Source organism: Salmo salar, chromosome ssa10, assembly GCF_905237065.1.
Source record: "Salmo salar chromosome ssa10, Ssal_v3.1, whole genome shotgun sequence".
NCBI lineage: Eukaryota > Metazoa > Chordata > Actinopteri > Salmoniformes > Salmonidae > Salmo > Salmo salar.
In genome coordinates this window covers 19169096-19241184 of record NC_059451.1, presented here as the reverse complement: position 1 = coordinate 19241184, position 72089 = coordinate 19169096, and the positions used below count along the sequence as shown (strand labels likewise).

At 42.6% G+C, this 72089-nt stretch overlaps 1 protein-coding gene across 1 annotated transcript; it reads left to right on the top strand.

The window, feature by feature from the left end:
- The first annotated feature begins 44076 nt into the window (after positions 1-44076).
- Positions 44077-67434, top strand: LOC106613707 (neurturin-like). The gene is made up of 3 exons (XM_014216242.2): positions 44077-45369; positions 58450-58697; positions 63952-67434. Exons 2-3 carry the CDS (start codon positions 58475-58477, stop codon positions 64368-64370), a joined length of 642 nt encoding a protein of 213 aa, XP_014071717.1. The 5' UTR covers positions 44077-45369; positions 58450-58474; the 3' UTR covers positions 64371-67434.
- The last annotated feature ends 4655 nt before the right edge of the window (positions 67435-72089 follow it).

Below are 72089 nucleotides of genomic sequence, written 5' to 3'. Positions count from 1 at the left end.
TGGAGGGAAAGCCTTTTTGAAATCGGACAATGTGGTTGGATTAACGAGAGTCTTATCTTTAAAATGGTGTAAAATAGTTGATTGTTTGAGAAAATGAAATTATGAGATTTTAGCTGTTTTGAATTTGGCGCTCTGATTTTCCACTGGCTGTTGTCAAAATCAATCCCGTTAACGGGATAAGAACGGGAAGGGGTCCCCTAGAGGTTAAACTGGTTTGAACTGTGAATCTAAACACAAGGTAGAGACGATAAACTCACCTCCTGAACAATCACTGGTACGGCTGATTAGCTGTCCCCGAAAGCGAATTTGAGTAGGACCATTCTGTTACTCTGCTCAAACCATCAACACGGTTGTCTAGCCTATCTACAAAGAGGCATCTTCAAGAGCTAATGGAAGGAAAATAAACTCTGTAGTTCTGTTTAGGACTACACGACAAGTCACCAGATACCGACAACTACAGTGAAGAACAACAGTAGAAGACTTGTTGGAACCCTTTTGGACAATCAGAGCCTACAAGTGTGCCGTGAAAAGGCCCAACTCCCTTTCCAAGGCGGCCCTGTCCACGAGAGAGATCCGGCGAACCAAGGCATTTCACGTAAATACATTCATGATTTCTTACTCAAAGCAGGCGTCGGTTCGTGTGCAAAGTATATGGTTACTGTAAGTGAGAGTAGTTTCTGAAAGTACCAATGTTAAGTGTCTCTGCCCCCTCTCTCTCCATCTCTTTTGTAAGAAGCAACCACGTTATTATCTTTCCGCTAGGGACCTGTTTTTAATGTATAAAGTGTGTATTTTTATCCTGTGTTACCATTTAATTAGCTAGTAAATAAATAATTATACCAATTTGTGTAGTACTGAATCATAAGTAAGACTCAGGTTTTTGCAAACGCAAGGAGGTTACGACTGTTCAGAATGATGATATGATACGAGGTTATGATTAATAAGTTGATGGTTTATAGATGTGATAGGTAAAGATCTTTAAAGTTTAATTCGGGAGATGGTAACTCTTTAAGGAACTGCTCTCGTGGTGCCCCAGATCCTAATGAGTTAATTGTTACATGATTAATTTAATCGGGTAACAATTTAACATATTTATGTAATTAGATAAATAACAGTCTTCAGATTAATGTTAAAGTCAAGTTACGACAACATTGTGTAATTTGTTGACAGTCCCTAACTAGCGCTGAAGATATCCAAAGTGAAAGTCAGGTCGCACACCAAGCTAATTTAGCAAATTCATTTGGCTAGCTCTTCCCACCTGCGAACACACACACAAGATACTCAAATCAAACCAAACCCCGAAACCAACTCACGTTTGAATTCAGTCATGGCCGCTAGCATTTCTTAATGAACTCAATCTAAAATGAGGCCAAATCAGGAAGTGCAGTTGTCCTTTGAAACAAACTAATGTACCGCTCGCTACCTTGCTACCTTGCAGATGAGCCAAGGCGAATGACAGATGAGAACAGCTCTACACCTGCATTGCTTGCTGTTTGTGGTTTTAGGCTGGGTTCCTGTACAGCACTTTGTGACATCAGCTGATGTAAGAAGGGCTTTATAAATACATTTGATTGAACAGCAGGCCAGCGGAGTACTTAGAACATCGGCAGCCAGGGGCAACTGGTAGGGAAAAGGATGATTCAGGTGACCAAGACACAGGCCCAAACAAGCAACAAAAAAACAAAGGTAAGTAAGTAGTCTTGCACAAGCCATGACATGTGTGAGGCTCCAATGAGCTGTTTTCCTGTTTCTGTAGCGTGAGGCAACTTGATGTACACCCCCTGGACAGGAAGCTGTCTATCCCAGGGCCTCAACCCAAATCTATATCCTTAATGCTGAGTGCCAAGCAGAGACACATCGCGTCCCATTTTTACAGTCTTCGGTATGACTCTACCGGGGATCGAATTTCCAACCTTTCAATCTCAAGTTGGACACTAACCACAAGGCAGCAAGTTAAGCTGCCCCAGTAACCACTTGACCATTTTGAATTGCAAAACTAAAGAGACAACAGACAAGACACAGTGGCAGCAACAGAAGAATAGATGATAGAGAGCGACACCAGACAAGACACAGAGATAACCTACTCTTTGTTGCTATGATGGAGAGAGACACCAGAAGAACAGTACAGGCTATAACAGAAGAGGATAGGCAAAGGAGACAGTAACAAACAAGAACCTGAGACAGCAACAGACAAGTCACAGAGAAAGTGACAGAAGAGATGGAGAGATAAGAGGTGGGCTGAGCACACAGTACACTATATCACTTCAAGCTGCTTTATACATTCTAATTACTTTTATTTATTTACAGAAATTATTACAGGTGAAATACAGACATGATTTACAAAGATTTTTCAGGTGAGGAGGAAAAGCCTGTGAAATTACTATTAAAACAATTGTTTACTTTTACACTTTTTACAACCAGGACAGGACGAGAGAGGAGGGAAGACAAAAGAGACAGCAACAGAAGAGAGCAGACGAGAGACGACAACACAGAGAAAACGATGGAGAGAGGCAGAGGAGAGGTGAGCACACAGAAGACTATCACTTACAGCTGCTTTGTGGATTCTAATTACTGCACAGTGTGTGTGTGAGAGAGAGGGTGTTTGGGTACTGTGGGATTCTTTCATCAGTTTGGCTCATTGGACAGGTCAGAGTCTATGTTTTGAAGTTTTTGAGTGGTAAGGAGGTTTTTGGCAATACACTGTAGATGTATGTGTTCCAGAGTAGAGCGAGGAGAGTGTTCCAGGTAGAGAGACCCACAGTTTCTACTGTAATTAAGTACTGTCAGTGTCTGCTGTGGCAGGTGGGAAGGTGCAAGTTACTTGAAAAATATCGAATCTCTCAATGTTCACCTCAAAGTGCATCAAATTCATGTATTTGGTTGTTGAAATTCCTTCTTTTTTTGCCTTCTTTTTTAGCCCAAAGCCCCAAATGTCTTCAAATCCTAGAAACTCCTGTGGACCAGAGGAGACCTATTGAACCTCAATAAACTCTAATGAGAAGACACATTCCTAACCAGGTCCAATCCTATCAGTCCTAAATTGAACTCTGTAGGATTAAGACATCAGGATGAATTTGGGAACAGAACATTATGCTATGCTATGGAAAGTTATAAGGCTCATACCTACCAGAGCAAAGCTGATTGGTGGGTGTTCTAACATGAATCTCTTATCAGCAGAATGAAAGACATTGGAGAGTAACGGATCCCAGATATGTTCCTGGTTCAGACTGACCTTGTGACCCATGGAGTGTGTGTGAATGGATAATGTTGACGTGGTTTGGCTGGGAAGGAGAGGGAAGAGATCCATGGAGGTCCTGACATTGTTGATGTACCAGTGGAAGTGCAGGCTTGTGCCTGACAGGTATTCTAAATGAAAAGGTTACATCGTGATGAATAGAGGTCCATATAGCCTCACATGTCTGCGTGCCAAGCGAGAGTGTGAAATCCCAGGTTTCACACGAATAGCAACGACTTCCAGGCAACTTTGCGGCTTAATGGTTTAAGTTGTCATGTTTTTTTCAGCTACATTTAGGGGAGTCATGCTCCAAAATGATAAGCCTATTAGTATGTAAAGAGATTCGGAGAAGGTCATTGCAAGTACAGTATGTCCTTTTTTTCTCTTTAAATTCCCATTCAAACCTTGACATGGTTAGGATGGCATAGCTTTCAAATGAATGGCACTTTCAGTTTGTCATGAAGCAATAGCAATAATTCATGTCACGCTTACAGCAACGTGAGAGACTCCAAAGAAAAAGAGACACAAATTCCAGTAAATGCAAGGGCAGACAGAGCCAATACGTAAATACACATTTTAAGACCACCTTAGAAAAATAATATTAATTAAAGGCTGTTGAGTGCATATTTTTACTAGTAGTCTAAGCTGCTCCCCAGTATTCAAGCTAATATGGCATGGAGCATAGGGGCAGATTTCAACAGGCTTTTCAGATAACACAGGGAGTCTGAGATGGGCTCCATCTCTACACTGATTCAAGTTTCAATCTAAAACTCCAGGGAAAATTTAGCAAATGCTGCTTCATAAGCCTTTCTTATATATCAAGCGAATACAGAAGACAGGCTTTTAAGCCGTGGTTACACCTTGCATTAACGTGTGGTTGTCGTCATCTGATCAAGATTATCTGATCACTATCTGATCGAGATTTGTTGCGTCTACACATGGTAATACAATGTTTCTCTAGCTGCCCACTGCGTCCGTATTGTGACCAGATTTCCTGGTCCCTCCCTCCCTACACAAGGTGTACAAATCGACAGAAAACAGCACACTTTTATTGTGAATAGGTTAATACTCTCATCATTACAGCCTATTATTGTTATCCAACGATTTAAGACATAATAAGCTACTTTCCCGATAACCTTGACCTGTCCACAGCCGTACACATAAATATTTGGAGAATTTCTCCCATCCCCCAAAAAGTCACCTCGCAAAATTATCAGAGTATGTGTGTGCAAAATACAATTAATGCACAATATAAATGGAAATGACACTTAAGCCCTAAAGTACACAGTAAAACAGAGTAGGGCATCTCCGAATGGCGTAACACATTTTTTTCAAACAGGTCTGGACAGGGTTGATCTTTATGCCTGGATGTTTACATACGTTGTCTTTTTAATAATGTTCATATTTTACATTTGCTGTGTGTTTTGGTTGTGTTTCAGATACTTTTGTGCCCAATAGAAATGAATGGTAAATAATGTATCACTTTTATTGTAAATAAGAATAGAATATGTTTCTAAACACTTCTACATTAATGTGGATGCTACCATGATTACAGATAGTCCTGAATTAATCGTGAATAATGATGAATGAGAAAGTTAGACACACATATCATACCCCCAGACATGCTAACCTCTCACCATTACGATAACAGGGGGAGGTTAGCATTTTTGGGTGAGAATGATATTTGTGTGTCTACTGGCACTTAGTTTGTAATGAAGACCACGATCTTAATTCTGGAGTAATTGTAGAGGTATCGTTGTCCATAATTATACCTCAACTGGCCAGTGTGATTTTTTTGGAGTGGGCAGGACAACCGTGACATTGGCCAAATGTATATGCCTTTGTTGTCAGGATCATTTACACTTCAAGGATATTCGTACAAGATACGTATTCGACTACCTCCGGAGGAGGTCAGGAATATCTTATCACAATCAGATAACAATGCGTCTTTTGATTGTCTACACCTGTCGACAAATGTTGGCACAATCAGAATGTGGACAAGATCAGGACTACTGACGCATGTTAGAACCAGGTATAAACAGGGCTTTAGAGAGGCTGTTGGAGAGGACTTATAGACTAGTTATAGGCTAGACCAGACCCTTCTACCGTATTTACAGTAACACATAACCATATGCAACAGATGTTGTCGAGACGTGAAATAAATGTACAATAATGATTAATCACTCAAATTAAATATATTCATTGTTGATTCAGGACCATGTTTGTAATGTGTGAGGGCATACATTGAACATTTCCAGAACACTGTTGAAACACTCATGTCAAAAGGCGTGGCTGTACTGCATTTCCCCACACTGATATTAAAGCTTTTTCAACATTTGATGGCTTGAGAAGTACGTACTCCGGGCTGACCTCTTTGGGCAGCCTGGTAGCTTATGTAAGTGAGTCGTTAAGAGTTCTGTCCTTTTGGTGGCCCTGTCAAGTATACTGTGATAGGAAGTGAGAGTTACAAACCTTCCCCTGGAAGCTAGGTTGGTGAGTGCTTCTTCTACACTCCATTATGTCAGAGCTGGATGCTTTTAACTTGTCCTGATATTACAGATATTCCTCGAGAGTCACCATGCCCTCACTTAAAGTGGCACGTCACCATTTTTTGAAATGATTGATTCATATTTTTCTTACATTGGAATCCATCTAAATCTAACACAAATTAGCTTACAATCACATAATCAACTCTCACTGGGACATGAAGGCAGTGGCAGAGAAGAGTACATACAGTTTGTTTTATGCCTGTCCGGGGTATCCGCCCACGCAGTTCACTCTTATCTGCCTGTGTTTGATGCTCTGCAACTAGTGTTGGATTTATAGCCGTGGCCCATTGAGGAAGAGGAATGATCTCCTGACAGCCCAGGTCGATGTTAACCATATATGGGCTTCCGGCGAGGAACAGGGTTCAGTAGATTTAAAAGGCTTGTTTCATTGAGCTGAGCTTGCTGATCCTCTGCCATCCCATTTTACCACCCTGGGAAGTACAGTAGAGTACGTCAAACGTTTACTGTACATGTGCTAACTCATTTAACACATTCACCTACATGGCCTGATAGGTTATGGGATAGCATTTGGTTGACTCAGCGGAAGAAACTACTATAAAAGAAGTGACCCGACGCTAATCGAATGGAAAATATGCATTCTGCTTTTCGCTGTATCGGTGCCTTTCATTTTAATCCTTGTAGAGGAGATCAAGCCAAGGAAAACAAATCAATATAGAATGAAAAACGCACATCAGCCCCTTTTCCTGCAAACTCATTAGAATAGGAAGCAGGAGTCAAATGACTATAGCCCTGGCTGTCACTTACACTGTGTATTGATGTGTTCAATAAAAAGTGAGAAAAACTGAGGTCAGCAAGCTCCAGGCAACAAATACTTATATTTTGACTTAATATGCAATATTGATATATTTGACACTATGAATCAGTAATATTGATTTACACTGTATGTTGAAGTTTTGTTATCTTACTGGTCCATTATGACAAAGACTATCAATACCAGCATCAATATAAAATTCTCAAACAAGATAATACACATTTTTATCAAATATACATTTTGGGGCTAGATGTTTTGAAGTGAAAAACTCCACTCAATTATATATAACATATAATATATTTGGCTCAGTGTTCCAAACAGGCCATTATTAGTATTTTTACTTCCTGTACCTCCTATTGAATATTAGCTCAAAACAATTGAGGAGTTCCTGTACCTACAGTAAGTATAAAGGGTATCGGCACCTATTTCAGTCCAAGTCAAGCACTGGCCTAAACATGCATACATCATCAGATGGAATTAATAGCAAGCAGTAGGGAGGGGGTGGAAAAACGAAAGGGATATATATTGACAATAATAAATAATAATACATTTTATTTGGAAGACGCCTTTCAGGACACTTAAGAACATGCTACATAAAACCTAATGCTGTACATTGTCACGCCCTGACCTTAGAGAGACGTTTTATTTCTCTATTTGGTTAGGTCAGGGTTTGATGTGGGGTGGGCATTCTATGTTGTTTATTTCTTTGTTTTTGGCCGAGTATGGTTCCTAGTCAGAGGCAGCTGTCTATCGTTGTCTCTGATTGGGAATCATACTTAGGCAGCCCTTTTTCCACTTGTGATTGTGGGATCTTGTTTTTGTGTAGCTGCCTGTGAGCAGCCCCAGAATGTCACGTTTAGTTTTTCTCCTGTTTTGTTGATTTTCATTAGAAGATGTGGAATTCCATGCACGCTGCGCACTTGGTTTATTTATGATCGGGAGTTTGAAGATAGCGAATGTGACATACATAAAATACATTTAAGTTAGGCTTATGCATTGGATTTGAATTATGCTTGATTACTTACTGGGAAAAAACTAAAACAAATTGTAAAAAAAATAACAATCAGCTTTTCAATTTCAAAGTTATGGGAGGGTTCGGGCACATGTCACTTTGCACTGATACCATGTGCAGTAGCTATCGCTGTGTAGGCTAGGCTACATTGTGTAGGCTACTCACCGTTAGCTAGCTAAGACTCACTAGCTAACTTGGCTAGCAAAAACAAGTAAAATGGCCTAACAAAGCTCAGTTTTTTTCAAGAGACCGTGTATAGAAGAGGATGTTATTCAATGTCATAGAGTCCCCCTCTATGTCAATCAGTTTCAGTACATTCAGAGACAATGATCAGCACCACGATGCTGTTTTTAGAAGTCATGAAACACGCTCCACTTCAACTCACACTCACTCCCTCCTTCCACTGAGACATGACCATCAGTCCAGTGAAATAAAAATACAAGTTATTTACATGTATTTTTTTATTTAACTAGCAAGTCAGTTAAGAACAAATTCTTATTTACAATGACGGCCTACCCCGGCCAAACCCTAACCCGGATGATGCTGGGCCAATTGTGTGCCGCCCTATGGGGCTCCCAATCACGGGCCGGTTGTGATACAGCCTGGAAGCAAACCAGGGTCTGTAGTGACACCTCTAGCACTGAGATGCAGTGCTTTAGACCACTGCGCCACTCGGGAGCCCCACTTATTTAAAAGTATGCTCTGATGTGCCTCACAAGTAGTAGGCTATAACAACTGGCCTATTACCAGTGTTATCATATAGCCTAGCTACAACAACTGACCTATTACCAGTGTTATCATATAGCCTAGCTACAACAACTGACCTATTACCAGTGTTATCATATAGACTAGCTACAACAACTGACCTATTACCAGTGTTATCATATAGCCTAGCTACAACAACTGACCTATTACCGGTGTTATCATATAGCCTAGCTACAACAACTGACCTATTACCGGTGTTATCATATAGCCTAGCTACAACAACTGACCTATTACCGGTGTTATCATATAGCCTAGCTACAACAACTGACCTATTACCAGTGTTATCATATAGCCTAGCTACAACAACTGACCTATTACCGGTGTTATCATATAGCCTAGCTACAACAACTGACCTATTACCAGTGTTATCATATAGCCTAGCTACAACAACTGACCTATTACCAGTGTTATCATATAGCCTAGCTATAACAACTGACCTATTACCAGTGTTATCATATAGCCTAGCTACAACAACTGACCTATTACCAGTGTTATCATATAGCCTAGCTACAACAACTGACCTATTACCGATGTTATTGTATAGCCTAGCTTGAGAGTCAAGTTTTTAAATATAAGGGACTCTACATTATTTATAATACGGGGTAGGCCAACATGGAGAAAATTGGATCTCTCTTATTATATAGGAAAATAAGCAAATTCATGAAACAATATTGATTTCCAGTCAATGTAAACAGCCTATCATTTGTAGGAATTGAATTGAATTGAAAATAGAACTTTGCCCCGTGCTTCTCTGCCCATGCACTATAGTTAGGCCCTATAAGCTAATGATCATTTAACTGATATCACAAAATCCATTGTAGATCCACTTGATCACCCACGCCCAGCAGAGAATTGCACTCGGTTTGCTTTTTGACTCATAAAGTGATCTTGACTAAGAAAAGGTTCTAGTCTATATAAGCTATGGTTGCCTGTTGTGATTATTACTGTGATATCAGGGCATTATGTCCTAGTCTCACAGTCTATTAATTATAGACCTATGGTTTATTATGTGTAGGTCTACGTGAGTTAGTCGCACATTAAAATGCAAGAGTCATGGATTTACGTAGGCCTACAATACTATTTAGTCTGTAAAGCGAAATCGCGTTAGAGGGTTTGTTGTGTGCGATAGATTACAGTAAGGTATAGGGTAGACTATGATTTGATGATCATTTCATGATGATTTCAGTGCCCAAATTTGGGCCCACCTATATTTTTCCTGGCCGTGCCATCAACGGATTTCTGCCTACGTCACTGCTACACATACATGCATGGCCTAACAGCCCATTCATTGCATTCCAGTACATTGTAAAGGAAGTTGTGGCGAGGATCGATAAGCGCTTCCAGAAACGTTGCACAGTGGCCAGTGGTTGATGACGACGTGGAACACAGTCGGGCCGGGACGATACCGGTATTGCGAAATGGATTCAACTTCTTGAGGAAAAAAGCCTTCATGTTGGAAACAAACATCATTATGTTGTCATCCAGAGTTACATGTGGTTATTTTTCCAAGCTATAGCACGCAATATTTTACCTAGAGAATGTTTTTAAAGGACCAAAGAGTTGGGTCTGCTTCGTGTTTTCATTTTTGCCATGGAAAAAATATTGTGATGCTGGTATCGTCACAGCCCTAGAGTACAGTAGCACGGTGAATGCTTTCACACAGCGATCAGTCACCCTGAGCCCTGAACAGCAGAGCCCTAACCATCTGTGGGGTCTGTATGGGTCACAACCTTCAGACAAACACACTGTTGCCTTTGTTTACACTGAGCATGATAGTGGAGGCTAAGTCAGGTCCGAGGTCAACACAGTTTACAAGGGGGCTGATGGAGTGGCTCATTGTTGACCTGACCAGCTCGAAGAAGAATCAAATGACATGGTTTGGTACCTGTCCTTCCTGTCTGAACATCTTCCTAATTGGGAGGTTGAACTTCCCAAAAACAGTTAGCTCAAGGAGTATATGTCCAATGTTGAAACAAAAAATCCATTGGGAGACCACCCACTGGGCACACACTGGTTGAATCAACGTTGTTTCCACATCATTTTAATGAAATTACGTTGAACCGACATTGAATTGATTTCTGCGCCCAGTGGACAATTTTGCTACGAACTTATTATCATAATGGGTAGCCTGTCTTTGAATAGACTGTGAGAGTGGTTAAACTATGCAGGCACTTACATAAATGTACGTTACCTCACTTGGGATCAATTTAGAATCACACACAATGTCGTTGTTTGCTTATGTTACATTTTAGTGGTTGAGTTGTATATATCAATGAACATGACATTCTTTCTTCTTAAATCCTGAAATACGTTGGCTAATTGGACTGAACACATTTACCTTCCCTGCGAGTATCCCTTTAGCTGTGCTTAAAACTCCCTACCATGTTTATTTGACAGACAATTATGAGGCCGCTTGTTAGAGATAGTCCAAACATTTGTAATCCAGAGGTTTCTTCTCTGACAGGTAGGCCTCTAACCCTAACCTCCTCTGTCTACCCCCAATCAGGATGACCAGATTTCCTGAGTATGGATGGTTTCCACCAGGTCCTCCCAGTTTCCTAGTCAGTTGTGTTTTTGTTCAGGTTGTGTATATTTTGACAGAGACGCTAATGGAGAAGAGGATTATAGTCCACTCTTTCCACCCACCACCTCTGTCAGAGACCCTCATCTGCCCAACACACAGGACAGGTCACAGGTCAGATTACTGGTGCTAAATAACCTGAGGAATACAGCGGTCAAACACACTCTGTAAACCACGTGTCAGGGATTCTTAGAAGTAGCACAGATAATACCCATTACCCCATGTAATTTACCTTTCCGATCAACAACTGAACATCATGTTCATTTTATACAGAGCAGGGCAACGGGGTGTTTGTTGGCCGCTGATGTGGTCTGATTTGAACCAGAGCGTTAACACATGATTAACTATGCCAATGTTTATGAAGTCCCTGAGTTTTCTTTGAATTACCCCTCAACCGGCAACATTCCCTTGTAGCATATACAAACTCTCACAAGTTTCCCCAAAATGAGTTGCATGACTCACATTTTCTTTTCCCTGACTTGTTTTTTTACTCTCAATCATTTACGTGGATTTAATTTCTCCCGAGGGATTCGTTTGGACAAGCATTGATATTATAATAAAAATAATTTCAAAAAATGATCATATATAAAATGATCATAGTTTTGATAATCAGTATCAACATAGTGATAATATTATTTACCTAATTGGCTGACAAAGTTGTGGTATTGAGTTGACTGTAACCAGTTACACATATTGTCCTTTTCACTCACATCCACTAGACCAAGAAAGATCTGAGAGTCAGCAGACATCCCCTCAGTGATATTCAAGCTGCATGGGGAAAATATGGAAATCAGAAAACACAAAAGTCAGTCAAACGTTCAAGGGCAACATTTCCCAACCATTGACCCAAAAAAGAGAGTCTCTAAGAGACTATAATATGACTGAGGAAAACGAAAGCTGCCAAAACATCAACACAATACATTTCCTACAGCCCAGGAGTAGAGAGCTCCTTGCATTCACAGAGAGGACACAAATGGACTACCATTTGTTTTGGACCACCTCTGCCAACAGACTTATCCTTTAGAATAAAGGTGCATAATGTTAATTAAACATTGCTTAAAACAGTAGTTTCTGGTTGGAAATGCAGCTGTGTTGCATTTGGCCAAAAACAAATCAACATTGGCTCATGAAGAGTATTTGGTGGAATCAAGCATACCTCTTTATCTCTTTGTTTGACTGGCCCAATAATAAGTCACAGTTCCCCCTTAAATAGAGTAGATAAGATGGGATTTTAGGAGACATAACCTAAGTATGTGAAAGAGGCTAAGGGGGTACTATTTTTAACCAGCTTTAACAAGTCTGAAAAACAAGAATGAATATCAAGTTAGTGAGAATGTAGGCTTAATAATAACAGCTATTCCTGATTATTCTGCAGTGAGGTATAAGGAGCTGTGTCACAACACACGATGGACAGTCAGCTAATAATCCTCCAAACTAACAGTCCCAGCACTGAATAATTTACCGAATGCTGAGCCCAGGGAATCCAATACACTCTGTTAAACAAACATCTCAAGTTTGGCTGGTTGAATCCACGCACACACCAGTGGTGGTTGGTGCCGTTTAAGATGAGGGAGGATGATTCTTCTTTTTATGAGCATGGCCTTATTTCTTCTACAGCATATTGGATGACTGTCATTCATATTCCATTCACCCAGCTCAATGTAACATTGATAGGTTTAGGATACGACATGATACGTACATTTTCCCTATACCCATCATGAGGTTGCTACAACCTAGCCTGTGAATGAAAGTTTACAATGTAGTATAATCATGTAGAATAATCAAGGTGACAGACAGTGACAAATTCAATACCGCCTTGCACACTCTTGCCTGCATCTAGCTGATCCATGGTGTAATCATTTGTACAACACCCTGATCTGTTTCACCTGTCTTGTGCTTGTCTCCACCCCCCTCCAGGTGTCGCCCACTTTCCCCATTATCCCCTTTGCATTTATACCTGTGTTTTCTGTTTGCCGATTTGTCTTGTCACGTCAGCCTACTAGCGGTTTCCCGTACTCTTGTTTCTCGTTAGTGCCCGTTTTCTAGTTCTCATGGTTTTTGACCATTCTGCCTGCCCTGAGTCTGCTGCCATTCTGTACCTCTTGACACTGCCCTGGATTACTGACCTCTGCCTGCCCTTGACCTGTTGTTTTCCTGCCCCCTGTTTTGGAAATAAACTTTTGTTATTTCGAACTGTGTGCATCTGGGTCTTATCCTGATGCAAACGGGAGTTTCTATTGGACAAATTCAGGTATGTTTATCCCCGTTCCGTTTGCTTCCGTTTAAGAAAAGTTTTTCAACAGAATCGGCGGAATGAATACACATGCTAACACAGTTCACTTTCATAGCAGCCACATACAAACAGCATGGTCATTTTGCTTATTGTATAAATTCCTTCTTCTGCTTTCCTCTTTGCTTGTGGACTTCAGTGCACATCACATCAGCTGTCTGTTACCAGGCAAAAAACCTCTCCAAGCCAAACCTTCATATCTTAACCACTAACTGCTACACACGGCCTTCATCAGTGTCTCCATATTAGCTAAAGTCATAGTCAACATAGCTACTAGAACTAACGTGTTAGTAAACCCGCTGCAATCATGCAGTACAGTAAGCAGTCAGTAAGCAGTTTAGCAGTGGCCCCGGTGGCAATAAATTAAATAAAATCAAAAGCTTACCTTGACTTGAAAGAGTTCCAGTGTTGGATAGCCAGCTAGCTAACATAGCATCCCTCTCTGTTTGAGCCGGGTGTTTGAACAGGCTAAACTAGCTAGCTGCATTCACTAGCTAAGTGAAAATGAAAAAAATACAACTAAATCTCTCTCTTTCTCACTCTTGCTTCTCCGTAATGTTTAAATACATTTGTTTAAAACTGTTCAACTATTGTATTTCTGAGTCAGCTGTTCACCACATTTTATGCAATGCAGTGTTATGCTTTCAGTACTAGATTCATTCTCTGATCCTTTGATTGGGTGGACAACATGTCAGTTCATGCTGCAAGAGCTATGAAAGGTTGGAGGATGTCCTCTGGAAGTTGTCATAATTACTGTGTAAGTCTATGGATGGGGGTGAGAACCATGAGCCTCCTAGGTTTTGTATTGAAGTCAATGTACCCAGAGGAGGACTGAAACTAGCTGTCCTCCGGCTACACCATTAAGCTACCCTACAGAGGGCTGTTGAGGCTACTGTAGACCTTCATTGCAAAACAGTGTGTTTTAATCAATCATTTGGTGATGTGAATATGTTTTGTATAGTTTTATCTAAAAAGGATACATTTTTAATGTTTCACTATTTACATTTTTATGAAATTCATTGAGGAGGATGATCCTTCCCTTCCTCCTCTGAGGAGCCTCCACTGATAAACACTCACACACACCTAGGGTAGCTAAACACACACACCTAGGGTAACTAAACACACGCTCCCACACACACACCTACAGTAGCTAAACACACCTAGGGTAGCTAAACATACCCACTCCCTTTCCCAAATGCACGCATTTGCACGCACATACACACACAGACACACGTCCACATACACTTCAACAGAAAAGGAAAATATGTCCCTGGGGCAATATTATGGCTGTTAAAATGTTCCTCTTGCTCCTTTCAGCAGCAGGGAACGAACATTTTGGAGACATTCGTAAGCCCTCCCAGAGGAGAGCTCTCTCCCAGCCCCGTGCAGTACCTAATCTGAGGGAAGATGACACAGTTTTGCTCTCTGATAGATGGGAGCAAAGGTACTCTACAGCCCACACTGACGTTAAGATCAAGTTTTAATCCCTCCACCACAGAACTGTAATTGGAGTGATTTTACATGTCTTAGAAAGATGGACTTTTTAATGTGGTAATATCGTAATCATACCCTGTATCGTACCTTACGTTGTGTGATCGTACTGGAAAGATGTAGCTACAGTACCTTTGTGATTTGTTTTCCACTGAATGAGCTGGGAAAAAGGTGGCAGTTGATGCATGGTTGAGAAGTTAACATGCTATTATTTTCTCTGTCTGATAAACCCTAATGGGAATGGTGTCATGCTAATCTTGACCGGTTAATTGCAACCAACGCGCAGCTGCAGGTTAGCGCTGGATTTCTCAAAATGCTACCAACGGGAGATTACCTGCACATGCGTGATTAAACAAACTTGCTTGCAACAAAAAACTGACGCGAAGTTGATCTTCAGTTGTTACTGTGTCAAATGAGTTAGATACCAGATGGCTGCGTATAGGTTCTTTACTCGCGGCCTAAATGAAAAGAGCAAGGCTGGTAATTAATCCAAAATATTTATTGTATATAGACTGAGTGAATTGTAAGAAACTCGAGTAGAGTATGGTTCAGTACAATACAGGAATGGTTTAGAGTTCAGTATAGTACAGTACATTATAGTACAGTACAGTAGAGTACTCTATATGAACTCTACTGTCCTGTACTGAACTATACTCTATTTGAGTTTACTGTAGAGTACAGTATAGGAAAGTACAATACAGTACATTATAGACGTCTACGTTAGAATATAATTTGTCATTTGACATACCTTGAATAGAATATAATTTAATGAAAACAATTTTAGATGCAGACAGTTCAGGAATACTTTATTTTTCCTTTTTGATAAGAAATTACCATACTGTAAGAGATTCTCCGGTACTTTTGTATAGCCTTTAGACAGAATTTCTGAAAGTAGCCTCACATACAGTGCATTCGGAAAGTATTCACACCCCTTCCCTTTTTTCACATTTTGTGTCGAGGCACAGATCTGGGGAAGAGTACCAAAAAATGTCTGCAGCATTGAAGGTCCCCAAAAGCCCAGTGGCCTCCATCATTCCTAAATGGAAGAAGTTTGGAACCCACCAATCAGCCCTTTATGGTAGAGTGGTCCAGACGGAAGCCACTCCTCAGTAAAAGGCACATAACAGCCCGCTTGGAGTTTGCCAAAAGGCACCTAAAGGACTCAGACCATGAGAAACAAGATTCTCTTGTCTGATGAAACCAAGATTGAACCATTGGCCTGAATGCCAAGCGTCACGTTTAGAGGAAACCTGGCACCATCCCTACGGTGAAGTATGGTGGTGGCAGCATCATGCTGTGGGGATGTTTTTCAGTGGCAGGGACTGGAAGACTAGTCAGGATCGAGGGAAAGATGAATGGAGCAAAGTGCAGAGAGATGTTTGATGAAAACCTGCTCCAGAGTGCTCAGGACCTCAGACTGGGGAGAAGGTTCACCTTCCAACAGGACAACGACCCTAAGCACACAGCCAAGACAACGCAGGAGTGGCTTCGGGACAATTGTCTGAATGTCCTTGAGTGGCCCAGCCAGAGCCCAGACTTGAACCCGATCTAACATCTCTGGATAGACCTGAAAATAGCTGTGCTGCAACGCTCCCTATTCAACCTGACAGAGCTTGAGAGGATCTGCAGAGAAGAATGGGAGAAACTCCCCAAATACAGGTGTGCCAAGTTTTTAGTGTCATACCCAAGAAGGCTCGAGGCTGTAATCGCTGCCAAAGGTGCTTCAATAAAGTACTGAGTAAAGGGTCTGAATGTAATATTTCATTATTTATTTTTGTTGACATTTGCGAAAAAATCGGAACCTTTTTTGCTTTGACATTATGGTGTATCGTGTGTAGATTGATGAGGGGAAAAAACAATTTAATCGATTTTAGAATAAGGCTGTAACGTAACAAAATGTGGAAAAAGTCAAGGGGTCTGAATACTTTCCGAATGCACTGTATGTACAGCATGTCATTGCTCTCTCTCTCTTGCTCCGCTGTGTGTGCATCTTGCTAGCTGTCATTCAAGTGGCAAGGGGCTGAAGCTCATTGGCTAGAACTCCACATGGGGGGGAAATGGAGCAGTACAGTTTCCAGAAAAGCAGTTGCTTTCAAACTAGGGATTTCGTGGTTAATTGAGGTAAGACAGTAATTCTGCTCATAGATTAGGCATGTAAAAACTACACATTGACACAACCAGCCCAAAGCGGGAGGTTTAGAAAATACTCAGTAGTTGCTTATTAATGGATTAAATACATTGGAAATGAAAAGTAAGTATACCAACACAAGCTTTACATCAATAAAATGTGGAGAGTAAATTGCCACAGTAGATTATTTCTGGTAAACGAGGAAATACCTAATTTCAGTTGTACGGAATGATTGTCAAATATCTACATCTGTGCTTAGTCTGCTCAAATATTAGGTTTAATTGATACTGAAGATAACACCCGCCAGAGGACTAAATTGTTGAAAAAAATGTTGGCTGCAACCAGGACTTAAAGTTAACACTGACATCAGCTTTAGGGAGTAGTAACATGGTGGCCAACAGTGGTTGCAATCAATCATCTGTGCGGGTGATCGTAGCGCATACTGATGATTTAACGAGAGATCACCTCATGTTGAGTTGGTGCTCAATGTTGGTTGCGATTGACCCGGCATGTCTACATTATGTCTTACCATCACTAGAATTCAACTACTGACATTTTCCCCCACTTCAGTGACATTTCCCAGTTCTCACATGTGTATATACTGTATGTCATTGACAGATAACAATGCTTCCAACTTAATTTAGTGAACAAAGAGCAGCCCTTCAAAAAACAGTTTGAAGTGCCAGAGGTGGATCCAAACTGCTGTTATACCTACTTGTGTGCTTAGTCCCCTACTGTGTGCTTTGTCCCCTCTTGTTCTCCCTGTTCACGCACGATTGCTCTGGCCACGCACGACTCCAACACCATCATCAAGTTTGCTGACGACACGACGGTGGTAGACCCGATCTCCGACAATGATGAAACAGCGTACAGGGAGGAGGTCAGAGATCAGAGACCACGTCGTGTGGTGCCAGGACAACAACCTCTCCCTCAACGTCAGTAAGACCAAGGAGCTGATCATGGAGTATAGGAGAAAGAGAGAAGAGCACACCCCCATCCACGAGGGAGCTGTAGTGGAGCGGGTCGAGAGCTTCAAGTTCCTTGGCGTTCACATCACATAGGACTTAACATGGTCAACACACACCCACACAGTCGTGAAGAGGGCATGGCACCACCTGTTCCCCCTCAGGAGGCTGAAAAGATTTGGCATTGGCCTTCGGATCCTCTAAAAGTTCTACAGCTGCACCATCGAGAGCAACTTCACTGGCTTCATCACCACTTGGTATGGCAAATGCACCACGCTTGAGTGCAAAGTGTTAAAGCCCAATACATCACTGGGGCTGAGCTCCCTGCCATCCAGGACCTCTATTTCAGGCGGTGTCAGCAAAAGGCCCGAAAAATGTACTGTTCACTTTGCTACCATCCGGCAAACGATACAGGATCATCGGCTGTTGGACCAACAGCTTCTACCCCCAAGCCATAAGACTGCTAAATAGCCAGACTACTAATTAGTAAATTAATGGTACCCAAATGATCTGCACTGACCCTATCTTGCACTGACCCTGCCCACACTCACTAGACTTTATATACACACCATATACAGTTCTTTCAGAAAGTATTCACAACCCTTGGCTTTCTTACACATTTTGTTGTGTTACAGCTTGATATTAAATGTATTAAATTGAGATTTTAAGGCACTGACCTACACACAATACCCCATAATGTCAAAGTGGATTTTTTTTATTTTTTTTTAACAAATTAATAAAAAATGTAAAGCTGAAATGTGTTGAGTCAGTAAGTATTCAACCCCTTTCTTATGGCAAGCCTAAATAAGTAAAAATATGCTTACCAAGTCACATAAGTTGCATGGACTCTGTGTGCAATAATAATGTTTAACATGATTTTTGAATGACTACCTCATCTCTGTACCCCACACATACAATTATCTAAGGTCCCTCAGTCGAGCAGTGAATTTCAAACACAGATTCAACCACAAAGACCAGGGATCTTTTCCAATGCCTTTCAAAGAAGGGCACCTATTGGTAGATGAGTTTAAAAAAAAAGCAGACATTGAATATCCCTTTGAGCATAGTAAAGGTTTTAATTACACTTTGGATGGTGTATCAATACACCCAGTCACTACATACAGACGACCTTCCTAACTCAGTTGCTGTAGATGAAGGAAACCGCTCAGGGATTTCACTATGAAGTCAATGGTGACTTTAAAACAGTTACAGAGTTTAATGGCTGTGATACGAGAGAACTGAGGATGGATCAACAACATCGCAGTTACTCCATAATACTAACCTAATTGACAGAGTGAAAATAAGGAAGCTTGTACAGAATACACATTTTCCAAAACATACATCCTGTTTGCAACAAGGCACTAAAGTAATACTGCAAAGGAACAATCTGAAACATTGCATCTAGTATTACAATGTTCAGGTCTTACCAGAACTAATGCACATCTACTTTAGTTATACAGTGTTACTTCCAGCATAAAGAACCACAAGTAAGAAAATACAAATATAAAAAACCCTGAGAGAGAGCATGCCACGCAGGAGTCTCTGTCACGACTTCCGCCGAAGTCGGTTCCTCTTCTTGTTCGGGCGGCGTTCGGCGGTCGACGTCACCGGTCTTCTAGCCATCGCCAATCCACCTTTCATTTTTCCATTTGTTTTGTCTTGTTTTCCCACACACCTGGTTTACATTCCCTCATGATTTGATGTGTATTTAACCCTCTGTTCCCTCCATGTCTGTGTGTGGAATTGTTTGTTTCGTGTATGTGCACGTTAGACTGGTTTGCGCTGGGTTATGTCAACCCGTATTGTGTTTAGTGTTCTTATTGCCGTGTGTTTTGTTCGCCGAAATAAAAGGCTCCGGTTGCTACCCAAATTCTGCTCTCCTGCGCCTGACTCCCTTACAGCCAGTTACGCATACCTAACAGTCTCCAATAACAGTGGTCACCACACATGTCAACCTGTCCAATGGTCCTCAACAGCTACTAGTGTACACAATCTGTAAGTTCATTGGCAGATGGATTCAATCAATGTGCAGGTTGGGCAATGATATACCACCCAAAAATCATTGGCTTTCTTTGTTTGAGTTAATCTTGAGCCATATGTTCATCTGAAAACTTTTGCATTCTTGAAATAATTAGAAGTTTTATGTGGGGAAGTTTAATGATTTTGTGGTGGGCAGGATTTACTGAAGGTTCAATGGTAGTCCAGGTGATGCTTAATACTTTTCTATCAGCTTCCCTTTAGTTCTCAAAATACAGAAATCATCCCCGTTTGATGCATTTTGCATCATATGACTCAAAATGCATTGGGATGATTTCTGTATTTTGAAAGTTACATATCTTGAAAGTTTGATTGCTGACAAGCAAAACATGTTGGGACTACGTCAACAATGGACTAATGAAACAAATACCAAAAGATAGTTTTTGGGTGGAATTACTGCTTACCGGTTCCTTTTTTCCGCTACTCTGTGAATCCAGCATATGTGTGCCAGTAATTTTCCTTTAAGAACGGGAACAGTGGCGACCCGTCATTCAGGGCAGGTGGGACAGAAAAACAGAAAATATGTATATGCATGTATGTATGTATGTATGTACCGTTGACGTCGGAAGTTTACATACACCTTAGCCAAATACATTATAAACTCAGTTTTTCACAATTCCTGACATTTAGTCCGAGTAAGAATTCCCTGTTTTAGGTCAGTTAGGATCACCCCTTTTATTTTAAGAATGTGAAATGTCAGAAAAATAGTACATAAATCATTCTATTTCAGCTTTTATTTACTTGATCACATTCCCAGTGGGTCAGAAGTTTACATACACTCAATTAGTGTTCGGTAGCATTGCCTTTAAATTGTTTAACTCGGGTCAAACGTTTTGGGTAGCCTTCCACAAGCTTCCCACAATAAGTTGGTGAATTTTGGCCCATTCCTCCTGACAGAGCTGCTGTAACTGAGTCAGTTTTGTAGGCCTCCTTGCTTGCACACGCTTTTCCAGTTATGCCCACAACTTTTCTATAGGATTGAGGTCAGGGCTTTGTGATGGCCACTCCAATACCTTGACTTTGTTGTCCTTAAGCCATTTTACCATGACTTTGGAAGTATGCTTGGGGTCATTGTCCATTTGGAAGACCCATTTGCGAACAAGCTTAAACTTCCTGACTGATGTCTTGAGATGTTGCTTCAATATATCCACATAATTTTCCTTCCTCATGATGCCATGTATTTTGTGAAGTGCACCAGTCCCTCCTGCAGCAAAGCACCCCCACAACATGATGCTGTCACCCCCGTGCTTCATGGTTGGGATGGTGTTCTTCTGGCTTGTAAGTCTCCCCCTTTTTCCTCCAAACATAACGATGGTCATTATGGCCAAACAGTTCTATTTTTCTTTCATCAGACCAGAGGACATTTCTCCAAAAAGTACAATCTTTGTCCCCATGTGCAGTTGCAAACTGCAGTCTGGCTTTTTCATGGCGGTTTTGGAGCAGTGGCTTCTTCCTTGCTGTGACCTTTCAGGTTATGTCGATATAAGACTCGTTTTACTGTGGATATAGATACTTTTGTACCTGTTTCCTCTAGCATCTTCACAAGGTCCTTTGCTGTTGTTCTGGGATTGATTTGCACAGCATCTAAAAGTGGTCTTGAACGCACATACTGTAGTTCCCAGTTGTTTTAACACAGGCGCTACTGCCAACATGAGCATCTACTGTAAACAGATTTAAAGCACTGCCCTCTTCATATGAACAAAGTGTTTCAAGCTAATTTGACTTTGATATACATTTCAAAGCCATATAAATTTTGGCGCGTAAACACTGCAGTTAACAGAGGGTGCTAACGTTGCTAACTTTGCTAACTTTCCCTGACAGCACATTTATACATTATAATTTTCAATTGACCTGATATGTTCAGTTGGCAAGCATTTTAAGTCTGCATTGTCTTCTGGCCAAGATAAGGAAGGCTATCGTTACTGACTGTAGCGCATATAAAGCACACACAAACAACAGCTACCGGTGTTTCCATGATGACTGACAATACAACCATGGAACAAACGACTGACGAATTTCCGGCCAAGGGTATTCCATTTAAAAATCATTCCTTCCTCCCTCGTCCTGCAGGTGTATACTCTTCTGATGACGTCATCAGAAGAGTCCACTTAATTTGAGGGCTGAGGGGCTAGGGTGTCTTTTAAGTGTTTGGACCGTAAGTCAGTGGCTTTATGCTCTAAAATGCAGGTGTTTCAGCCTAGCTCAGTGCTTTCTGTGGTGGTGGGGCAGGCCAGCAGAAAATAGGAGCATTGCTCCATGATTGGCTCAGCATTGCACAGTGATTGTCTCAGTGTTCTGTCACTCATGGGGGCACTACGTCACCCACCTTTAGAAAGGGTAGACATCAAGAATGTGAGCCCTTTGGGTACTGCCATAGACTTAGATTAGAAGTGCCCTTCCAAGAAGGCTCAAGGTCATTGGCCACAGATAAAATGACGTCAAATTACGTTATATCTACAGTAGCTTTGATTGGACTGATGAGGCTGAATGAACTGTTTCGCTACCAGGCAAGTCTCTGCTGAAAGCCAGGTGTAGCAATGGTAAGATGTTGTGACTCCTTTATGTAGGCCCTAAGAGTTAGTGGACACCGTTTGTCACTGTTATTGTGCAATTAAAGTTTTAATTAGTGATGTGTTGTGAAGTGGCTTTGCTTGCATGCATCCCACTTTTTTTTTTGGGCCTCACCAAGATTTACATGCTAAAATCGCCACTGAATGGGAAGCATAGAAATAGCACACACAGAACAGTTCTACCGCTTCATAAACTTGCTTTCAATGAGAAAGGCAGACCTACAGTATAACTTACTATAATGGCTGGGCTAAAACGGTGTGCTTTAAACCATCAAAATGTGTCGAACATTCAAGTTAACACTTTGATTGCAAACAAAACCAACTTTTCCTTTATGGACAACAGATCCATGTGAAATGTGGCAAAACACAATAATATAATTCTGCCTCTTTTCCCTCAAATATGTCAAGTTTCAATAGAAAGTTGTTTTATTTTATCTAATTTTATTTGGTCTACTGCTGAGCTACCAACCATAGTAGCTTTTACAGTGGTAATATCAACAGTTCTCTCTTTATATAACACATCCCATGTTTTCTCCTTCTCATGGCTGCTGGATCCAATTAGGTTCTGGCTGCTTCAATAAGGTCAAGTTTCAACAAAAATTTACCAGTTAATTGAACTCGGAGCCAAATATTGAGAGAGTTCGGCCAGGTTTCAGAACGAACGCCATGTTAGCGCCTTTATTCTTGAAATGTTGGTGATGTAACAATACTAGAGCACCTCCAACAATTCCCTAATGAAATGTCCTGCTGTAAACAAGCAAAACAGAGCAGCGAGTTTAACAGATGCTTTTATTGATTAGCATTCTGGATAATTTGTATCCAATTCTGTACCGTGTTGTGGTGTCAACAAATTGTATATCTACTTTTGGACATCTTCATAGCTTTTGAAATCTATCAGAAATAAAGAGCACAACATGGAAGCGGCAATTATCACTTCGCAACGGCTATGGAAGAGAATGTGGCACTCTTGGAAAGTTCAGACAGAAACTGCATTTGCCCAAATCTCTCTATATATGACTCAGCTTGAACTGAATATGATCAGTTGTGCCAATTAAGAAATATGGATATAAATACTACGAGTAGGCCTAGGGAAGGGTGGGGTAAGTTGAGCCACCTTTGTTTATAGGAAACCATACACAAAATGTATAATTTGAACAAATATTTGATGGAGTGATGCTGAATGTAAAAAATGGCTCAACTTACCCCACTCTTCCCTTTATATCACTACTGTTACACCAGAACCTGTACTACTACAGCAACAGCTTCTATAATAAAAGACATAACTGCATTTCAAACAGACATCAATTATGTTTCCCAGGAGTTAAAGCAGGGCTAAAAGAGTAGAGTAGAGTCTTTATTATCCGAGTGCAATTCATTTTGCAGCATGTAGTAAAAAAACACAATAAACACATGACAATAAATATACACAAAAACAAAGGATGAAGGAGAGTGTAAACCTGTTAGTTTTAAACTTAGGGAGCTTGTATCTGCGCTCTGAGGGAAGCATCGTATATTAATCAAATAAGGGATGCCGGGACTCCCTCAGAACGGATTGAGCCTTGCGTCTGACTCGTGTCTGATACAGGTGAGAAAGCTCAGTTAAGCTAATACCAATGATCCTGCTACTTTGTTTCACCCTGTTCTTACCCTTTAAATGAAGATGACCAAAACATCAAAGCATATTGAATGTTAAAATGGATTCAATTAATAATCTGTAAAAGATGGTCATCAGCTTCCTTGAAACTGCAGAGTTTCCTCAGGAAGAGCAGGTGCTGATTTCTCTTTGCACAGATAGCATCCACATTGGCCTCAACTCAGTTTGCTGTCAAGGAATGTGTCAAGGTATTTGTAATGATCAACAATCTCCTCTAGCTCAACATCAATCAGAGTCTGCATTGGGGATTTTCCTCTGAAAAACAATACACATATCATTGGTTTTATTGACATTAACCCTTTACACTCGTGGGAATTGACCTACTATAAATGGATAGGGCTAAATTTAAATATTTCTTACAAAAGAAATATGAAAAGCAAAACCATGGTAGAAAATGAAAGTGAACAGTTTGGAGATTATGGGAAAATAATTATACTAAAGGTGAGGACAAAACAGTTAATCTGGTACAATGCTGAATCCAAACATTGCCCTATTGATTTTATGTGCATTTTACATTTACTGTTCTTTTTCCATATTTGTTGATAATAAAATCTGAAAATACTCTGGATACAATCAGTAACATGATAAGAATACTGACAGAGCTCTAGAGTTCCTCTGTGGAGATGGGAGAACCTTCCAGAAAGACAACCATATCTGCAGCACTCCACCATTTAGGCCTTTATGGTAGAGTGGCCAGACGGAAGCCACTCCTCAGTAAAAGACACATGACAGCTCGCTTGGAGTTTGCCTAAAGGCACCTAAAGATTCTCTGGTCTGATGAAACCAAGCGTCACGTCTGGAGGAAACCTTGCACCATCCCTACAGTGAAGCATGGTAGTGGCAGCATCATGCTGTGGGGATGTTTTTCAGCGGCAGGGACTGGGAGACTAGTCAGGATCAAGGGAAAGATGAACGGCCAACAGGACAATGACCCTAAGCACACAGCCAAGTACTGAGTAAAGTGTCTGAATAGGTATGTAAATGTGATATTACATTTTTATACATTTTTGTATAAATTTGCAACAATTTCTAAAAATCTGTTTTTGCTTTGTCAGTATCTGGAATTGTATGTAGATTGACGAGGGGGGAAAACAATTTAATCCATTTTAGAATGGCAGTAATGTATCAAAATGTGTAAAAATTCAAGGGGTCTGAATACTTTCCGAATGCACTGTAGTTATGAAGAGTGATGGTTGTAACTTCCCCGCCTCTCCCGACACAAACAAACTGCAATGGGTCTAACCGGTCCTGAACCTTGGCCATAATCTCACCCCTAACAATATGTTTAAAGGCTTCCCAGGACATACATATAAAAGCACAAGACATGCATGTCCTCACTGTATCTCCCTTCGGTGCACTCTGCCTAATTCTGCTGAACATGTTCAAGTGGAGGTTGAGGTGACAAGTAATGAGAGGGTGTCAGAGAACTGACACACCTTCAACAGAGTCATCCCCAACCAGCAGCCAATCATATTATCTACAGAGCCAGTCACCCACGGTCATCAACCAATCACTGTACACCAACAGACCTGGATAGCGTTCAGGCATTGAGTGTAGTGACACTCTTCTGTTCACAATCCAGCTTGTTGGTTTTAGCAGTATGCACATACACTATTCTTATAGTGTACCAGCTCAACTTGAGAAGTCTTCTATCTGGGCACATTGGCCTCCCTCTGCACCCAGGAAACAAGTGCAGGCATAGGGCCTTTCTCTTTTTAGTGCATAGCTTCCTGCCCACTTCGCTCAAGTGTTTATTTTAGCAAAGATTTGAGGGAAGAGGGTGTTACCTGGCGGCTTGTCTGATTGTCTGCTGTGACACTGCCAAACACAATACAGAGAAAGACAAGAGTTCCTTGTAGAGTTATAGTCCCTGACTGTGAAATATTGGATTAACACTGAAACACAGTAGTTGATAATTGGTGGAATACTCCCTATTTTCCATCCACTGAGGCATTTTAATGTGAATTTACTCTTAGATGTCCAACATACTTTGATGTTTTTTAACATACAATGCTTTCAGAAAGTATTCAGACCCCTTCACTGTTTCAACATTTTGTTATGTTACAGCCTTATTCAAATATGGATTGAATACTTTTTCCCCCTCATCATTCTACACACAATACCCCATAATGAGAAAGCGGAATTTTTTTTTTTGCGAAATTGAGCTCAGATACATCCTGTTTTCATTGATCATTCTTGAGATGTTTCTACAACTTGATTGGAGTCCACCTGTGGTAAATTCAATTGATTGGAGATGATTTGGAAAGATACACACCTGTCTATACTTTATAAGGTCCCACAGTTGACAGTGCATGTCAGAGCAAAAACCAAGCCATGAGGTCGAAGGAATTGTCTGGTCATCACCTGGACAATACCATCCCTACGGTGAAGTATGGTGGTGGCAGAATCATGCTGTGGGGATGTTTTTCAGCGTCAGGAACTGGGAGATTAGTCAGGATTGAGGGGAAGATGAACAGAGCAAAGTACAGAGAGATCCTTGATGAAAACCTGATCCAGAGTGCTCAGAAACTCAGATTGGACAGGACAACAACCCCAGGACAACAACCCTAAGCACACAGCCAAGACAACGCAGGAGTGGCTTCGGGACAAGTCTCTGAATGTCCTTAAATGGCCCAGCCAGAGCCCAGACTTGAACCCGATCGAACATCTCTGGAGAGACCTGAAAATAGGTGTGCAGCGACGCTCCCCATCCAATCTGACAAAGCTTGAGAGGATCTGCAGAGAAGAATGGGAGAAACTCCCCAAATACAGGTGTGCCAAGCTTGTAGTGTCATACCTAAGACTCAAGGCTGTAATCACTGCCAAAGGTGCTTCAACAAAGTACTGAGTAAAGGGTCTGAATACTTATGTAAATGTGATATTTCCGTTTTTTTTGTTTTTTATAAATGTGCTAAAATGCCTAAAAAACTGTTTTTGCTTTGCCATTATGGGATATTGTTTGTAGATTGAGGATATAAAAAATTTTAAAAAAGTGAAGGGGTCAGAATACTTTCTGAATGCACTGTATTCTCATCAATCATTTTGTCCAAGCAAAAGCTTAGAATAATCATCTTTGTGAACTTTCCACGCCAGTTAGGATGTTTTTGACACTTTCTCTTTCAACACATTCACTTCCACATCCTCCCCTAGGTGTCCATCATGCAGTGTACTACTTATTGTGCTCAATGTTGAGGAAGCCACTCTAAACATATAGTTTACCAAGCTACCAATTACTTCACACTGGAAGAAGTTAAACTACACTAAAGCAACCCTTAAAGTCCCATTGCAGTCAAAAACGGTGTGTTTTATATTTCTACACTGAGGTTGGAATAATACTGTGAAATTGTTAATATGATGATGATGCCCTTTTAGTGTAAGAGCTTTTTGAAAAGACTGCCTCAAATATCAACCTGTTTTGGTGGGATGGAGTTTTGGCTGCCTAGTGACGTCAATGGCCGGTAAATTAGTTAATAGACCAATACGAAAGAGAGTTCCAAACCTCTGCCAATAACAGCTAGTTTTCTGTTTTCCCCTCCCCACTACCAGACAGTTCTAGTGAGTTCAGAAATGTCAAAGTTCACTGAATGTCAGCCAAAGTATACTTAACACTGAAAGGTCCTTCACAGAATAGTTGGAAACACTTCATTTTAAGGGGTCCTTATTACACTGTAATTACATATGTAATTACACTGAAACAAGTATTGTAATTAATCGTAATAATTAGTAACACTGTACTAGCAACATGTAACTGGTGGAAAATTGCAGTCTGTATTTACAAAGGTGTAACAACGAATGCCTATTATCATGCTTTATAAATGCACTTATTTATTCAAGTAATGGTTGAAGAACATTCTCACTTTTGGATGGGATGCATTGGTGCACTTATTTATTTAATTAAGGCATCATGTCAAGATCTGCCCATCTGCGCAACCCATTCGAAACAACGATGACCTTGAACGTGCCCAAAATTTGCGTTGACACTGACATCATAGAGACAGTGTGCAAAGAACCGGGATCAAGAAGAAGGTTTTGTGCAAAATCCAAACATAAGACAAAACGTCCACACAGGAGAGAGAAGGTTGGTTTCCCATGCAATGTGTTTAGCTTTTTGGATACAGAAATGGTGCTGGACAATTTAGCATAGGTAGTTAGCAAGCTAGCGAGCCAACTACCTATGCTCAATCATTCAAAATAATACAAAAAACTAGATAGCTAGCTAGTTAGCAAACATAAACATTTTTGGCAGGCCGACCAACTAGGCTAGCTAGCTAGCTAGCTAAATTAGTTAACATCTACAGAAAATACTTTTAATGTAATTTATTGATTTTGGGGGGCATTAGCGTATTGCTAGCTAGCTAGCTAGCAAGTTTTCTAACCTTGACAGGTAACATAAAGATTTTTATAACTAACCCAAGACAGACCACAGTCTGTCATTTCTAATGGTAGCAAATTAATCATAGTGGGCAGAACAAGCAAGGATGTGGGCAGAGCCAAGCACAAGCTAGCAAGATCCTTTTGGCGCATTCTAGTATTTATATTTCCGTAAGGGAACTCCTACTCTGTGAAGTGCACGTGTGCAATAACCCAATTCGCTCTCAATTCGTTAGTTATGGGAACAGAAAACTGTTTTGAGATAAAATGTTTAATCGAGTTCCATTGTTACTTGTAATTATAAAAATGCAGAAAAAGACAATCCCGTTTTCTCTGAATTAGCTAGCTATACTACTCCCCACACTATAGGCTGCAGATTTGAGTCACCGATAAAATAGTTTGGTTATTGAGTAGACCTATATTTGTTTAATCTAATTAATCAAAATATAATCCTTATTATTTTGTAAGAAATGATAGGGCTTTTTACATGTTGCAATAAAGTTGACTAAAGTATAAGCTCATCTTTTGTTTGTAGTTATTTTCACTTGGTAATGAGTAGTAAGTAAGTTTATGGTAATCAGGGGTGGAAGTAACGAATTACAAATACTCTCGTTCCTGTAATTGAGTAGCTTTTCCAAGTATAAAAAAAAGAAAATGGGAGTATTTAACAAAGTCAGTAATTTTACTTTTACTTAAGTATTTTTTTGAATTAAGTTATAGGTTCGATCCCAGACTGTGTCGCAGCCGGCCGCGTTCGGGAGACCCATGAGACGGCGCACAATTGGCCCAGCGTCGTCCGGGTTATGGGAGGTTTGGCCCGTCGGGATGTCCTTGTCCCATCGCGCTCTAGCGACTCCTTGTGGCGGTCCGGGAGCATGTGCACTGACTTCGGTCGCCAGCTATACAGTGTTTCCTTTGACACATTGGTGTGGCTGGCTTCCGGGTTAAGCGAACAGTGTGTCAAGAAGCAGTGCAGTGCAGCAGCATGACTCTCGACCTTCACCCCTCTCAAGTCCGTAGGGGAGTTGCCGCGATGGGACAAGACTGTAACTACCAATTGGCTTTCACGAAATTGTGGGATTTTGTTTTGTAAAACATAAGTTATTTAATCAGTGATCTTTCAAATTTCACGCATTGTGCCAATACAGGCCAATTAAATCAAGCTTTGCATACAAACTGAACAATGATGGTCGGAAGATTGAGACGTATTGTGAAAGAGAGAAAAGGTTTTTATCAAAGCAGTGTGTGAAAACAATGGAGCGGAGGAGACTGTGACCAGTTTTCCTTCAAGCACAGGAGAGGCGACGCAATGCAGTCCAGGATGGCGGAGGAGGCAGCCTACAAAAACTCTGCCTAGAAATATTGTAGAGGTAAGATAGCTAGCTAGCTATGAATTATCAAATACTTTCGCGTTAGCCTAGTTGTCTAGCATGCTAACGTTAGCAAGCTGTCCTTGCAGCTAAGTTATCTAGCTAGTTAGCTACATGGCTAACCACCACCCGATGACGATAGCCATTATGGCTAACACGTCAATGTCACTGTGTGGTGGTGGCTAGCTAGCTAGCTAGCCTTATAGGTAATCTGGGCGAGCTAACAACATTAGGCTAACATGAGCAAGCCAGCTAGCTAGTGTTAGCTTGCTAAGTCATGACATACATTATTTAGAGAAACCTAGGATTTTTAGCTACAGTTGAAGTCGGAAGTTAGCATACACCTTAGCCAAATACATTTAAACTCAGTTTTTCACAATTCCTGACATTTAATCCTAGTAAAGATTCCCTGTCTTAGGTCAGTTAGGATCACCACTTTATTTTGAGAATGTGAAATGTCAGAATAATAGTAGAGAGAATAACTTATTCCAGCTTTTATTTATTTTATCACATTCCCAGTGGGTCATAAGTTTACATACACTCAATTAGTATTTGGTAGCATTGCCTTTAAATTCCTTAACTTGGTTCAAACGTTTCAGGTAGCCCTCCACAATCTTCCCACAATAAGTTGGGTGAATTTTGGCCCATTCCTCCTGACAAAGCTGGTGTAACTGAGTCATGTTTGTAGGCCTCCTTGCTCCCACACGTTTTTCAGTTCTGCCCACATATTTTCGATAGGATTGAGGTCAGGGCTTTGTGATGGCCACTCCAATACCTTGACTTTGTTGTCCGTAAGCCATGTACTTTTCGCACCAAAGTACGTTCATCTCTAGGAGACAGAATGCGTCTTCTTCCTGAGCGGTATGACGTCTGCATGGTCCCATGGTGTTTATACTTGGGTACTATTGTTTGTACAGATGAACGTGGTACCTTCAGGCGTTTGGAAATTGCTCCCAAGGATGAACCAGACTTGTGGAGGTCTACAATAAAGCACAGGGGTGGAGCTTCGGTGGCGTGCCCGAGCGCTGAGAGAGCACGGCTCCTATCCCAGCCTCGGACGCTCCACCATGAACGCCAAAGAGGGATCTGGATGGGTCAGCATGGAAGCCGAGGTAAACAGAGCTCTTAGGTGCCCAAAATCCCTGTCCGCCTCAACCGACCACTGCAGACGTACAGGATCCCCCTTCAGCAGTGAGGTAATGGGAGCAGCCACCTGGCCAAAACCCCGAATAAATATCCGGTAGTAATTGGCAAACCCTAAAAATCGCTGCACCTCCTTTACCGTGGTGGGAGTCGGCCAATTACGCACAGCTGCAATGCGGTCACTCTCCATCTCCACCCCTGATGTGGAAATGCGATACCCTAGGAAGGAGACGGCCTGCTGAAAGAACAGGCATTTCTCAGCCTTGACGTACAGGTCATGCTCCAACAGTCGTCCAAGTACCTTGCGCACCTAGGACACATGCTCGGCGCGTGTAGCAGAGTATATCAGAATGTCATCGATATACACCACTACACCCTGCCCGTGCAGGTCCCTGAAAATCTTGTCTACAAAGGATTGGGAGACTGATGGAGCATTCATCAACCCGTACGGCATGACGAGGTACTCATAATGCTCTGAGGTGGTACTAAACGCCGTCTTCCACTCGTCTCCCTCCCGGATAGGCACCAGGTTGTACGCACTCCTGAGATCCAGTTTAGTGAAGAAGAGCGCCCTGTGCATTGACTCAATCGCTGGGGCTATAAGAGGTAGCGGGTAACAGTACCTCACAGTGATCTGGTTTAGACCTCGATAGTCAATACACGGGCGCAGACCTCCATCCTTCTTCTTCACAAAAAAGAAACTCGAGGAGGCGGGTGAAGTGGAGGACCGAATGTAACCCTGACGCAGGGATTCGGAGACGTATGTCTCCATATGTCTCTGCTTGCGACAGGGGATACACGTGACTCCTGGAAAGGGCAGCGTCTAGCAGGAGATTTATCGCACAATCCCCCCCGTCGATGGGGTGGTAATTGAGTCGCTTTCGTTTTACAGAAGGCAAGAGCCAAATCGGCATATTCTGGGGGGATGCACACGGTGGAGACCTGGTCTGGACTTTCCACCGTGGTAGCACCAACGGAAACCCCTACACACCTCCCCGAGCAGTCTCGCGACCACCCCATGAGAGCCCTCTGTTGCCAGAAAATGGTGGGGTTATGACGAGCCAACCAGGGAAGGCCTAGTACCACAGGAAACGCAGGAGAGTCAATGAGGAAGAGACTGATTCTCTCCTCGTGACCCCCCCTGCGTCTCCATGACCAGAGAGATGGTGGCTTCCCTGATTAGCCTGGACCCTAATGGTTGACTATCCAGAGCGTGTACCGGGAAAGGTCTAACCACAGGAATAATGGGGATCCATTTTACATTTTGGGCGAACGCTCTGTTGATAAAATTCCCACCTGCGCCTGAATCGACAAGCGCCTTATGCTGGGAATGCGGGGAAAACTCAGGAAAACAAACAGGTTGACAACAGAAGACTCTGGATGAGAGTGGTGCAGACTCACCTGGGGTAACGCCAGAGTGCCCTGCCTGCTGCCTCGACTATAAGGAGGGACCAACCCGGCACCGACCGGCAGTGTGCCCTCTGCAGCCACAGATGGTACACGTGAAGGCCCCTCCTCCAGCCTCCCTACGCGCAGCCCCTCCCAGCTCCATGGGCACTGGAGCGGGGGTACTGGAAGATGGAACCGACAGAGCCCCCTCTGGATGTCCGCGGGTGACCAGCAGGTTATCCAACCGGATGGACAGATCCACCAGTTGGTCAAAAGTGATGGTGGCATCCCTGCAGGCCAACTCCCGTCGGACGTCCTCGCGCAGGCTGCATCGGTAGTGGTCGATGAGGGCCCTGTCGTTCCATCCTGCTCCGGCGGCCAAGGTCCGGAATTCCAGTGCGAACTCCTGTGCGCTCCTCGTCCCCTGCCTCAAATGGAAGAGCCGTTCCCCCGCCGCTCTTCCTTCGGGCGGATGGTCGAACTCCTCGAAGTGGTCCAACGCCGCGTCTCCTTCTCCCCATACGCCGTTTTCCCACTCCAGAGCTCTCCCCGAGAGGCATGAGACGAGGGTGGACACTCTCTCCCTTCCCGAGGGAGCTGGGTGAACGGTGGCCAGGTATAGGTCCAGTTATAAGAGTAACCACTGGCACTGTGCTGCCGTCCCATCATACTCCCTGGGAAGGGAGAGACGCATCCCACTGCAACTAGATGCGGACGGGACGGGTAGAGGTAACCCCGGTTGCGCTGGTCGAGGCACTGGAGAGACTTTCTGTCTCTCCCAGCGGTCCATGGTCTGGACAACGCGATCCATCATGGCACCGAGATGATGCAGCATTGCTGAGTATTCCTGGAAGCGCTCCTCGATTCCTCTGACCAGGGTACCTGCTCCTGCTGACTCCATGGTAGATGTGAAATTCTGTCAATGGTGTGCGTACTGGGAGCGGAGTCAGGTGCAGGAGAGCAGAGAGTTGTGAACAGGTGCACACTTTATTTAGACAGGAGAACCAACAGATGGACGCCACTGCGTCAATCTCCAGCCAATTAGCAAAAGTGCAAAGCGCGCTAACAGTCACAATAATTATGTACAAACAAAATAACATACCGAACCCCAGTCTAGCGTGTCAAAATTGACACGTAACACAACACAATTTCACACAAAGACATGAGGGGGAACAGAGGAATAAATACATGTAGTGTGATTGGGGAATGAAAACCAGGTGTGCAGGGAACAAGACTAAACAAATGGATAAATGAAAAATGGAGCGGCGATGGCTAGAAAGCTGGTGACGTCGACCGCCGAACGCCGCCCGAACAAGGAGAGGAGCCGACTTCGGCGGAAGTCGTGACATACATCCACAGGTACACCTCCAATTGACTCAAATTATGTCAATTAGCCTATCAGAAGCTTCTAAAGCCATGACATCATTTTCTGGAATTTTCCAAGCTGTTTAAAGGCACAATCAACTAGGTGTATGTAAACTTCTGACCCACTGGAATTGTGAAACAGTGAATTATAAGTGAAATAATCTGTCTGTAAACAATTGTTGGAAAAATTACTTGTGTCACACACAAAGTAGATGTCCTAACCGACTTGCCAGAACTATAGTTTGTTAAAAAGAAATTTGTGGAGTGGTTGAAAACAAGTTTTAATGACTCCAACCTAAGTGTACAGTCGAGGACAAAAGTTTTGAGAATGACACAAATATTAATTTCCACAAAGTTTGCTGCTTCAGTGTCTTTAGATATTTTTGTCAGATGTTACTATGGAATACTGAAGTATAATTACAAGCATTTCATAAGTGTCAAAGGCTTTTATTGGCAATTACATGAAGTTGATGCAGAGTCAATATTTGCAGTGTTTGACCTTTCTTTTTCAAGACCTCTGCAATCCGCCCTAGCATGCTGTCAATTCACTTCTGGGCCACATCCTGACTGATGGCAGCCCGTTCTTGCATAATCAATGCTTGGAGTTTGTTCAGAATTTGTAGGTTTTTGTTTATCCACCCGCCTCATGAGGATTGACCACAAGTTCTCAATGGGATTAAGGTCTGGGGAGTTTCCTGGCCATGGACCCAAACTATCGATGGGCGATTCAGTTCATTTGCATGGCAAAGAGGGACTTTGCAATTAATTTCAATTCATCTTATTACTCTTCATAACATTCTGGAGTATATGCAAATTTCCATCATACAAACTGAGGCAGCAGACTTTGTAAAAATTAATATTCGTGTCATTCTCAAAACTTTTAGCCATGACTGTATGTAAACTTTTGACTTCAACTGTATGTACCCTATATTGTCTGTATAAATTAGGATAACGTCAATATAAAAGCCAGATACTCAATAAGTCTAACTGTGCATATAACTGTAACTGTGAATCTGTGTGAGAACACCGTAACTGTGTGAGAACATCTGACAACACACTTCAGTATCTGAGAATAGCAAGTATGGAAAGTCTTTGATTGAGCTATTGTTAATGTCACTGATATGATGAACTAAGTTACCAAATGAAGCAGAATTTGCTGAAATATTCAATATGTGAATTTGACACAATGACAATGATATCATCACTGAGCTGGAGGGGAGGGGAGCTGGAGGGGTACCTTGCCTGTGTGTCAGAAAATATAGACTTGCTTCCTTCCTTTCTATACATAAAGAAGCTGTCCCTCAAACTGAATACATGCCTGCATACCTCTGCCGCTTGTAAGCATCTTTTTAGCTGTGCTGGACTACTCTTCACTGCAAAGCGAGCCAGGATAGACTCAATTCACTTTGAAAATCAGCTCCTGCTGAAACTGAACAGCAAGTTCTTAGAAGGTGTCAGAACAGAACTCCTTTGTTTTTGCTCAAGCAACACTACATAATGTACTCTGTACATGTAGCCTATAGTTGATCAATCGAATACAACTTTTATAGCCCCTTCTCTAGTTCTGGGGGGTTTGCTCATTCATTTTTATTACTATGATGTTCTGTTGTTGCCTACAGAGCTAATTGGACATCAAATCCTTTAGGTATGTCCAGCGTGCCCTGACACTCCTCACTTGACCTCATATGGCTGAGTGAGTGAGTGAGTGAGTGAGTGAGTGAGTGAGTGAGTGAGTGAGTGAGTGAGTGAGTGAGGGAGGGAGGGAGGGAGGGAGGGAATTAACTATAAGAGGGAGTGAGTGAGGGAAAGAGGAAGTGAATGAGTGAGGAAAAGAGCGTGAATGGGGGATTTTTTGTTTTGTTTATGCACTTTATTTTTTATTGGTTATAATTCATCAAGACATTTTTATTGCCTGAATGTTTAATAAATGTTTTGATATTAATAGTATTGGCAAATCCTATATTTTTTTATAAACAAACCAACATAGATAAATTCACATAGAACGCCCACCCAATGTAACACCCTGGCCTAACCAAAATAAAGAACAAAAACCCCTCTCTATGGCCAGGGCGTTACAGTACCCCCCCCAGGTGCGGACTCCGACCGCAAAACCTGACTCTGAAGGGGAGGGTCCGGGTGGGCCTTCTAACGGCGGCGGCTCAGGTGCGGGACGTGGCCTCTGCTCCACCCTCGGCGTCGCCCTCTTAGGTGGCGCACCTGGCCGCGCCGAAGGTCTGGTGGGCGACCCTGACTGCGCCCGGCTGGCGGGCGGCGATGGCTGCGCCCGGCTGGCGGGCGACCCTGGTTGCGCCCGGCTGGCGGGCGGTGATGGTTGCACCCGGCTGGCGGGCGGCGATGACTGCGCCCGGCTGGCGGGTGGCGATGGTTGCGCCCGGCTGGCGGGCGACCCTGGTTGCGCCCGGCTGGCGGGCAGTGATGGCTGCGCCCGGCTGGCGGGTGGCGATGACTGCGCCCGGCTGGCGGGTGGCGATGACTGCGCCCGGCTGGCGGGCGGTGATGGTTGCGCCCGGCTGGCGGGCGACCCTGGTTGCGCCCGGTTGGCGGCCATCCTTGGCTGTGCCCGCCTTGTGGGCGTCCCTGGCTGCTCCGGCGGCACTGACCCATGATTCACCAGGCTGAGGAGACATGTAAGAGGCCTGGCCCTAGGCACAGGCACAGGACTCACCGGGCTGGCGGGCGGCTCTGACTGCTCCGGACAGGCGGGCGGCTCTGGCGGCTCCGGACAGGCGGGCGGCTCTGGCGGCTCCGGACAGGCGGGCGGCTCTGGCGGCTCCGGACTGGCGGGCGGCTCTGACGGCTCCGGACTGGCGGGCGGCTCTGACGGCTCCGGACTGGCGGGCAGCTCTGGCGGCTCCGGACTGGCGGGCGGCTCTGGCGGCTCCGGACTGGCGGGTGGCTCTGGCGGCTCCGGACTGGCGGGCAGCTCTGGCGGCTCTGGACTGGTGAGGCCCACTGGAGGCCTAGTCCTAGGAGGCGGCACAGGACGGACCAGGATGGGGAGACCCACTGGAGGCCTAGTCCTGGGAGGCGGTACAGGACGGACCAGGATGGGGAGACCCACTGGAGGCCTAGTCCTGGGAGGTGGCACAGGACGGACCAGGCTGGAGAGATCCACTGGAGGCCTGGTCCGAGGAGGAGGCACAGGCTTAACCAGGATGGGGAGACCCACTGGAGGCCTAGTCCTGGGAGGTGGCACAGGATAAACCGGGCTGTGGGGGAGCACTGGAGTTCTAGACTTTACGCTCTTTACCCATACTCCAGGCTGAATGCCCACTTTGGCCCGGCACGGGCGGAGAGCAGGCATTGGGCGAACTGGACCCTCCCAGCGCCCTGGAGACACAGTGCGCAGAGCCGGTGCAGGATACCCTGGCCCGAAAAGGTGCACTGGAGACCAGACGCGCTGAGCTAGCACAACCCATCCTGGCTCGATGCCTGCCCTCGCATGGCACTTGCGGGGGGCTGGCCTATAGCGCACCGGGCTATGCACGCATACTGGGGACACCGTGCGCTTTACCGCATAACACGGTGTCTGACCAGTACTGCGCTGCCTCCTGTAAGCACGGGGAGTTGGCTCAGGTCTACCGCCTGACTCCGCCAATCTTCCCGTGTGCCCCCCCCCCAAAAAAATGTTGGGGCTGCCTCCCATGTCCGTTGCGCTCCCTCTCTTCGTACCAGCGCCTCTCAGCTCTCGACTCTTCTATTTCCCATTGCGGGCGGCGATAATCCCCCGCTTGAGCCCATGGTCCTTTCCCATCCAGGATTTCCTCCCAAGTCCACGACTCCAGATAGCTTTTCTCCTCGTTCTTAACCTTGCTTTGCTCCTTACTCCGCTGCTTGGTCTTCTTGTGGTGGGTAATTCTGTAACGGCTGTCGTGAGAGAGAGTAGACCAAGGTGCAGCGGAGTTAGTGTTCATCATTGAATATTTAATAGACGAAAGAACTCTATACAAAAATAAGAAAACCGACAGCCAACAGTCCTGTCAGGTGCAAAACACTAACAGAAACAATTACCCACAAAACCCCAACGGAAAAACAGGCACTTATGTGTGATTCCCAATCAGCAACAACACTCTACAGCTGTGCCTGATTGGAAGCCACACGGACAAAATCAATGAAACAAACCAACATAGAAAAATGCACATAGAACGCCCACCCAATGTAACACCCTGGCCTAACCAAAATAAAGAACAAAACCCCCTCTCTATGGCCAGGGCGTTACAGGTGGCTACTTTGAAGAATCTCAAATATAAAATATATTTTGATTTGTTTAACACTTTTTTGGTCACTACATGATTTCATGTGTTATTTCATAGTTTTGACATCTTCACTATTATTTTACAATATAGAAAATAGTAAAAATAAAGAAAAACCATTGAATGAGTAAGTGTGTCCAAACTTTTGACTGGTACTGTATATATTTTTTCAGGATTTGGCCTAGGCTGAAGCATACAAAGCAGAAAGACAACCATTTCCAAATAATCTGAGTGACAACAAAAATATTTGAATCCTACAGTTGTCTGTCTGAACAATACTCCCAATCACAGAATGAAAAATGCAGAGGCCATCCCACGGGAATGCAGCCCTCTACATGCAATTACACTGTAATAAGAACCCCTTAAAATGAAGTGTCTCAATTAAATTGCTGTCCATTGAATTGAGACCTTTTCAGAATATTATGATGATACCTCAATGACTTTTCAGTTTCTCAATCAAATTAGATCGCTGGTACAGTGGGGCAAAAAAGTATTTACAGGCCTCTCATATTTTTAAGTGGGAGAACTTGCACAATTGGTGGCTGACTAAATACTTTTTTGCCCCACTGTATATGTGACCTACCCTAGAATCTATACAGTTGCCCCAACAAGCAGTTGTCATGAAGCAGCTACATGGGCGCGGACTCACCGGACAGAAATCCACATGAATAGCACTCCTCTTACATTCACTATTTAGTTCATGCCCTCCCTGCAAACATAATTTATTACGTAGAGTAGAGAGAGTCATTTTAGCAAACAAAGTGATCACTACAACTGTCCATTCTTTTAGACCACACCCACCACCCTTCCTTTTTTATTTTACATGTTTATTTAACCTTTATTTAACTAGGCAAGTCATATTGGTGTATCTATTGGAAAACAAAATGGAAAACATTGCTTTGATTTTTCATTTTAAGCGCTGTAATCCCAAACAAGTAGAAGTCTTGTGAATGTCATTGAATTTGAGCCAAAGGCTGCATCTGGACATTTTCCAAATGTCTCCCATTGGAATGGAGTTTTCGACAAAACGCTCTCATTGATTGTTCTCAAATCCACATATTTCTCTCCTTAGAGATGCGTGTGTATCCACGCGAGGAATGTATTTAATATGCAATAAAATACTTTTAAACTATACTTTATATTACAGAAGCCCAGTGTTGTGAATGTGTGGAGTGAATGGTCATGACAACAGGAGTTAGGGGTTGTCATGGGGTTGGCCTTAAACGGACCATTAAATGTAAATGAATAGATTAGCACTGAAACAACACTGTCAGAAGACTCCTCTTCTATAGGTGGGGCCTGTGTGGACCTATTGGCTTTTTGCTTTGAACCATAGTCTTTGGGCTGATGAAAAGCAGTTGGAAGGTAAATGTAAACCTGATACCTAAACATTTGTAAGTATTTTCCAGGTCTTTATGTGTGTGTACTTATGTGTTTATGGATGTTAAAGACCCAACCCAAATGTGCCTCCCAAAACCCCTTCCATCTGCATATTTCTTGTCAGGATATTTATGTTCAGCATAATGGACTTTTCGCACAGTTGATATTGAAAACCAGATTTGATGTCTGGTAACTAGCCTGAACATTGTTTTTTACAAATAATATAACCGATTGATGAAAAGACGAATGAATCATTGTATTTAAAGGGAAAGTTCACCCAAATTACAAAATGACACATTGGTTTCCTTATCCTGTAAGAAGTCTATGGATACGGTACACTATATATACATGGACAACCCTTCAAATTAGTGGATTCGTCTATTTCAGCCAAACAACTTGCTGACAGGTGTATAAAATCGAGCACACAGCCATACAATCTCCATTGAAAAACATTTACAGTAGAATGGCCTTACTGAAGAGCTCAGTGACTTTCAATGTGGCACCGTTATAGGATGCCACCTTTCCAACAAGTTAGTTTGTCAAATTTCTGCCCTGCTAGAGTTGCCCCGGTCAACTGTAAGTGCTGTTATTGTGAAGTGGAAACGTCTACAACAGCTCAGCCGCGAAGTGGTTGGCCACACAAGCTCACAAAACTGGACTGCCGAGTGCTGAAGTGCATGAAAATTGTCTGCAACACTCACTAGTGAGTTCCAAACTGCCTCTGAAAGCAACGTCAGCACAAGAACTGTTGGTCGAGAGCTTCATGAAATGGGTTTCCATGGCCGAGCAGCCGCACACAAGCCTAAGATCACCATGCGCAATGTCAAGCGTGGTGTAAAGCTTGTCGCCATTGGACTCTGGGGCAGTGGAAACACGTTCTCTGGAGTGATGAATCACGCTTCACCATCTGGCAATCTGATGGACAAATCTGGGTTTGGCGGATGCCAGGAGAACGCTACCCGCCCCAATGCATAGTGCCAACTGTAAAGTTTGGTGCAGGAGGAATAGGGTCTGGGGCTGTTATTCATGGTTCGGACTAGGCCCCTTAGTTCCAGTGAAGGGAAATCTTAACGCTACAGCATACAATGACATTCTAGACCGTTCTGTATTTCCAGGTTTGTGGTAACAGTTTGGGGAAGGCCCTTTTCTGTTTGAGCATGACAATGCCCCCGTGCACAAAGTGAGGTCCATGCAGAAATGGTTTGTCGAGATCGGTGTGGAAGACTGGCCTGCACAGAGACCAGACCTCAACCCCATTGAACACCTTAGGGGTGAATTGGAACGCCGACTGTAATCCAGGCCTAATCGCCCAACATCTGCGCCCGACCTCACTAATGCTCTTGTGGCTCAACGGAAGCAAGTCTTCCCAGAACAGCAAGCCTTCCCAGAACAGAACAGGCCATTATAGCAGCAAAGGGGGGACAAATTCCATATTAATGCCCATGATTTTGGAATGAGATGTTCGACGAGCAGGTGTCCACATATCTTTGGTCATATAGTGTATGACAGCAATCCATGCTTTGGTTTAGTGTCCCTGGCAGTGGCTGGCACTGTTTCCAAATGCTAACGTTTTAGCAAGTCATCAGACCAATATTAGCATTTTTTTTCTCTCATCATGTTCAAATCATCTATAAATGACTTTCAAATCATCTATAAATTACTTTTCAATTGAGCTTCACAATCAATTTTAGATACTTTTGAATAATTTGGACATTATTCGACAAAATTATAATACCGATCCCACAACTTGCATGGGATTTGTGCCAGGGAAACAGTGCCAGTGAAACTAAACAAAAGCATGGATTAATGTCATACCTTGTCTATAGACTGCTGACAGGGTAAGGAAACCAATATGTAATTTTGTATTTTGGGTGAACTACCCCTTAATGAATAAATCAGACCAGCCATCAGCACACAGGATAGAAAGGATTGCATTATGTCGCTTACTCTTTTGGCTCCTGCCATGTACATACATAATTCATGTTCCGTGGTTGCCATGGAGCTGTAAGGCAGCCTAAACAAAGAGCTCTGTACATTTTGTACATATTTGAGATGTTTTTAAGTGTTTCTTGTTTTCTAATCAGCTTTTTTTGTGGCATCACCATCATCATACCATCAAATTACTCAGTTTAGGAGCCCGAGATCACTGATCTACTGAGGAAATCCTGCTCTATGACAATGTTGTCCTGTCCTTTGTTTTGTTATGTGCTATACAATGCATTCGGAAAGTATTCTAACCCCTTGACTTTTTCCAAAATTTGTTACGTTACAGCCTTATTCTAAAATGGATTAAATCGTTTTTTTCCCTCATCAATTCTGGATAATGTGTATCCAATTATGTAGCGTGTTGTGGTGTCAACAAATTGCAAATCTCCTTTCATTGGAAATCCTAGCTTTTGAAAACTATCAAAAATGAACAGCGCAACGCGGAAGCGTCAATTATCACTTCGCAACGACTATGGAGGACAATGTGGCACTCTTGGAAAGTTCAGACAGAAACTGCATTGGCACAAATCTCTCCATACGGTGCATTCGGAAAGTATTCAGAACCATTGACTTTTTCCACATTTTGTTACGTTAAAGCCTTATTCTAAAATGGATTCACACTACCCCATAATGACAAAGCAAAAACTGTTTTTTTGACATTTTTGAAAATGTATTAAAAATAAAAATGCAAATATCACATTTACTATTCAGACCCTTTACTCAGTACTTTGTTGAAGCTCCTTTCGCAGCGATTACAACCTTTACTCTTCTTGGGTATGATGCTACAAGCTTGGCACACCTGTATTTTGGGAGTTTCTCCCATTCTTCTCTGCAGATCCTCTCAAGCTTCGTCAGGTTGGATGGCGAGTGTCGCTGCACAGCTATTTTCAGGTCTCTCCAGAGATGTTCGACCAGGTTCAAGTCCGGGCTTTGGCTGGGCCACTCAAGGACATTCAGAGACTTGTCCCGAAGCCACTCCTGCGTTGTCTTGGCTGTGTGCTTAGGGTTGTTGTCCTGTTGGAAGATGAACCTTCGCCCCAGTCTGAGGTCCTGAGGTTTTCAGCAAAGATCTCCCTGTATTTTGCTCCGTTCATCTTTCCCTTGATCCTGACTAGTCTCCCAATCACTGCCTCAAAAAGAAATCCCCATAGCATGATGCTGCCACCACCATGCTTCACCGTAGGGATGGTGCCAGGTTTCCTCCAGACGTGAAGATTGGCATTCAGGCCAAAGAGTTCAAACTTTGTTTCATCAGACCAGATAATCTTGTTTCTCATGGTCTGAGAGTCCTTTAGGTGCGGACTGTCATGTGCCTTTTACTGAGGAGTGACTTCCGTCTGGCCACTCGACCATAAAGGCCTGATTGGTCGAGTGCTGCAGAGATGGTTGGAATTCTGGAAGGTTCTCCCATCTCCACAGAGGAACTCTGGAGCTCTGTCAGAGGGACCATCGGGTTCTTGGTCACCTCCCTGACCAAGGCCCTTCTCCCCCGATTGCTCAGTTTGGCCAGGTGGCCAGCTCTAGGAAGAGTCTAGGTGGTTCCAAACTTCTTCCATTTAAGAATGGAGGCCACTGTGTTCTTGGGGACCTTCAATGCTGCAGACATTTTTTGGTACCCTTCTCCAGATCTGTGCCTCAACACAATCCTGTCTCGGAGCTCTACAGACAATTCCTTCGACCTTATGGCTTGGTTTTTGCTCTGACATGCACTGTCAACTGTGGGACCTTATATAGACAGGTGTGTACCTTTCCAAATCATGTCCAATTAATTACATTTACCACAGGTGGACTCCAATGAAGTTGTAGAAACATCTAAAGGATGATCAATGGAAACAGGATCCACCTGAGCTCAATTTCGAGTCTCATAGCAAAGGGTCTGAATACTTCTGTAAATAAGGTATTTCATTTTTTTCATTTTTAATACATTTGCAGAAAAATCGAAAAACCCTGATTTTCGCAGTTGTCATTATGGGGTATTGTGTGTAGATTGATGAGGGAAACAATTATTGTATCAATTTTAGAATAAGGCTGTAACGCAACAAAATGTAGAAAAAGGGAAGGGGTCTGAATACTTTCCGAATGCAGTGTGTGTGTAACCCAAGTATGTCTGGTAGGCTAGGTCTGTTATGTCAAGTTTGTTACTTTTTGAACCATTTATTTAAGAAGACCACAATAGAAAAAAGTTGTCAAACTGTTTTGTGTCATCCTCAATGATTTTAAATATATTATCCACGTGTGGTTGTATTTTATGTCTGTCTGTCTGTCTGTCTGTCTGTCTGTCTGTCTGTCTGTCTGTCTGTCTGTCTGTCTGTCTGTCCATATTTGTCCTTGGTGCAGAAGGTGGGTGCAGACTGTGAAACACACACACACACACACACACACACACACACACACACACACACACACACACACACACACTTGTCGTGTACACACACACACACACACACACCAACTGCAGTCCAGAGATATTCCAAGCCAGCATCGTTTGATTTGACTCGAGTCTGTCACTGGCCTGAGCTCTGGAGAGGTGGAGCTAGCGTGTGTGAATGTGTGTGGGTGCGCCTGCATGCGCGTTTGTATTTATGTCTGGAATGGGAGGGGAGGAAAGGAGGAGGCTGAGGGGGGTCAAAATAGTGATGAGGCCATTCAATCCCTCACCCCGCTTCTTGCACTTAGCTCCCCCCTCTGTCCATCCTGCGCTCCCATCCCTCTAAACAGTCTAAAGCTGGGCGCTCTGATAGGAGCAAGCTCGAGCCAAGCAGGAGAGTACTACTACATTACACTGTACATCAACAAAAGAGGATACTTTGAACTTTTCCAGGAGGAACATTGCTTCAGCGTCTGCCTGTTTCTCTCTCTCTCTGTGATTGACAGGTAGCAGCTGCCACACTTACAGTCAGCGGGGCTCCCACTTAGTCGGGACACTCAGTATCTCTGACACTCAGTATCTCTGAAGTTTCCATCACTGGAGCACCGAGATTCACAACGTCTCTCTTGTGTAACTAAGAACAACGCTGGAGTTATTCTCTCTCTCGCTGTCTGTGAGTGAGGACGGAGCTGGAATTAACTCGCAAGGACCCAAAGGAGGATACACCTTTCATGACGCACATTGATATATTTGTTTCAACCTCTGTTGATGTTTTAAATGAATGGAAAACTTTGGCGGGTTACTGGAAAACCTATACTGACATTAAGAGGTCTGTAAGAGCGTATCATGAATCAATTATGATCCTCTTTTCCCTCACTTTTCCGCAGTGTTGAAGAAATCTGTGGGGTGAACAGCTCAGTCAAGCTGGCCTGGAACATCTCGTATTGTTCAGAGATTGTTGTGCTATAATCTAAACATAGGGAAATGGACAGACTGAACTCATCTGGATCTTGGAGTTTAAAAAGTACTCTCATGAGATTTGACCATATTTCAGTCCTGCATAAATAACATTATGTTTACTTAACAACGCACTGCAGGAGATTTTCTAGAGAATTGATGTTGTTTTCCACATTTTATTTTCTTTGAAACACAGTGTTGGTGTATGGGAGCTGTGGACTGATTATTTATTACCATAAGAGGTGCTGGATTTCCAGGGCTGGTTCTCTCTCGGAGAGTCTGTCAGGTCTCCTTCAGCACACCTGACAGTCTGGCTGTGTGTGAAAGGGGAAGAGTCATCTGGAGGAAACAACTCTACACTACAGGCATTGTATTTTATACCTTTACAAGACTGTATCTGACCTAACACCTTGGCTTTACTAAGACACTCTGAGCACCTGGAGGTAAAACTATGGGGATTCTGGGCTTCTTCCTCCACCAGCGGAGCCTCTGGATGTGTGATGACAGTCTTCAGCAGATGCCCAGACACAGCAGCAGCAGCCTGGTAGTCCTGAGGGCCAGCCCCGCTACTCTCTGACTCTGACCAGCGAGTTGGACTGCTTGACCACTGGGCTGAAGGGAGAGCTGCTACGACTCTCTCCTCTACTCTGCCTCGCCTAAGCGGAGGTCAAGCGAAGAGTTAGACACGCAGACGAGTCTGGATAAGCCGGGCGATCGGTAAGGACATGCGGTATCCTCTTTTGTCTGATTAAGCTTGGGGCTTAGGTGGGAGGACGGTAATCACTGTTAAGTGCTTGGACCAACAGAACTACGTAAGGTGCTAAGTGGCTATATCCAAATCACTGTCCCAGAAGCTATTGTTAGTGCTACAGTTTCAAAATTGGTTTGGTAGTGTCATGCTTAGCAGACCTGTACATGTCTGACCAACATCATAGTATCATAAAGTAAATCCCCAAACAACTCTGCTGGCTGTATTTTCTGTCCCAGAGAACAATTGGAAAGGGCAACCCTTATAAAACTTAATTCAACCTCAGAAAGATACTTTAAGTCAACATTGTGAAAGTCAATGTGCAAGGAACTGAAATCTCACTTGAATTAGTAGCTAGCTGCTTAGGGAGAGATTCTGAGGAGACAGTCTGTGAGGACAACATGGTCAGATCAACAACGATTGACATACGATTGACACATGAGCATAAAGCTGAATGTATTACAACCACAGGAGGTTCGTGGCACCTTAATTGGGGAGGACGGGCTCGTGTTAATGGCTGGAGTGGAATGAGTGGAATGGTATCAAATACATCAAACATGTGGTTGATGCCATTCCATTTACTCTGTTTCCGGCAATTATTATTAGGCAGCCTCCACTGTTTACACATTATGAACGTCATGCGAAGTAACGGGGGAGGCATGTGAAGGACTTTTGTTTTTAGTTGATGTCTGGGTTAGAAGCACTTGAATCTGGTCGTATTGGAGTAACCCAATAATAAGTAAATGGGAAATGAGTGACCCCCTGTCTCAAACACATTTTGCAACACTATGTTGAGGAAGAGGGGAACCTACATTCTGTAGGAAGTGCACTAACATAGCTGAAATCCACCCGTGCGAAACCGACAGGGAATAGTCAAGCCCATGCTTACCAGATTACATAAAAGACATTGCCGACATTACATTCTACGTAATACTTTGGTAGTATCTTTGCTCATTCATGTTTAGGACCAGTTGAGCTTATAGATTTATTGATTTGTTTGTTAGAGACGGAGCAGATATGAGCCCGTTCACTTGTGTCTCTCAAATGTTTCTTCCAGCTGTGATATAATTTGCAGAGAAAATAAACGCTTTTCCATCTTTTCCACGTCTGTGGCGAAGGCAGAAGCTCCAGCAAAAGCTGATCACTTTTTTTGAGATATGACTCTAGTCCTAACCATACTTCCAAATACTATGGTATTGTATCATATGTTATACCATGCAATATCATATCATTTACAAGTCTTGACCAAAACTAACTAAACAACATACATGGTTTGGAAGCTTAGCCTACTAATGTATCAGGCATATAGGCTATAGTATAGGCCTAAATGGGCACCATACATAAACAGACAAATGCACCAGCCGTAAGTGGAGTAAATTTTAGTAGCCTCGATCTACTGCTAAGACAAACAAATCTAAAAACTATTGACGTTGATTCAAGGTCACGGCTTCAGGCCAAGTTTATTTTAGTAATAGTCTCCAATTCATAGGCCTTTCTCTTCCATTTCAGATGAAAACAGCGTACTGTCTCTTGTGCCTTTCAAGATGGTATGACTTATGGTGCCATTCATGTAGGGCACTAAGGGGAATAAAATACCTATGGTGTTTACAGTACTTCCTTTACAGTATGGAAGCGTTGCCTTGATAATAATTATAATAATACATCGAATTTATAACGCGCTTTTCATTGAAAACCAATTTCAAAGTGCTACAGTAAATGCATTCAAATAAATACAAACAAAAGACGTAGACAAGAGAATGGATATAACTAGACAGGGACACTCACACAAAGAACACAGGTGAGTCTCAAGGGACAAGGACAACAAGGAACACAGCTATAACTACCAGAAGACCTTCCTAAAGTTTATGTTTTTTAGGCCATTTTTAAAAAGATCCAAGAGGCTGTGGTGCATTCAGGTGGTCCGGGAGTGCATTCCAGCTTGGTCCTGGGGACGTTGAAGAGAAGGCTATCGCTCCACTGGAAGTTGTGGGTGGGGTTATGGGATAGCAGCAGGTCTTTGAGGTAAGGATGGATGCACTGGAATGTCAGCAAGAGGGTTTTGAATTTGATTCTGAGTGAGACGCGGAGCCAGAGCAGAGATTCCAGAATGGTGGTTATGTGTTCAGGCTTACTCACGCTCATCGGGATCCTGGCAGCATTGTTTTTAATGTACTGGAGCTTCTAGAGTTTCCTGCCAGGGATCCTGAATAGAGTGCTTTGCAATAGTCCAGCCTTGAGGAGCCAAATGCACGGATGAGCTTATCTACATCAGACTGAGTAAGAGTGGGACGGAGTTTGGCAATGTTTTTGATGTGACAGCATTATGCTTTGCACAGCTGTCTGAAGTGATCATCGAAGGTCACAGAGGAGTTAACACTCAGATTGGAGATTGAAGATGAGAGAGGGATGTTCTGGACTGCAATGGTGAGGTGGGTTATGGGCGAGTGCTGGACCTGGAGAGGGGTGCCAACTACAGGTGTTCACGGATCCACCTGTACCCTATAATTGGCCAGAACTTCCGGGTCCAGGTTGGGCTTCTTTAGAAGGGGGCTGATGACACATGTCTTGAGTGCAGTTGGAGATGGTATTTCCTCAACACCAGGGAGGTATTAATGAAATACCTCCCGAGTGACTTCTAGGAAGCAGGAGAGAAGCCGAGGTTGCGTTGGTAGAGGATCGAGGGTGGGAGGAGACAGAGGTAGTAGAGCTGGAGATGAGAACTTGAACTAACCAAGCAATTCAGACCCCTGGCCCTTATGGTAGATTGAACAGTTTATTGATCAGTTTTTCTAGACAGGTTGAACATTGGGATAACAACATGTCCTTGAATCTCCCCTTCACTTTCAACCTGCATGCCATCTTGAATGGCCACGTTCTCTGAAATGTAATACGTGTCTGAAGACATTTCAGATGGCGATATTAATTGGTGTATTGCATTGGTGCAGATTAGGATGTGCATTGGTATATCAACACAGTACAGATTGTTCCGTTTGGATTGTTTTAATATTGCTGCAGTAGTAAGATAAAATCTGATTAGAGACTGTTGCTGTTGCTTTAGCTGAGTGGGAGATATTTTTACAGTATTAGAAAATATAATAGTTTAAATAAATATTGCCAGTGTATATTCTACACACTTTACACACCTATCACTAAAAGGAAAATAAAGAATATTAATATAGTCTTAACAATACTTGAGATGGCAATGGTTGTTGACGTAGTTTTTGAATAGTTTTTGACTTGAGCAAATTGGCCATGCTTCGTATGTTTACAGCTTGCCTGCTACTGCTTTGCTGAAAGAGAAAACAAAATGACAAGGCGTTAAAACACAATAAACTACATCATAATACAACAATACTGTGAGAATGGCAGTTCCCCCAGCATATCTGCTAGTCACAGAAACAAAACTATCACTGAGTGCTTAAGGAAAATGTCTGAATGTGTTACGACAGCGCAGCCACACCTACAACGTGAATGGCATTGAGAGAAAAAAAACTATCAAAAAATGTAATACAGAGTTGGCATCATTCCTTAGGCCATGTATTGTGTAAAGGGGAAAATTAACAATATTTACTGCCTATATCCCCTGATCTTTCACCTCCACTTGGGAGACTGCATCTGAAAATGATTACGTTGTTAGAAGCCAAACTTTTTGTCATTTTTATTTGTGTTGTGATATGGTAGGTATTAGTCACGCTTGAACTCTCCAAGAGATTCAGAACCCTGAGCCAGCATGTAGGGTAGCCCAGAGGAGTGAGTGTGAGTGAGTCAGGAGTACACCCTCTGCACCCCATGATGGCCCGTGTGGCTCAGTTGGTAGAGCATGGTGTTTGCAACGCCAGGGTTGTGTGGTTCAATTCCCACGGGGGACCAGTACAGGGAAAAAAATGTATGAAATGTTTGCATTCACTACTGTAAGTCGCTCTGGATAAGAGCGTCTGTTAAATGACTAAAATGTAAATGGGGCGTAGGCCACATCTCATTTGTGAGGTCATCACAATGAGACCACAGACTAACTGGTATCTATTGGTTTCAGGGCAGAAGTCACCCCTGCTCATCAACAAAACACTTCAGCCTAGTTAAATAAAGGTCACATTTAATTTTTTTTTAAAATGTATGTCTTTGAATCTCAGGTCACATAAAACATCTGGTGGTCATGATGAACAACAAAATCAGCCTCCAGCTCCAGCATCAATGACAATGTTACATTGCCTAATTGTAAAATCATGAATGGAACTAAACTGATAGTGTTATTGATACAACCATTCCAACCACAGTATGGCACAGTAACAGAGGTTTCTCCATGAAGATGTTATCTAATCAATGTAAACCAGTGGCGGTTGGTGCCGTTCAAGATTAGGGAGGCCGATTTATTTTATTTATTAGCATTGCCTTATTTCTATTACAGCGTATTGGATGACTGTCATTCAGATTACATTCACTCAGCTCAATGTAACATCAATAGGTTTAGGCCACTACATGATGCTACAATTTGCCCTATACCCATCATGAGGTTGCTACAGCCTAGCATAAACATTTTTATAACGTAGGTGCACAGGTCTAGAGACAAATTGGAGTAATCAAGGTGACAGACAGTGACACATTCAATACTACCTTACACACTCTTGCCTGCATCTAGCTGATCTGGGGTGTATTCATTAGTCCAAAATGAGAGTTTCTATCGGACAAATTCAGGTAGGTCCTCCCCGTTTTGTTCCGCTTGCTTTCGTTTAAGAAACGTTTTGCAACAGAATCGGCAGAATGAATACACCCCTGATCCCCTCACACACAGTTCACTTTCATAGCAGCCATTTACATCATCATCACTTTGCTTGTTGTATAATTCCTTCTCACATCTATGCGCTCTCCTTCTCTCACCTTTTCCCTTCGCTTGTGGACTTCAGTGCACAACACAACAACTGTCTGTCAGCAGGCGCAAAAACCTCTCCAAGCCAAACCTTCATACCATAACCGCAAACCGCTACACAGTCTCCATCGTTGTCACCATATTAACTTTATAGTCAACAAACTAGAACTAACGCGTTAGTAAAACCACAATTCAATCCATGTGTCCAATCACGCAGTACAGTGTAAAGTAAGCAGTTTAGCAGTTACACCAGCGGGCCTGGGTTCCATTAAATGAATAAAACCGAAAGCGTATCTTGACTTGGAAGAGTTTCCGTGTTGGATAGCCTTAGCCAGCTAGCTAAAATAAATAACATTCCTCTCTGAGTCAGCTTGTTGAGTAGACTAAATCAGCTGCATTAGCTAAGTAAGTGAAAGGTAAACTGAGAAGAATTAAAATACAAATAAATATAGCTAGCTCTCTCTCTCTCTTCTCTTCAATTTTAAAACTGTTCAACTACTGTCTCTCTCTCATTGAGTCAACTACTCACCACATTTTATACACTGCAGTGCTAGCTTGCTGTTGCTTATGCTTTCAGTACTATATTAATTATCTGATCCTTTGATTGGATGGACAACATGTCAGTTCATACTTCAAGAGCTCTGATAGGTTGGAGGATGTTCTCCAGAAGTCGTCATAATTACTGTGGAAGTCTATAGAAGGGGGTGAGAACCATGAGCCTCCTAGGTTTTGTATTGAAGTCAGTGTACCCAGAGGAGGATAGAAAATAGCTGTCCTCCGGCTACACAATGGTGCTACCCTTTAGGGGTAGGCTTCTGTTGACCTTCATTGCAAAACATTGTGTTTTAATCAGTTATTTGGTGACCTGTGAATATATTTAGTATTGTTTTACCTATTTTTCTGAAATTCTGGTCCTACCCTTCCTCCTCTGAGGAGCCTCCACATTGTGAACTAAACCAACCAGAGGTTAATTTATTTATCTGGTGTCCTTCACATAACCCCAACCTGACCCCACAAGACAGTTGACCTCTGGGATGAGGGACACCACCCTGGGGAGCCTACGGGTATTTCCCCTGATCTGCACCACACATAATGGGAACTGTGGTCAGTGCCCTCCATCTAGTCCTCTTTCGACATGCCTCAAAGCAGTCTGGATCTGCCCCCTCTAATACTGACAAAGTACCTTTAACCCTCTCTGTTCTCTGGCAGAAGCACCAATGGGTAGATATAATGCGGGGACTGAATTGCATTAATAGTATCTTACATAATGGAAACCAGTTATCCTTACCCGTGTCAAAGCGAGGACGTGGGGTTTTAGAGATTGTTGTGTGTGTCATCCTGAGTCTGACCATCCCAATGGAGGACCATACTAGTTATTGACTCCTTCAGCATGTGTAGTGGAGTGCTCTCTGAATCCTGCAGATGAGGCTCATGGTGGTGGTAAACAGATTACCCCCCACGGCCATCCCCACACCTCCAGGCGGTGACTCCCTCCAGCCAGGCTGGGTAAATCGCGGCCCACGTGATGGAGATAAACTGGGAGGCATTAGCAGCGCTAATCCACGCCTGATCTTAGGAGCCATGCTGCTCTCTATAGTCCTCCCTGGCTGCTGCCGTGCCGTTTGGCCTTGAAGACATCTGACCGTACAATAACGTAGACCATTAGGAATTCAGCCCAAGCCTTCTCCTCTGCTTGGGAAGAGAAAATGTAGGTACTGTATCACTTTTCCTTGCTCCTGCTGTGATGTTCTCATGTAGTGGGTCGAGTTTGAGTCTTTTTGGCTTGCGTTTTGGTGCCTTTCTCAGGACGGTTGGTTACGGAGGTACCTTTTGATCTAAGTGATTGTGCTTCTGTAGAGGCTTGCAGCCATTGACATTGCTGTAAAACTTGAACATTGTGTGTCAAGTAATGGACTGCACCTGAGGTACCTTTATACAGCACATGTCTCCACCTCCTCCAAACACTTAACCCTTAAATGACCAAAGCTTATGGACCTCACTGTGGATGTACATTTGATTCTCTTGTAGCACTTGGAATGTTCCTACTTTTTATACATTTTCTTATAATACTGCAATTGATCCATGGCATAGAGTCTAGTAGTAAACCCAAACAGCGTTCACATTCACAGTGATCCAACTCAACAGAATGAATCCCGATTTGTAAAGTGCTAAACAGCAGATTGTGTTTTTATCTCTACCAAGAGCATGGCACGTGCTCATCAATGTCCTAGAATTCAAATATAAGGTCATCTTTCTGAATATAAATTCTGAATAGTTTTTTTGTTGTTGTGAGAGATCATTGTAGAGTTGAGTTGATGATGTAAAGTTGCATGTATGGACAACTCCCATTAGTGATTTACTTCCCCCTCTTGCACTTGTTTATTGGTTACTGAAAGACCCCACTTTATCACGTCTCCATGTATTTTTACTCAAGTGATTACAGCACGTAAACACAAAACAAGACAGACAGATGGGCTGAATTCTTCTCTCTATTGTTGTTGAGGCCTGAGAACGCCTACAGAGGAAGAGTGGCCTTGGAACTACATTGTGGATCTTTACCAAATGTGAAGGACCTACTTGACTATAGGAATAAGAACAATTTGGTTTATTTGACTTTGTTTAGAATTATTCTATAAATACTCATAAAGTTAATTGATTTCATTTCCTGTAGGGTTTGGAATAGATATGTATAAAACCTGACATTTCAATTTACAACTTCTTTCCCAAAATGTCCTATGTGAATTGAATTGTCTTCTTGTGAAGGAAGAGGGTGTACTGTTCTTGGATAAGTGGTCTACGAATTATGATCCTAGTTGTTTTCCAACTGATATACAAATGAGCATCATGAGAAAAGAATGCATTTTCGTTTAGGCTAGTTGATGAAGAGCTCAGATAAAAAATGCATGATAAGAGACTGAACATAAACAAAAATCCATGCACACATACTGTATAACCCCACACAGCTGAGGTTTATGCACAATTTGCAGATATAAGAAGTTACTTACATGACAAAGACATCCAACCTTTAAAAAGTCATCTTTCACAGAGGCCGGCACACTCCACTGTAATGAATGTAAAAGTCTGAGAATATTACCTGAGGAAATTCTCTACTCTGGCTAATCTCCATTGAAGAGTGAATGAGGGATTAAAACATAGTCCTGTGGAGTCAGGAGATAGAGAGACAGGACAGAGAAGACACAAAAGAAGCCCCATGCTGGATCTGATAGACCATTGGAGGTCAAGAAAGACATTAGGTAAAAATAGACTCTGAGGGCCAAGATGACACTTTGCAAAGCACAATGGGGAGCCAGTTTGCTACAGAAGGAAAAAATATATATATATGATCAGGTAAATTGACTGAGAACACATTTTCATTTACATAAACAACCTGGGGAATAGTTACAGTGGAGATGAATGAGCCAATTAGAAGCTGGGGATGATTAGGTGGTAATGGTATGAGGGCCAGATTGGGAATTTAGCCAGAACACCGGGGTTAACACCCCTACTCTTACAATAAGTGCCATGGGATCTTTAGTGACCATAGAGAGTCAGGAACCCCATTTAAAGTCCCATCCAAACGACAGCACCCTACACAGGACAATGTCCCCAATCCCTGCCCTGGGGCATTGGGATATTTGTTTTAGACCGGAGGAAAGAGCACCTCCTACGGACTTCTGCCATTACCACTTCCAGCAGCATCTGGTCTCCCATCCAGAGACCAACCAGGAACAACCCTGCTTAGCTTCAGATGCAAGCCAGCAGTGGTATGCAGCAACAGGAAATGTGAATTATTATATGGATTATAATTAACAGGCCATTTCTTTATGGGTTGATACATTTTTTTAAGGGAAAATCAAGTCTGAAATTGTGGAAATTACAAACTTCAGAAGCCTTTTTAAACATCAAATACACTACAAGTTTTACATTTCCTGCATTGCAGGTATGTTTTCCTGCAAAAGGGTGATCGAATTAAGATCATACATCTGTACACCACTTAAACTGCACAAAAGCTGATATGATTCAGTGTCTGGATCACTGGTGTTTATTCATGGATACCAAGAGAAGCCAGGTTACCCCCAAAAAATGACCAAGAAAAGAGAAAAAATGATTTAGTCTCTCTGTGTTTCATAATTCTCTTTCAATTCGCAAGAGGTTGAATGTATCTCACCGGAGATAGCATCCAAGCGAGTGAACGAGCGCCCCTCTGTCTCTGTATGTGTAGGCAATCGATATGATGCTGTCTGGTCATAAAGCTTATGACATTGTTGCCGCCGGTAGCATTGAATGCAAGGGAAGCCAGCGAGCATTTGGCCTCCCTTGATAAAAAAAAGTATAAAATAATAGGCAATCAGCGTTGCGCTAAAATGGGTGAGCTCAACTGTGAAAGGTACTGGCGAAGAAAAAAAGTTTGGCGTTGGCTTCCCTCCAATCACATCCCATCAAGTGCAATACGTCATTGACAGAAACAACTTGATTGTTGCATCTCGTTGTTCTCTGGTGGATAGCTAGCTAGCTAAAAGTGTCTCTTTTCTAAATTAGCCATGGATGGAGATAGGGATTTGGACTTGTAGTTTTACTTAATTTTCCGTACTGCCCAATGCTTACAAGGGCGATTCTGGATCCAACCATAAATTCAGACATTGTGCCCCTGGCCTGAGAGGATGGAAGTTCAATATGTAGCTAGTTGTAGAAGGCTAATGTTGAAGAAGGCTAGCTAACGTTGCACATGAAAGGAAGTCAGGCTAGCGAGCTAGCATTTTAGCCAGGTAGCCTAGGACAACAAAAAATAAAAGTGTGTACTGTATGATAGAGTCATAGACCGGTTCGTCAACATGAAAGACAGGAGGGTGGCATTGGAGTTTCTTTACAAGTAGGGTGAGTCAACATGTTTTTTCTACTTGCGCACGCACGCACGCACGCACGCACGCACACACACACACAAAGAGAGAGATAAATCAGAACCATGGACAGCCACATCATATTTAGCTTACATTGATTGGACTAAATTGTTATTTGTATAGTAGTCCGAAAATGTCAGAAACATTAACTTCCTTGACCATGCTGTAGGTCACGTAACTGTTTGTTACATGCAAAATACTTTGTGGACTTCATCGGAGAGATGTTGTTCTCTGGTTTTGTGATGAAACAACGGTGTGGTTGAATTTATTCTGCCACTGTGTCTTCTTATTGTTTTAGCCTTAGGCCTATATATGACGGTGGCAAGGCATAAGAACTAGCAGGTTATAGAGCAAGCAACACAATTATCACATAGGTTGTAAAATTGATTTTTTTCTGGCTTGGCTTCCCCACTAATTTGACCCACGCACCACTACTGGTCTGGATTAAGACCCTTTCTCCCATTGAGGCCTGTAAGTCAACCACAATACGGAGGTAATGCTTCTGTTGTACAGAGATACCAGAGGAAATATTTAGCTTTACCACACCTTTTACTGTGTGTCAGGCTGTACAGAGACACACAAGCAAATGAGCGACTTGAAAAGGAATCTGTAGCTACAATTTCATGTAATAAGAAATTAATGCCATGCAATTCATTTGCAATTCATTTGGTGTTAAACCTTAAGGCATGTTTCTGCTGGAAATTAACATGCCTACCGCTCAAATGGGTATACTATTCAGGAAGGTAATACAGAGTAGTTAAGACCATTGTATTTTGAATTAGCATAGTGAGGGCCTACAATTTAGTAGTATGGATGAAAATGAATAGGAACAGTTCGTGTTGTTTGAACGCCTTTTGTGTGTGTTGTTTGAATGTTTTCTATGAGTACCAAACTGGCAATACAGTGCCCTACATATAGTGAGTAATCCTTTATAGCGTGCTTTGTAAATGCGACTGCAGACTAGATTCTGTTTGCTCCTAGCAGAACTCGGCTAGACGTAAGCAAATGACTGTGCTCGCACACTCGCATACATTTTTTTTGTGTGCGCACGAACAGCCCAAAAAAAACCTGCCTAACACCAAAACGAACGAATAACGCACAGAATGTCGTCACAATATATGCGCGAAACGGCGCCACACGTTTCAACTGGATAGTATGCGACGGCCTTTAATCCTGAGGAGACGATGGGGCACATTTATGGGACTGGTAGTACCTGACTCAAACAACAAAAACACTCCACAACAGGAGGCTTCTGTTGACAAGGCAGTAAACCATTAGTGACGTTTCAAAGACATTCGCTGGTCCCAGTGGGTAGTGTCTCTGACTAAAAGGCAAATAACCAGCGCGCATTGACAGGAGGCCTGCATTCTTTTCATTTCTCCAACGTTTTCACTCCTAGCGTGCCACACTACAGAGAAGACCAGAAAGACAGACCCTGACGAAGCCCCTACAGAGGCCAAAGCACTCACCCCCAGTCTTGCAAAACACTTTGACAGAGCTGGTCTGGATATGTCCTCAGCCACTGTCAGTTCACCATTTCCTGATCTGGAGAAATGTTTTGCACCCCGCCATGTCTCACATGCATTTTCATGAAAAAGCACTTACACACACAGGTGCTCGAGCCCACAAACAACAACACACACACACACACCTTGTAGGGACACACAACTCAGTCCCATTTAAAATCCTATTTTCCCTAACACCTACCCTAACCCTAACTCAAAAATCTAACCCTAAATCTAACCCTAGCTCCTAACCTTAACCCTAAAATTAACTCTAGCTCCTAAACCTAAACCTAATTCTAACCCTAACACTAATTCTAACCTTAACCATAACTCCCCTAGAAATATAATTTGACCTTGTGGGGACAAGGGGCTTTGAAGTCTGGAACATTGGTGGAAGAGGATTTTTCCCTATTTAGGAACAAGGACTATCACTCCTTTTGTCTACACTGACAATTAGTGTAAAGATTCCAGTTATGAAAATGAATGCTAAGATTGACATGTGATGGTATTGATTAGCAGTAAGCTTCTAGAACATTAGTCATAATATTTTTTGCACAACAACAGAAAGAACAGTAGGGTCGAAGCGTTTTCAAATGCTTTCTGTAGTTGTGCAAAAAAAAAGAATGGCTAATGTTCTAAAGCCAAAGGGGTTATAATTCAATGCAGACAAATCACAGTATGGAAGCATGCAACACAACACCAAACACTTAAAAGAGCTTTCAGGATAGTTACCGCAGAACATAATTTATGGTTGTGAGACAAGAATTGCTTACACACAGAGGCATCACTGAGAGATACCACAACAATGTGGGCCTAAATCAAACTGTGAAGCCAATAAAACACTCTTGAGAGATAAATAATGAAAACAAAATCTCTTGCTGCATAGTTCAGTTTAAACCATTTCTACGGAGCCAATCCCTCAAGCAAATCCAACTAGAAGATTGTGGAAATTCATTATCGCTCAGATCTTTCAAGGAACAATTGCGCACTTTTCTTCTTTGGCCGGGGTTTCAAGGTTACATATTTACGTGTTTCTTGTGACGGCGAGAAGTATCTTCTGTAAACTGATGTAAGGCTGGCTTACATGAGAACGACTGTACATTCAAAGCTGCCTATTCAAACACAGACATACCCGACAAGTCTCTGTCCTGCGAAATGGAGACTACAACTGGAACAAGATAAATCTTGGTGGAATGAGATACTTTTGGAGGCTACTGTGGTAATAGACTTTTCATCTGGGACTTGACATGATGCCAAAGGAGTATCCGATCCATGCTCACAATATAGTATCCCATCCACGCTCACAATAGACTCACAATGGTATCCCATCGGTCAGCATACAGCTTGTGCAACCTTCCTCACAGAGTTGTATGCTGACTGCAATTCCCTGTTCACTTTTGATTAACTGAAAGATACAAACAAAAAATAAAGGTGATCGGGGACCTCTTGCATGGGTTGCCGGCATTGAAATACCTATTTTATCTGGGCAAAACCACACTTAGCGAACCACACTTAACAATCCACACCTGTAAAAGAGCCTCAGCAGAGGGACAAGGTATTTTGTTGAAGGCAAAAATACTTCAGATAACGTTTTGAGAATGAGATCTGTTGAAATGAAGGCCACTAATAATGAGAGGCTCGTTCCACTGTTTATGGCAGTGGAACTGTGAAACATACTGTAATATGTCATCAATTGCATGAAGTTCTATGATTTTATGATGTTCGGTGTTGCATTGAAAACATTCCTCTTAACTTCTTTCCTTGTGGTTCCTTGTCTTTCAGTGTCAATGCTCCTACTTATTCTAAGATGAAGTTATGGAAGTGCGCCGCCATCGCCTTGACTCTCTGTGGAGCAGCACTGTCCTTCTTCCTCACTCGAACCATGGTTCCCACGCCACCGCATCACATCCCCTCCTGGCACACGTCTTCGTCGCGGACGTCCTCGTCCTCCAACTCCTCTTCCTCCCTGATCGGCGGCCGTCATCGCAAAGCGCGGTCGACGGAAGGCATTGGCAACATTTTGACAGAATGTAAGCAAAATCGTTATTTTCAGTCACCAACTATTTTGGTCCAGGTGTTCTGATTGGTTTGGATATTCTGATTGACCCTTGCTAAAGCTCTGATGTCATTGGTCTGTGAAGAAAATGTGGTAGAGACCAGTCAAGAGAATGTATGCTTTGACGCCCATGTGTTGATGTCAACAGTAAATTGGATAATTCTCAGCCAGTCTGAGGGTCACCACTAGTGTTCCTTTACAGACAAAGCCACGGTACATCTACTGACAGAGCATGACAGCATAGCAGCCAACCGCAGCTTACAGACAGACAGGGTAATCAAATCAAATGTGACGTCCAGAGAACAGAACTCCATTAAGGTCTGGAGCGTCATCTCAAAATCCCAGGAGCATTTGCACTTTGAGGGTGATAAAACAGCTGTAACGTCCTGATATGGTTTTAGAGGGTATGCAGTATTCATGAGAAAATGTGCCATAAAAAATTCAGCGACGTAAAATGTCAGTGATGGTCTCGGGGTATGTCCGTTAGGATGGGGATAAGAAGAGTTTCAGATAGTCCCACTAAGTGGGTTAGTGGAGGCTAGAGAGTTGACATCCCTGGCCATGTGGTTGAAGAGCCACCTGACTGGTGTAAAGACAAAATGTACACACTGTCCCTTTAGCTTTGGGCTGTACATTACTGTGGGTTCTCGTTATCACTCATCCGCTGATGTCATTCTATTTTCAAACTAATAGAATGTTGGCTGCGAAACTGAGCGTGAGTGAGGGGAATTTCTCTAGAGTCATTTTTACCAGACCGAAACTTTCTATCCAGTGTCCTTTTTCTGGCCTGGACTCTGAGTGTGACTCTCAGACCATTATTCAGATTATCCAGTAGAGATTTAAGGCCAGGTCAAGCGTAAAATCAGCTAGCCTAATTACCTAATCTGTGATGCTACTGCCAGGTCATGGGGAGATCTTCACACAAAACAAATGACCAAATTTCCAACCCTTCACTTTGGGAAGGCCTTTTTCAATTTCGTTTGTGAATGCAGAGAACAGCGAAGTGTTATTGCTTTAAGAACACCATTGATTACAGAGTGTCAGTCAGTGAGCCAGGATAATACAGGGCTATTACTGTCCATGTCTTTCAAGTGTCTGAGTTTATACGGTTCAGGATTTAACATGCCCCCTGGCGCTGCAAAAGATCCTGAGCCTTTTAAGTAAATGTTGTGTCCTGGAGGGGATAGAATGAACAGTTAATTACAGCTCTATCTAACTGGAGAACAGTATGGTGACCCTAAGGGGCAAAGTACAACAGAATTGTCAGACAGAAAAGCATTGTTTTTCATGATATCTAAACCTCTTGTGAAGGAAATACCTGAAAGTATCTTTAAAGGGGTAATATGTGATTACTAAATACATTTTTGGACTTTTAAATGAATGATATATATACCCATTGATTCTTAAAGAATATAACTTGGAAATGCCTCTTGACCTTAGTTCAACTAGCCAGCAGCATACCACCCTGCATCCCACTGCTGGCGTGCTTCTGAAGCTGAGCAGGGTCACTCCTGGATGGGAGATCAGACGCTGCTGGAAGTGGTGTTGAAGGGCCGGTAGGAGGCACCCTTTCCTCAGGTCTAAAATAAAACGTCCTAGGGCAGTGATTGGGGACATTGCCCTGTGTAGGGTGCTGTCTTTCAGATGGGATGTTAAACAGGTGTCCTGAATCTCTGAAGATCCCGTGGCACTTATTGTAAGAGTAGGGGTGTTAACTCTGGGGTCCTGGCTAAATACCAAATCTGTGTCTCATACCATCATGGCCACCTAATCGTCCCCAGCTTCCAATTGGCACATTAATCTCCCCTGTAACTATTCTGCAGGTTGTTGCTGTAAATGACAATGTGTTGTCAGTCAATTTACCTGGTTAAATTTAAAACTGTTGAACCCCAAATATAAGCCTATTTTTCTCCATTGTTTGTAAACAATGTCATTTGAAAGAAATACTGTATAGCTGCAAAACATCTTGATCTCATGGATGGTCAGTCCTTGCATCCATATCTCTGTCTATGAATTGGAAAGTGGTTACATTTCTCCTGCCCCATCCCTCAGCTCTTTACCAAAACAGAGGAGGGTGAACGCTTTGTTATTGTTTGAACTGCAGATCGGCCCTTTTAATTGATATGCATATGTTTTGGTATTTGGTAATCCCCCTGGCATGAGGTTCTGGATCAGGTGTCCAAATGTACTGGATACGTTTCAATGCGCAACGTACATCTCACTCCACTCCTACACATCTGGGGAACAAGTTTCATTGACTCCTAATGTGTTAAATGTGCTTATATTTAACATGTGTAAACTTGGCAAATATAGTTCAACAAAGCCACCGGTGTACCAGCCAAATTGCCATGGTCTGAAAGGGGTATTCCATTTCTATGGACTCTGCAGAAAATATGACTTTCTCTGTCAAGTATATAGCTAGCAGCTGTACTGGAGCTCAATATTTGCACAACTGACAACGTGTTAACATTGGAAAAGGCTCATGTCACTCCCAATGCATGTGTGCATGTCCTCCATGAGAAATACTATGTCCACTATGAAAAAGTCCTTGCACTATCAGGTTTTGAAATAAATCACTTAGTTAGACACACCTGTCATTGATGATAGATAAAGACTAATTTTAGAGAACTTATTGTTCACCAAGCCAATGATCCGTGCAAGTGGAAAGGATGAACATGTTTCAATCGTTTGCAATTCATCTCTACAAACTGAGGGAAGGAAGGGATGTCTGATGCTAGCATTATACAGGTACTGCAACTGCCAAAATAAAGGAAACACTTGAGTAAATGAGGGATACAAAGTATTGTATATTGAAAGCAGGTGCTTCCACACAGGTGTGGGTCCTGAGTTAATTAAGCAATTTAAACATCCCATCATGCTTAGGGTCATGTACAGTGAGGGAAAAAAGTATTTGATCCCCTGCTGATTTTGTACGTTTGCCCACTGACAAAGAAATAATCAGTCTATAATTTTAATGGTAGGTTTATTTGAACAGTGAGAGACAGAATAACAACAAAAAAATCAAGAAAAACTCATGTCAAAAATGTTATAAATTGATTTGCATTTTAATGAGGGAAATAAGTATTTGACCCCTCTGCAAAACATGACTTAGTACTTAGTGGGAAAACCCTTGTTGGCAATCACAGAGGTCAGACGTTTCTTGTAGTTGGCCACCAGGATTGCACAAATCTCAGGAGGGATTTTGTCCCACTCCTCTTTGCAGATCTTCTCCAAGTCATTAAGGTTTCGAGGCTGACGTTTGGTAACTCGAACCTTCAGCTCCCTCCATAGATTTTCTATGGGATTAAGGTCTGGAGACTGGCTAGGCCACTCCAGGACCTTAATGTGCTTCTTCTTCAGCCACAGCTTTGTTGCCTTGGCCGTGTGGTTTGGGTCATTGTCATGCTGGAATACCCATCCACAACCCATTTTCAATGCCCTGGCTGAAGGAAGGAGGTTCTCACCCAAGATTTGACGGTACATGGCCCCGTCCATCCTCCCTTTGATGCAGTGAAGTTGTCCTGTCCCCTTAGCAGAAAAACACCCCCAAAGCATAATGTTTCCACCTCCATATTTGACGGTGGGGATGGTGTTCTTGGGGTCATAGGCAGCATTCCTCCTCCTCCAAACACGGCGAGTTGAGTTGATGCCAAAGAGCTCAATTTTGGTCTCATCTGTCCACAACACTTTCACCCAGTTGTCCTCTGAATCATTCAGATGTTCATTGGCAAACTTCAGACGGGCATGTATATGTGCTTTCTTGAGCAGGGGGACCTTGCGGGCGCTGCAGGATTTCAGTCCTTCACGGCGTAGTGTGTTACCAATTGTTTTCTTGGTGACTATGGTCCCAGCTGCCTTGAGATCATTGACAAGATCCTCCCGTGTAGTTCTGGGCTGATTCCTCACCGTTCTCATGATCACTGCAACTCCACGAGGTGAGATCTTGCATGGAGCCCCAGGCCGAGGGAGATTGACTGTTCTTTTGTGTTTCTTCCATTTGCGAATAATCGCACCAACTGTTGTCCCCTTCTCACCAAGCTGCTTGGCGATGGTCTTGTAGCCCATTCCAGCCGTGTGTGGGTCTACAATATTGTCCCTGACATCCTTGGAGAGCTCTTTGGTCTTGGCCATGGTTGAGAGTTTGGAATCTGATTGATTGATTGCTTCTGTGGACAGGTGTCTTTTATACAGGTAACAAGCTAAGATTAGGAGCACTCCCTTTAAGAGTGTGCTCCAAATCTCAGCTCGTTACCTGTATAAAAGACACCTGGGAGTCAGATATCTTTCTGATTGAGAGGGGGTCAAATACTTATTTCCCTCATTAAAATGCAAATCAATTTATAACATTTTTGACATGCGTTTTTCTGGATTTTTTTGTTGTTATTCTGTCTCTCACTGTTCAAATAAACCTACCATTAAAATTATAGACTGATCATTTCTTTGTCAGTGGGCAAACATACAAAATCAGCAGGGGATCAAATACTTTTTCCCTCACTATAAAAATGAGTTATTTTGGCTACCACGGATAAAAGAACATATCTCAGTGACTTTGAAAGAGGGGTCTCAAAGGAGCATAGGGGGTTTAAAGGGTGTGTGTGTGTGTGTGTGTGTGTGTGTGTGTGTGTGTGTGTGTGTGTGTGTGTGTGTGTGTGTGTGTGTGTGTGTGTGTGTGTGCGTCAGTCACCAGACCTCAACCCAATGGAACACTTATGGGAGATTCTGGAGCAGAGCCTGAGACAGCGTTTTCCACCACCATCAACAAAACACCAAATTATGGAATTTATTGTGTAAGAATGGTGACGCATCCCTCCAATAGAGTTCCAGTCACTTGTAGAATCTATGCCAAGACACATTGAAGCTGTTCTGGTGCTTCTGGTGGCTTGTGGCGGCCCAACGCCCTATTATTAAGACACTTTATGTTGGTGTTTCCTTTATTTTGGAAGTTACTTGCATGTTCCAGTACATTTCACAGGTACAGGTGAAGCAGCTGTTTTCAAAGCCTTTTACCCTGTCACATTACTAGTATTTGAAAACCTGTACCAACAACCGTATGGATCTTTTATCTTTCTATTTTCCAAACTGCCAATGGTTGAGGCTGGGGTCTCACAGACATTCAAAGCTCTTCATTGTATCACAGGCCATGCTGTATATACAACAGATTGATTGGACGTTTCAAATGGTTGTATCTTCCTCTAGCCTAACACCATCTCTTCTTCTCTTCTCTGCAGTCATGCACATGTTCCAGAGCTTCACAGAGGGGGAGCTGAAGCAGATGATCGGGACTCTGGTGGAGAAGAAGGCACGGCAGGAGGCCAGGCAGGAGGCCAGGCAGAGCAAAAGGACTAAACGGGCTAAGAAAGCATCGAAGCCATGTTCCCTGCGGGAGGTGGAAGTGACTGTCAGTGAGTTGGGTCTGGGCTACCACAGTGATGAAACGCTGCTCTTCAGGTACTGCAGCGGGAACTGTAAAGCTAGCCGACGCAACTACGACGTCATACTGAAGAAATGGACGAGGAAAGGCATCTCGAAGAGGGAGAGGAGCCCCTGCTGCCGGCCCAAGGAGTACGATGACATTTCCTTCCTGGACAACAACAACAGATACAAGACGCTCCACAACTTTTCTGCTCTGTCCTGTGGCTGTGTATAACGCCTCTATAGCCATTTTGATTTCCCAGACACTGTGTCGAACATGGGAAACGCAACAACTACTGCTACAAAATAAAAAACAGGAGTACACAAGAATCGATCCCTACAGTACAATGCCAGGGAATACGGACATATAAACTACTACTATTTAAAACTGTTCATTTTGTGTTCGTTTTTAAAAGACATCAGCAAACGTCTGTTTTGCTTTCCTTGCCTTTCATGGGATACTTCTCTGTCGGTGGTGAGGATAATATATTACATGACCTATGTGTCATCATGGGGCAATAACAGTAACTGCAATGATTTGCTGCTTGATTGTGGACTATGGAGCAATGGCTCCATTACCTACGTATGTACAAAATACCAGCTGAGGTATAACTAGTGCATGCTCTATTATCAGTCTGGTCTGATACCACACTTGTAAGAGGCCTGGTACATTTTTTTTTTCCAGAAATGAGTTTGTAGGAGTGTGTCCATGGAAAATACTAGAATAAGCTAGCGAATGCAATATGAAGCTTCCACAGTAGGCTTCTCCACAACGTCTTGATCTGCACCATTAATAAGGCATGAGATATCACTAAGGCAAGTCCAATGGAGCAGCAACAACAGTACAGTAGACTAGGAAAGACGATCGGCTTGGAGAAACACGCATAGCAGGCTTCGCACAATATCTTATATGTCATTCATATCACAGGTAATGAACTAAATAATGACATCTCCAGCCTTTATCGGTAACCATGAAAATCTACCTCATTTACGTCGAACGATAATGGAAAACAACACCCAATATAAAAGAACCCTTAAATGTTCTTCAGCTGCTTCCTCTGTATTCATCACTAGAAACAGACTGAAATAAGATATTTTAGTAGTAGTAAATACACTAATGACTTGTATTGGCATAAGAAGTTGCAGGGTAAAAAAACAACCACAGCCATATGCTTGTCGCATGCATTCTAAATGGAGCCTGTATGGGTGATTTAATCTTAATGACAGCAGCTTGTTAATTAAATGGAATGGCTGTGTCTGTGTAAGCCTTTTCCCGGAAAATAGAAATCCAACAGAAAAACAACATGCTATCAGAAATCCCTATCCTTCTACAGCAAGATCCCTATAAACTCATCAAAACAACCTAGATGGTGGAGTAATGCAGTCTTGTTTGATCATCTAGGCAGAGTGGTACATTAACTGGCATCGTAAACGTGACTGCGAGAGGGATTGTGCTTCAGTCTTACCCTGAATTAGCCTCCACAAATCCATACCATTTGTGAAAATCCCATAATAGACTACCCTAATCCACTTACCTCCTTTATAACTGACTTGGCCAAAAGCACTGAGTACAAAATAGAGAAATGCAAGCCACTCTGCAGCGCTAACAGCTATTTTTAGTCACTACATGATTAGAGGACAATGGAGACATTTTGAATTAACCACACATGTAATGTTACCATAACAGGTTTGACAGCCTAATACGTGTTTCGTTAAACAGAGTCATTTTGAAAACAAAATAGAAATCATTCTCTTAGATTAATTGTGGCCAAATATACTTCGAATAAATAACCTTATCGTAAAACACCTTGAGCAGGATCCAGAGCATGACAAAAAACCTCAAATGACATGAGTTCAGAAACAATCTTTCATACTCGAAAACTGTAAACAAATCATTTTAGACTGAGAGCTGCATCGAAATGGTAACTTTCATCCCAATTAGATATTTCACCTGAGCATCTATAGTATAGTGAGAGGTACAGTAAGGTTTAAGTCTGAAGCCAGTGGAGATACCTCTTAAGTTAAAACCAATCATATAATTAGAGCAGAAAGTTAATTAAAGGCCCATGCTGGCGTTAAGCTAAGAAAACAGGTCTCTCCAGCCCAGGACCATAATACCCTCAAGTCTAAATGTGTTTAAAAACCAAAGTATTCCTCCCTTTCTGAATAATCAGTACACAGACACTTGCTGTCCAGATTAGCTGTAGACTGCCCCTTGCATGTAGAGAAGGTAGTATATATCTCTGGCATGTTACAATGGTCCACATTGTTGAGGACGTCTCAATAAAATAATTAAAGGGATAGTTCACCCAAATTACAAAAGGACACACTGGTTTCCTGTAAGCAGTGTGTGGACAAGGTACATATGACAGCACAGCAATCCATGCTTTGTTTCCTGTTTCCTAATGCTAATGGCACAAATCCCATTCAAGTCATGGGACAAATATTAGCATTTTCCGGGCATCATGTTCAAATCATCTAAGTGGCTTTGTTGAGCTTCACAATCAATTGTAGATACTTTCGAATTATTTGGACATAATGCGTGAAAATTGCTTATATCGGTCCCATGACTTGAATGGGATTTGTGCCACAAATGCTAAAACGTTAGCATTTGGAAACAGGGCCAGGGAAACTAAACCAAAGCATGGATTGCTGTCATACCTTGTCCATAGACTGCTTACAGGTTAAGGAAACCAATGTGTAATTTTGTAATTTTGGTGAACTATCCCTCTAAGTCTTTTTTGAAGGACAAAAATGATATGTAATTTATTTTTGCCTTTTCAAATGGATTACAATTTAAGAGAAAAGAGCAACTAGAAAAACAAATTGCTGTCTTAATGTTGATGATATATACTGTATGTATTTGTCGTTATATATTTTCATAACCCCTATATTTGCCATCACGAATTACTAAGTCTATTCAGCGCTATAATACAGTGTATCTATGGGTTTAAATTCCCTCAGGTTTCCTTAGTTTCCTCTCGTTACCTCCCTTGAACTCCCTTGAACTCATGGGTCTCTCAAAATGGGAGGGAAACGTTTGGGGAATAACAAACAACACCCTTCAGCTCTGGCATTGTTGGACTACGTTGACCGACTGCAGTAAAGTTGATGCAATGCATCTGTATTATAGATAATGTATATTTATTGGAGAGTAAGTTATGGTTTATTTATTTAGATAGCATCATCGAAAAAGAGGAATATGTTTATTTATTGAACTATTGGTGCCAAAGTGGACTTTACATGTATGATATGCTACATATTATGACCGTTGAATAAACTTAATCTGGTTCAAAATATAACGATGTATGTTGTTCTTTTACAAACACTCATATCGTTCAGTGAGACTATCTATCATTGGGTCAGTTACAACAAATCATGGTTCTAAATCACGCACAATGGCACACATATCCCATAAGAAGCTGATTTTCAGATTCTCCATTGGCAATGTGGTGTAGGATATTGCATAACTGTTGCTAATGAATGAGCATCGTGACTCATTGAATCTACTTGTCTGCATTTCAAGTAAAAATATTCTAAATGATATTTGTAGTAAAGGAAAGCTACAGCCCATGCATCAGACTATGAGGTAGGCAGGGTGGTGGTTTGGAGGCCTCTCCCCTCTCATATGTATTCTTTTAATGGGTTTTACAGTAAAGACATGCAATGTAACTGTAAAAGTGTATTACCTTTTAATGTGCCATGGACCCAACCAGTCATGATGTTTTCATCTGATTGTCAAACAAATCACTTAAAAAGTAGGTGACCATTTTCATACAAAATAATTCCAGCATCCGAACAGTGAACTGTGCACCCGCCAACTTTCCTTCAGTTCACAAGTGGCTGAAACTATCTCACTGGAGAAAGCATCTGAGCGAGCGAAACAGCACCCTTCTGTCTTACTATATGTAGCCCATGTATCTAGTAGTCTGACCAAAAAAAGAGTATGATATGCTATACTCTGAGTATGATAACGCATTCTCTTTTTGGCCAGTCAGCATCATATACAGTACATGGGCTACACTTCCAGTGCCTTCAAAAAGTATTCACACCCCTTGACTTTTTCCACATTTTATTATGTTACAGTTTGAATTTAAAATTCATTAAATGTAGTTTTTTTTTGGCCACCGGCCTATAATATCAAAGTGGAATTATGTTTTGAATTATTTTTAAAGAAATTAATTAAAAATGAAAAGCTGAAATGTCTTGAGTCAATAAATTCAACCCCTTTGTTATGGCAAGCCTAAATAAGTTCAGGAGTACACGTTTGCTTAACAAGTCACATAATAAGTTGCATGAACTCTGTGTGCGATAATAGTGTTTAACATGATTATTGAAAGACTACCTCACCTCTGTACCCCACACATACAATTATCTGTAAGGTTCCTCACTCAACAGTGAATTTCAAACACAGACTCAACCGCAAAGACCAGGGGGGTTGTTCAATGCTTCGCAAAGAAGTCAACTATTGGTAGAGGGGTAACATTATAAAAAAACAGACATTGAATATTCCTTTGAGCATGGTGAAGTTATTAATTACACTTTAGAGGGTGGATCAATTCACCCAGTCACTACAAAGATACAGTCGTCCTTCCTAACTCAGTTGCCACAGAGGAAGGAAACCACTCAGGGATTTCACCATGAGACCAATGGTGACTTTAAAACAGTTACAAAGTTTAACGGCAGTGATAGGAGAAAACTGAGGATGGATCAACAACATAGTAGTTACTCCGACAATACTAACCTAATTGACAGAATGAAAAGAAGGAAGGTTGTACAGAATAAAAATATTCCAAAACATGCATCATGTTTGCAACAAGGCACTAATGTAATACTGCAAAGAATGTGGCAAAGCAATTCACTTTTTTATCCTAAATACAAAGTTTTATGTTTGGGGCAAATTAAATGCAACACATTACTGAGCACCACTCTCCATATTTTAGAGCATAGTGGTGGATGCATCATGTTATGGGTATATGTTGTAATCATTAAGGACTGGGGAATTATTCAGGATAAAAGAGTAACAGAATGGAGCTAAGCAACAGCAAAATCCTAGAGGAAAACCTGGTTCAGTCTGCTTTCCACCAGACACTGGGAGATGAATTCCCCTTCCAGCAGGACAATAACCTAAAACACAAGGCCTACACTGGAGTTGCTTACCAAGAAGACAGTGAACGTTCCTGAGTGGCCGAGTTACAGTTGTGACTTAAATCTACTACAAAATCTAAAGCAAGACCTGAAAATGGTTGTCTATCAATGACCAACAACCAATTTGACAGAGCTTGAAGAATGTTGAAAAGAATAATGGGCAAATGTTGCACAATCCAGGTGTGGAAAGCTCTTAGAGAGTTATCCAGAAAGACTCACAGCTGTAATCGCTGCCAAAGGTGCTTCTACACCAAAGTATTGACTCGGGTGAGAAAACTTATGTAAATTAGACATTTCTGTATTTCATTTTCAACAAATTTGCAAAACATTTCTAAAAACGTGTTTTCAGTTTGTCATTAAGGGTTATCGTGTGTAGGTGAAAAAAAAATATTTAATCAATTTTGTAATACAACAAAATGCAAGGGAGTCAGAGCAAAACAATCAAGATAAATAAACAAATAATAAAGGTGGTCAATGTAAATTGTCTGGGTAGCCATTTGATTAAATGTTCAGCAGTCTTATGGATTGGTGGTAGAAGCTGTTCAGGTGCTTTTTGGTCACAGACTTGGTGCTCTGGTACCACTTGCCGTGCGGTAGCAGAGAGAACAGTCTATGATTTGGGTGGCTGGAGTCTTTGACAATTTTTAGGGCCTTCCTCTGACACCACCTGGTATAGAGGTCCTGGATAGCAGGGAGTTCAGCCCCAGTGATGTACTGGGGCATACGCACTACCCTCTGTAGCACCATGCGGTTGGATGCCAAGCAGTTGCCGTACCAGGCAGTGATGCAGCCAGTCAAGATGCTCTCGGTGGTGCAGCTGTAGAACTTTTTGATGATCTGGGGGCCCATGCCAAATCTTTTCAGTCTCCCGAGATCCCTATAAGCTGTCTCATCGTCGTCGGGTGATCAGGCCTACCCCCGTCGTGTCGTGTCGTCTGCAAACTTAATGAATGTGTTGGAGTCGTGCGCGGCCATGCAGCCATGGGTAACAGGGACTACAGGAGGGGACTGAGCAAGCACCCCTGAGGGGCCCCCGTGTTGAGGGTCAGCATGGTGGATGTGTTGTTGCCTACCCTCACAACCTAGGGGCGGCCCGTCAGGAAGTACAGGATCCAGTTGCAGAGGAGGCGTTCCGTCCCAGGGTCCTTAGCTTAGAAGACACAATGGTGTTGAACGTTGAGTTGTAATCAATGAACAGCATTCTCATGTAGGTGTTCCTTTTGTCCAGGTGGGAAAGGGCAGTATGGAGTGCAATAGAGATTGCATCATCTGTGGATCTGTTGGGGCAGTATGCGAATTGGAGTGGGTCCAGGATTTTGGGATGATGATGTTGATTTGAGCCATGACCAGCCTTTAAAAGCATTTCATGGCTACAGATGTGAGTGCTGCGGGGCGGATGTCATTTAGACCGGTGACCTTAATGTCGGTAGGCACAGGGACTATGGTGGTTTGCCTAAAACATGTAGGTATTACAGACTGGGTCAGAGTGCGGTTGAAAATGTCAGTGAAGACACTTGCCAGCTGGTCAGCGCATGCTCTGTGTACATGTCCTGGTAATCCATCTCACCCTGCAGCTTTGTGAATGTTAACCTGTTTAAAGGTCTTATTCACATTGGCTACGGAGAGCGTGATCATACAGTCGTCTGGAACAGCTCACACTTTCCACTAGATGTTGGTACATTGCTGCAGGGACTTGCTTCCAATTCAGCCACAAGAGCATTAATGAGGGGGCACAGGGGCATTGTCATGCTGAAACAGGAAAGTGCCTTCAACAAACTGTTGCCGCAAAGTTGGAAGCACAGAATCATCTAGAATGCCATTGTATGGTGTAGTGTTAAGATTTCCCTTCAATGGAGCTAAGGGACCTAGTCCGAAGCATGAAAAACAGTCCCAGACCATTATTCCTCCGCCACCAAACTTTACAGTTGGTACTATGCATTCGGTCAGGTAGCGTTCTCCTGGCAAACCCAGATTTGTTTGTCGGACTGCCAGATGGCGTGATTCATCACTCCAGAGAACGCGTTTCCACTGCTCCAGAGTCCAATGGCGGCGAGCTTTACACCTCTCCAGCCAACGCTTGGCATTGCGCATGGTGATCTTAGGCTTGTGTGCAACTGCTCGGCCATGGAAACCCATTTCATGAAACTCCCGACAAACAGTTCTTGTGTTGACATTGCTTCTAGAGGCAGTTTGAAACTTAATAGTAAGTGTTGGAACTGAGAACAGACGATTTTTCTGCGCTACGCGCTTCAGCGGCCCCCTTCTGTGAGCTTGTGTGGCCTACCACTTCGCGGCTGAGCCGTTGTTGCTCCTAGACGTTTCCACTTTACAATAACAGCACTTACAGTTGACCGGGACAGCTCTAGCAAGGCAGAAATTTAACGAACTGATTTGTTGGAAAAGTGGCATCCCATTATGATACTACGTTGAAAGTCACTGAGCTCTTCAGTAAGGCCATTCTACTGCCAATGTTTGTCTTTGGAGATTGCATGGCTGTGTGCTCGATTTTATACACCTGTCAGCAACGGGTGTGGCTGAAATAGCCAAATCCACAAATTTGAAGGGGTGTTCACATACTTTTGTATATACAGTATAGTGTATTTGTTTAGAAATTATTTGTTTATCTATTATGAATTATTATTCAGCTGTATGGATTTGTTATACTATTTGGGCGCCTTCTTTTGTAAACAATGTGGTCTCATTAACCTGGGCACAGTGAACAGGCAAAACCCCCCTCCCTCCTCATTTCATTTAGAACTTTGAAGCTTCCCGAAAAGTTGCTATTGCTGAACCAACCTGCTGTAGC

Bases quoted from the DNA above. Each gene is read 5' to 3' on its own strand.
- LOC106613707 (XM_014216242.2), top strand. From the start codon at position 58,475: ATGAAGTTATGGAAGTGCGCCGCCATCGCCTTGACTCTCTGTGGAGCA. The intron at 58,698-63,951 runs GTAAGCAAAATC...TCTTCTCTGCAG, and splicing joins TGGCAACATTTTGACAGAAT to TCATGCACATGTTCCAGAGC.